This window comes from Vombatus ursinus, unplaced genomic scaffold (assembly GCF_900497805.2).
Source record: "Vombatus ursinus unplaced genomic scaffold, bare-nosed wombat genome assembly UNPS02011431.1, whole genome shotgun sequence".
In the NCBI taxonomy this organism is placed as follows: Eukaryota; Metazoa; Chordata; class Mammalia; order Diprotodontia; family Vombatidae; genus Vombatus; species Vombatus ursinus.
Genome location: NW_020951209.1, coordinates 2,359,587 through 2,431,675, shown reverse-complemented (window position 1 = coordinate 2,431,675; position 72,089 = coordinate 2,359,587). Strand labels below are relative to the sequence as shown.

The following is a 72,089-nucleotide window of genomic DNA, read 5'->3' as shown; positions in this document are numbered from 1 at the left end:
GAATCATGCCGCCCTGTTCTTTCAACTCTGATCATAGCTTTGCTCCACTTTATAAAAAGTTGAGACTTTCCTACTTTCAAAATTAAGTGAAGACCATAACTACATCCTGGTATGAAACATTTTTGTACACCTTTTATGTATTTTATGTATTCATCTTGTTCAAGCTTTAGTCTTATTTACTGCATGGAATGTTAAGCACCTTGAGAACAAGGATTTCACTTATTTTTGTACAGATCTTCCCTAGAACTTAGAGCAGTGCCTTGCAATGCCCTTAATAAATATTTACTGAATGCTGAATGAATGAATATTGATTCATTTCATGGTGTTTGAACTCATACTCAATTCAATTTAACAAATGTTTATTATAAGAAATACAAGAAGTCATCCTACACTGTCAGACTCCACCTAACCCTAGTAGAAAAGGTACAAAACTTCCTGATGTCTCATTCCTTTAGTTCTTCCCTTCCCTGCTTTATCTTCAATCCTCTCCCTGCATTTTTACTGTGTTGTTTCATAAACCCAAAGCTCTTAATCCATCCTAATCATGCAGAAAGTCATTTCACTTATCTTAGCCTCAGTTACCTTATCTGTAAAATGAGGATATAATAATAGAAACTACTTCAAAGAGGTTTTGTGAAGATCAAATAGGATAAACCACGCAAAGTGTTTTGCAAACCTTAAAGTACTATATAGATGCTAGCATTACTAAATTAATAAAGTTACTTGACTGAATGTCAAGTTGAATTATTTGAAAAATAATTTTACAAGGTCCTAATAAATAGCCTTCCTATTAATAATGGTTCATGCAAAGAGATAATCAGTCAATCAACAATGTTTATTCAGCACTTACTATGTGCCAGGCACTGTGCTAAATCAAAAGAAAGGCAAATCCTTGCCTTCAAAGAGTAATGGAAAAGACGGAAGGTAAATGAATAAGTATATATAAGATACATCCAGGATAGAAGGAAAGTAACTTCAAAAGGGAAAACCAAAGTGTCTGGGTCAGGGCAAAGGCTTCAAGAAAAGATGAGCTTTGAGCTAAGTCTTGATATAAACCTGGGATGTCAAGAGGTAGAGATGTGGAGAGACATTATAAGCCTGGGGGACGACCAATGCAAAGACACAGAGATGGGACAGCAAGTAGGTTGGTGTGGCTGGACCATAAAGTGCATGGATGGGGGGTAGAGTGTGAAGAGAGTGGAAATGTAGGAAGGAGTAGGGCTGTGAAGAGTTTTAAATGTCAGAGGACTTTAATTGGAATCCTGGAGGTTGTAGGGAACCACTGGACTTTACTGAGCAGGTTGGGTAACATGGTCAGACCTCTAGATAGAAAAATCATTTTGGCAATTGTGTGGAGTTTAATTGGATTGGAGTGGGAAGATTCAAGGTAGGGAGACCCATTAGAAGGCTATTGTAATAGTTCAAGTGAGAGGTGATAAGGCCTCAACTACGATGATGGCTTTGTGAGTGGAGAGAAGGGGGACCCATAGGAGAGATGTTGAAAAGGAAGAAATGGCAATATTTGTCAACAGATTTGCTATGTGGGATGAGTGACAGTGAGTAATTGAGTACGCTGAGGTTGTGAGCCTGTGAATCTGGTGGGATGGTGGAGAGGAAAGATTTGAAGAAAGGCAGACCAGGGGAGGTGGGGTAGCTAATTTCTATATTGGACATGTTGAGTTTGAGGAGACTATAGGATATCTGGTTTGAAATGTCCAAAATGCAGTTGGAGATGTAGGATTGAGGCTCAGAAGATAGTGTAGGGCTGGATAGATACATATGGGAATCATCTGCAAAAAGATCTTATTTCAACCCATGGGAGCTGATGATATCATCAAAGGAGATAGAAAAGAACAAGACTGAGCTCTGGAGGATGCCCACTGTTAGGGGGCTTGACACGGATGAAGGTGTAGCAAAGGAAATTGAGAAGCTACGGTACGACAGGTAAGAGGAGAATCAAGAGAGAAAGCAGTGTCACAAAAATCCAGAGAGAAGAAAGAATACACAACAGGAGAAGGTATCTTTCTGAGGGAGAAATCTATTTTGAGGGTTACAAGAACAAACACGGCTGTGTGGTAATGTGTCAGATGGTTTTCACCTAGCTGTGAAGAAAATTGTTTTGGGAATCACGAGATTGTTCATTATGTTATCCAAAGGGGTTTGTGCTTTGTATGAACAATTTAAATCTCAGTTTATCTGACTTCTAAACTACTAGAGTATGTTCTGGAACCAGGACACCATGACACTTCCTGCAGTATCTCCACCATGGACTCAGACTGTCTCAATCTATCCAGAAACTCGGAAACCATTCCTGACTCCCCTGGCCTGATAGGAAAGCCTTTTGCCTTCTCTAGCTAGGAACCAGGCTGCCAGACCACTTCTTACAGTTTTTGGCATTCCTCCTTCCCTTCCCCATCCCCACTATCTTTCCGGCACTTCTTTTATGTTGTGGTCTTCCCTCATTAGACTACAAGCTCCTTAAGGGGAGAGATTGTTTTATTTATAGTTAGCCCTAGCATTTAACTTGGTTCCTAGAACATATTGAATACTTAGTAAATTCTCTGTCTGTCTGTCTGTCTATCTTAAACATAATAAAATCTTAATTTAGAAATGAAAGATTTTGAGAAGCAGACTTCCTTTGAAAGCAGCCTGTGTTGCTCAAGATTCCCATTCCAAGATTTATTGCCTTAACCATTCTTCACAGGTTTCCTGTTCCAACCCCTTATTCATCTTTATGATTTCCTTTAAACTCTCTCCAAGTTTCCCATATGTCTCATTAGTAGATCCTAAAACTAGACAGGGTAGTCTTGTGTGGGATTGACACAATGGGAGAATCATCTGTTATCATGTGCTACATTCCCATTCAAGTGTTTGCTTTTTAAGAAAGCAAAAGCAAACAAGTCAATGCTATGCTGCATTCTCATCATCAGCTTATCCATCATGAACTTCAGATTTGTTTTGTTGCTGTTGTACTTGGACATAGCAAAGCTCTTTTTCTAGTTTGTTTTACTGTAGTTACACTATAAATGAGTAATGTATAGTAATAATGTTGGAGGCTTATTAAATCGACTTGATACTAATTAATAGACAAGTATGAATAGAGCTTATTTTGAAGTTATATTTATAATTAGCCATGGATTTAAAACAATTTTTAGGAAGCATCACCTACAATTTCACAAATTGGTGCCTCCATGTGTTCAAGGGAAGATTTTATCAGTCATTGTTTGAGTGTGATGAGTATACCTTGAGCTGTACAAGATATTAAGTAATTAAATTACATGTCTTGGAGGCTTACATTCTATAAACTTACCTGTAAAAATGAATTTCTCATTGAGAAATGAAAGTTGGGGCTAAGTGGTAGCACTTTATACTATACATAATCAGCCCCCAAATTCCCAAAGAAGCTGCAGGGCTTCAGGATTTCTATGAACTGGAATATCTTAAGCAGTCTTGCTAGTGGGTCCAAGTTCTTTCAAAAATCATCCAGTCCAATAACCTTAACTTTAAAGGTAAAAATTCTGAGGCTCAAGTGGGTTATGTGATTTGTCTAAGGTGCAATAGGCAGAAAAACATAGGGGGTGGGATTTGAACTCAGGCCCTTAGACTTCAGAGTCAGTATTCTTTCCACTGTACCACATTTCTGGACTTGTCTCTCAGAAAAAGGCAAACCGGGAACTTGGTCTTAAATCAAAGGACAGTAACATCCTCTGGAATAGAAAGAAAATGTGACCCAAACAAATTATTTTTTTCCCCAGTAACCTTACTGGGTTAACTTACTCACTTATTAGAATTTTTATGCGGGGACTCTGGTTTAAAATTTCTTCTTTCCTCTTAGGAAAAATTTACAGGGTTTGAAATGTCAATTGCTTTCTCACAAACTCCATTTCAAAAGATCAGATCTATAGAAGCCTCTGGATCTTGTGACTTTAATAAAGGTATATTTAAAACTAGTTGTGTAAAACTCACAACCAACATAGGTGTAATATGTTTTATTTGGGTCAATTCACTTTGAGTTATTTCTAGGTTGATGTTTGCATTTAATAGCCAAAGCAGCTGGCTTACCATTCTACATCACAACAGTTGCACAGTTCAATCTTGATTTGACATCTGGTAAGACTATCTGCTTTAAATAACTATCCACATACACTCAAAATCAAACTGTCCTCATTTGGCATCAATGATTCATTTCCTTTTTGGTTCTTCCATATGATATTTTATATTTTGAAAGAATTTATTTTTTTTGGTTTACATTTATTAAATAATCCCAAGCATCTCCATTTCTATGCCTGCACTGCTGAATCACTTTTTCTCCTAAAACTCACCTCAAGTCTGCCTGTTTCTTAAAATCAACCAGCTTGTTACACTCTACCACCTTCCCCTCTCCCCACTGTACAAAGGTCTATATGTTATTTACCTCGAGAAACATCTTGGGTCTCCAGTTTGAAGCTCTGCTGGAAGGTTGGAGCTTGGAAGACCCTATCCTGCTGACATGAACGGTAGAGATCATAGAACTCAGGGACGATGTATGTCAGCAAGAAGACCCAGGCATTGGTGACCAGGGCAATACAGATGACAGGATCATCCCATCTGGGCTGCTGTTGTAGTTGGGGGTTACCTCTTAAGAGCATGGTAATCCATACTACCCAGATAATAATTGAGAAGACCATAGTGATGAATATATATGTACCATGACACCTCCAAGCTTCACAGGGGCCACAGAAGATGGTCTTGGATACAAAGAAGGTTAGGGCCATCAGGAAAAGAACATAGGTCAAAAGCACAACAAAGTCTACGTTGAGTTGATTTGGGGTCATATATATAAACATTGGACCTCGGTTCATCACGAGGGTGACGTACTCGATGGCAATGATGATCTGTAACAGACTGACACCAATAGCAATGCCCAGTAATGTTGGCCATGAGAAACAGCCTCTCCCCCGGACAAGCTTCACCAGATTAGAAGCATGGGCCAGGAGGCAGGAGTAACAGAGAGCAAAGAGGACACCGAAGAGAAAGTAGCGCACAGGGCCAGTCTGTAGATTGAGTCTGATGATGAAGGCAAAGGTGAGACTGAAGAGACCCAGCACACCCAGGAGGAAGACAAACTGGGTGGGAAGGATACTCCATCGATTGCAATCTTGAACTCTGTGCATGAGCAAGAGAAGTGACAGGAGGAGCAGAATTGTTACCACAATCCCTATGGCTGCCAGTGACTCTAGAACAATGCCCCATGCTTCTTCGGTGTTACAGAGGAGATAGTAGTCATTGGTGGTCTCAAAGCAGTCCGAAGACATGGTGACACCTGAGTGGCACCAAATAGAATATTCTTCTCAGAGAATCCTGCAGAAACATAGTGACAGTCAAACTTGAGGGAGATATAGAGTTGCTCTTCACCCCCAAAGAATGGCTGCTAGTTAGTTAGTCATGGGTTTCTATTAACAAATTAAAACAACAACAACAATGTGGGAGCTAAGATGTGAAAACTTTTAAAATCATCAGTGAGAGAACCAAGATTGAAAAGTATTTATACCGACTTAGCTTAATTTTTTCTTCTGCTGGGAAAACAAATACGCAAAAAAGCAACCAGACTCCAAAAGGTATAAGCATGCTCTGGACCAAAGAGCAGACATCTCACCTACAGACAGTCAAATATAATAGCACGTAATATTACAAAACTCATTTAAATGTGATGGTAAAGACTGGAAAGAGAAAAATGCCCCCCAAATAGCAAGAATCTGTCCCTTTCAAATGGGAAACCAAAAAAGATTTCATTGATGGGGCTCCAGGTTAACTGGATCATATCCATGTCATGCTTTTCATTGAACTTGTCATATTGAATGTTCCATAAAACCTTGAGTTTTTCATGAAATAGGAAGGAGAATCTTTGTACCTGGAGCGGTTTTCCTGTTATATCTTGCTCCTGATCCATCTTTCCTGACATTAATTTGAGATCACAGGAATATTTTCAATACTGCTTGAAGTTTCTGGTTATCACACATACATGATTTGTAAGAGAAGTTTTTTCCAAAATCTATCAATAATTGTTCATCTCAGTACAATTCAATTTATATTTGTTAAATGTCTACTGTATGCTCAGTTTGGTACCTGCTTTTAGGGAGTCTGAGCTATGACTGAGTATCAAGACCAATCTGAAAAAAATTCCATGTTCATTTAGGGAGGATAATATTTTTCTACTGAGAGCTGCTATATATTATGTATACATATATATGTGTGTATATATCTATACATATACACATACACAGATATGTTTGTGTATATATATGCCCCCCTACCATATTTTTACCTATTCTCCCCCCACCCCAAGCCAGCAGAACTCAGGGCATCTAGATTTATAAGTCATACTTTGAACTTACCTTTCCTGTGTCCTGTCTGTAACCCGAGGCTTCAGTGGCAGTGAAGATGTAGTTTTCAATAAGTAAGAATGGGACAACCAATCTCAGTGGCTTTAATCTCTCCCCGAATGGGCGGGTAAAGAGAAGGCTGTCACCCAAGTTTCTCGAGCAGCTATAAAACACACACACACTCACACACACACACACATACACACACACACAGAGGACACACCTATTCCAGTTCCACAGCAACCGTTCTCTAGGGAAGTCCTTATTGTTCCCTTGCAGATCAGAGGGTCTTGTCCAAGTTCTGGAGAGAATCAAATATAATGGTTTCAGATCAATTTTGAAAGACCTATGGAAAAAGAGTGCAAGGGAATCTATGGGATTCCCAATTCTCATGATTCCAGTAGATTCTAGAATGATATCAGTGAACCTAGAATGAGGACATTTCCCTTACCCTTTGTCTGAAATCATAGCAGAGGGAGTCCCAATCAATTCCCTACATCTTGCTTATGATTCAGGGGTAACACAGTATATCCAGGTATTGAATAAAGGCCTAATATGTGCTAATGAGAATTTTATTAGGACTGTCAGAATCCCGAGATAGAGGAAGGATTATAAACATGAACCAGGCTAGCCCTGGGCAAAATTGTGAAAGCATTGTCTTTGTCCTCTTACTGACCCTGTTCCTTCTTTTGGAGTACCCCGTTTCTATTCCCAATCCCCCTCCCACCCTGAAGCACATCGAGTAGCTAGGTGGTGGAGTGGATAGAGCACTGAGTCTGAAGTCAGGAAGACTGAGTTCAAATCTGGCCTCAGATGCTTACTAGCTGTGTGATCCTGGGCATGTCACTTAACCTCTGTTTGCCTCAGTAGCATCAACTACAAAATGAGTTTAATAACTGCACCTATCTCCCAGGGCTGTTGTGAGGATTAAGTGAGATGATATTTGTAAAGTTCTCACAGAGCCTGGCACATAGTAGGCACTAAATAAATGCCTATTCCTTCCCCCATCTCCTCCCTGCTTCCCATTGCCCCTGGATTCTAGGGCTCATTATGGGAAAACAATATAGACTCACTGTCTCTATATTCTCCTGTTTCTTATTTCATCAGGGAGCTGTTAAATAAACTTAAAATGATTCACGACTAAATGGCTGATAATGGCTTAATGTATTACCTTTTTCTAGGGTACCCTTCTATCTATTTACTCTTTTATTTTAATGGAAAAGCACAATGCCCAAACGCAAAAGCAGAAGATTGAAGCTCTTTTGTATGGCTTCCAAGGCTCTCAGTAATGTGAGCCCACTTTCTTTATCAAATCTTATTTTCTACTACTTCCTAATATGTAACTTCTCTATGAGAGTGGAGTACTTGTGCAGTTCCCAAAACAGATCTATTCATCCCTACCTACGTGCCTTCATTATGTTGTCCCCCCAAACTAGAATGCTTCTCTCTTACCCCTTTGAATTCTGCTCATACTCTAAGATCCAGATCCTGACCCACTTGCTTAATGAAACCTCTATGATTACCCTAACCCTCATTGAACTCTCTTTCCTCTGAACTCCTATAACATATATAATGTACATTACATAATGTAACACTATTATATTATTTTCTCTTGTTCAACGTTCTCTGGTTAGTTTTGTCTTCTTAACAGGGTTGTAAGTTCCTCAAGGACAAGAATCTTTGATTTGATTTAATTTATTTCAACAAATAATTACTAAATCCCTATTGTATACAGAATGTAAGAAATAACATTTACAGAAGGGATGGTATTTGCCATCACTAAGCATGAAGTCCACTAGCAGGATTTGAAACATATACAAGTAGGATGTAATATTAAATGGATGGTTAGTGGCCATCTAGAAAGGGAAGTGGCAATCACTAAGAGCTAGCATGACTTCATGAAGATGAAGACATGGCAGATTAAACTAATTTCCTTCCCCCCTTTACAATGTTGCTAGTCTAGTAGATTAGAGGAATGTTGCAAACGTTTTATTTTTTTTAGACAAAATCTTACTTTGATTGAAGACCTTTAGTGAGAAGAAACCTAGTACCTTTGAGGCAACTCATTTTACTCGTAGATAGGTCTAACTGTTGAAAGGTTTTTGTTGTTGTTGTTGTTGTTTTGTTTTTGGGGTGGTGGTAGTGGTAGCGGTGGTGATGGAAGAAAGGTAGTGTCATTTGGTAGTTTTTGCGATTTTCACCCATTGTTGTCCCTATGGGGCTAAGTAGAATGAGTACAATCTTCCAAATGGCAGTCCTTAAAATACTCAAAGAGAAAGAGATTATGTCTCCAGTAAGTCTTCTCTTATCCAGTTCAAACATTCCCAGTTCCTTCAACCAATCTCCAAATAGCACAAACTAGAGGCTCTTCACAATTTTGATTGTCTTCATAAGGGCCACCTCCAGGTTGTCAATGTCTTTCCCAAAATGTGCAAGCCAGAACCAAACACAATGCTCTAGATGTGGTCTGACCAGAGGAGAGAGTATAGAGACATTGTTACTTCCCTAGTCATGGTAAGTTTGAATCCACTTTTTCCATGGATCCATGTGGCTTGGTGGAAAGTTTACCCCTAGGCTTTTGGGGGGAATGTTTGTACCAATTATCCTTAATTTACCACACTAATAAATACCTTGGCTAAAATCTAATTTGTTGACTGATTATCAATGTGGTGTATGCAGGTAAGGGCTCAGGACCCTAGAATCCTGAGACAGGTAGCATAAAGCTAGTAATAATAACTAGTACCTACTTAGCACTTTAAGGTTTACAAAGAGCTTTACATCTATTATCCTATTTGATCATCACAATATCTGTGAGGCAGGTACTATAATTATATCCATGTTATAGATGAGGAAACTGAGGCTAAGAGAGTTTAAGTAATTTGCCTATAGTCATAGAGCTAGTAAGTATTTGAACCAGGATTCAACACAGGTCTTTTTGACTTCAAATCTAGCAATCTATTGCCTTCCTCTTAGGGCTCTGCCCATCAGTGTGAGTAGGAGTTAAGAAAATAACATCAGAGGTGGTACCTTTTATTTTATTATGGTAAAGCACACATGTAGGTTACATGTGTTGCAAAAAAATATGTGTTCACAATTCCTAGAAATTTATGGCCCAATAGTTCTTTCTTGTTTACATAACCAACATTCTTTGTAAGACAAATTCATGAAAAAAAGATATGAAAAGAATGAAAAAACCCCAATTATATTAAAATCCAAAAATGTTGATCAGGAGATAGTCAAAAGCTACCAACCTAACTTTATAATTTTAAAGAAAATTTTATGAGAATGACCTACCTGTATATCAAGGGTATCCATGTTGAAAATGAGAAAGGAATAGGTGTCTTTTATAAATCTACTATACATTTGTTAACATTGAACTCATAGCCAACAGCTCTATAACTCATGCCTGAACACTTATCTCACACCGGATAAGCACATCACGGCCTTCTTGTGCTTCGGAACACTAGACAGCACTTCAGCACAACTCTTGGGGGACATTTTAAACTGTGAAATTACCAACAAAAAGCATAAAAATGTGGAAAATGACACTAAATAGACCATGAAAAGAACACTTTTTTTTCTTTTTATCATATGAGAGCTGAAACAGAAAGGCAGAGTATTGACTTGTTTGACCTCAGCTGGGAAAATCCATGTTGAGTAATTAAATTTTTTTTTGAGAGGCATTCGGGGTTAAGTGACCTGCCCAGGGTCACACAGCTAGTAAGTGTCAAGTGTCTAAAGCTAGATTTGAACTCAGGTCTTCCTGACTCCAGAACTAGTGCTCTATCCATTGCACCACCTAGCTTCCCCTAGTAATTAAAATTTTTCACTGCTTTGTGAATGACCACAGAAGCACAGTGAATATTGATTTTTGGGGTTACAAATAAATTTTAGTAGGTAGGCTAATTTGCAAATGTAGAATCCACACATAATGAAGACCAACTGTATATAAAAGGTTCATTGGTATCTTTAAACTTCACAGTAAATTCTCAATAACTCCACTTAACAGAAGCCTCCTTTATAATAAATAAATACAGCTAAAGAAAACCATATCCAAGAAAATATGTCTCATTCTGCACTCATTGTCTATGATCTCTTTACTGAGAGGAGGGAGATCTGTTTCATCAACAGACCTCTGAGGTCAAGGTTGGGAATTAAGATGAGTAAGATATGTCACACAATTGACTGAAAGGTTTAGAGAATATAGATTTCTGCTGACTTTTTTTTTTAAAATTAAGTAAAATGCAGCCTTAAAAGCTCCCCAACGAGGATTATACAAGACTTATTTGCCAAGGCAACCATAGAAATAACTTTGTTCAATAATCCTCCAATTTTAATCAAACCATAAAATAATGCTCACTAAGGAAGTTTTCCACTGTAATTGAGGCCCTCTTCTATGAGGTTCAAATGGAAGGAGGCCCTCTAGAAGTTGAGGTTATCTGGGCTAGACATTCCTGCTTATGGGTGACACTGCTGACTGTGTCAAGCCCCAGAAAATTACACACCCTCCCCTATCATATCTCTGATTACTGAAAAGAGATCATCTTAACATTGCATATGTGAAAAAGAAAAGAAAAATGTCTATTTTCTAGACTATGATCTTTGGTTGGAATGAGCTAATGTATTATGTATACTAAGCTAGCACATAAGCACACATATCTATTTCAGATAGACACTGAATAGGAGGAAGAGAGTGAGCTGGATTTCATCTGGGAAATCAATCATTCCATGCTTTTAAAGATCCAAAACTGCTCTCCAGGGAAAGAAAAAAAAGTTAATTAAAAATAAATAAATGTAAACGTGGCCTTACATTTGAGCTGAAAAATTCAATGCCATAGTTCCAAGATGGATAGGGTATGACTAGAAAGCAGTTAATTTGAAAAAGATATGGGTTTTTTTTTAGTGGATTACATGCCAACTAGGTGCAAATCAACAGTGTGAAAAATAGCCACAAATGCTATTGCAGTGTTAGGCTGGACTAAGAGGGGTACAGTGTCCAGAATGAAGTGATATAATTTCTCTATACTCAGCACTGGTCAGACAACATTTGAAATATCACATTTAAAGGTGAATGCAACATTATAAGAAAACTGTTGATAAACTAGAGAGCATTCTGTAGGTGTTGAGGGGCCTTGAGACCATGCCATTTGATGTTCAGTTAAAGGAAATGGGAATGGTTGGCTTGAAGCAGAAGGGGACCTGATAACCATCTTCAAGTACTTAAGGGCTGTCATTTGGAAGAAGGATTAGATTTGTTTTGCTTGGCTTTGAAGGGCAGAACAAAATGGCATGGGTAAAAGTAACAGAGAGATAGTTTTAGCTAAAACTTCCTAAAAAATGCAGCTGTCTGAAATCAGAATAAGTCGCTTCGGCAAGTAGTTGGTTACCCCTCACTAAAAGTTTGCAAGAAAGGATGGATGTCCAATGATTGTGAATATTGCAAATGGGGGTCTTGTTCAGGCATAATTTGGACCCTATGGACTCTGAAGTTCCTTCTGGTTGGGATATTGTGGCTCAATGAAACAACTATGCAGGAGCATATAGGATAGACCTCACCCTGCAGCCAACATTCACTATTTACGTGCCAGTAGAAAGGAGAGGAGGAAAGTACTCATTTGAACTAAAACTCTGTAACAAGAGCTAAAAAAAGAGAGTTTTGGGGAATTGCAAACTGTTAAGGCCCCACATTAAAGGATCCTTGAGAATATGTGTTATGTCCTGTTCAGTTAATACTACAAAGAGTCTCTGAGTTTACTTTATCAAAATAACAATTCTATCCTGGTTTGTAACATAGGTGCTATACATAGGTGTTTAAACAACCTATGGTGTTTCAGTTTAAACAACTGCCTTGATTAATCTTGAGAATGCACTTAAGCTACTTGATCTTGCTGGTTATTAAAAGTTCTATGTTGTCACTATGTTGGTCTAAGAAACTCTCCTCACAACTGCATGAAATAAGAAAATTGACTAACAAATAGGATCCTGAATGTGACATGGAGCTTTGTTTCTATGACAACTATTTGATAGGATAAAATATAAAAAAGGCACAAACAAGGTTAAAAAACAAGGTCATTTGAGAGGTCCAAGGAAAAAGAGATCATGACCAACTGGGGGAAAATCATGGAAGGCTTCATGGAGGAGTTAGCATATGAAGGGAATTTTACAGAATGAATAGGAATTCAGTAGCTGAGGGGCAAGAATCCAGGCATAGGACTAGCAAGAGAAAAAGGCTTAAAGAAGGATAAACATAGAGTATCTAGAGGGGGCATTGCGCTATGCTTTATGCTAGAGTACAGTTATGCATTCCAACTGTATGAGATGTTCAAACAAAATTCTTTTTGAGACATTGGAGGAGGGGATATACTCATTAGGAAAGCTTTTGTGCTCAGCACTGCGGGATATTTAATAGAAGTATACCATGTTCTGTCAATTCTACATCTATTCTACCATTCATCATTCATTTCCAGCTCTGGATTCCTGCTGCCTTTATCAATGGCTATAAGCTTTCATTACCATTTGAGTGAATGATTATAACAGCCTCCTAACAGTTTTTTCCAACCTACATTGAAGCTCCCCCTTCAAGCCATCTTTCATCACTCAATCAGGCTAACTTTATTTATATGCCTGGTCATGTTTCTTCTCTTAAGATCCTTCTGTGGGTCATGATTGCTTATGCAGTAAGGTTTAAGCTCTCATTGATGACTGATTGAACTCAGTTCACTGAAGTCCTGGCCCTGGCCCTGCCCCACATCTTTCCTATTAAACTACTGTCTCTTCCATTCTGTGCGGTTTGATTTTTGGATCCAAGTCTATGACTTTATAATCATCACCAGTAATTAAAGATGATTTCATTAGTGCCATTCAAATTTCACCACAGACTATCCGTTCTATTTCCAATTAAGAACTGCTTTGTCAATGAGCAATCCTAGTCACACTTTGTAAAGTCTCTCAGAACCATCGCTTTGCTTTCAGGGCTTTTCTAACTTAATAAAATATACTTGTTTCCCCCCAAAATCTAGAAAGAAGTGGTAGGGGCAAAGGTTGTGTCTCCCCATCCCCACCTTATTTTTCTTTTTGTGTAACAGCTGTTTTTTTGTGAACAGTTGTTAAGTCATTTTTCAGTCATGCCTGACTCTTCATGATCCCATTTGGGGTTTTCTTGGCAAAGATACTAGAGTGGTTTGCCATTTCCTTCTCCAGCTCATTTTACAGATGAGGAAATTGAGGTAAACAGGATTAAATGACTTGCTGAGGGTCACACAGCTAATACGCATCTGAGGCCAGATTTGAACTCAGGAAGATGGGTCTTCCTGACTCCAGGCCCAGCACTCTATCCATTGCACCACCCAACTTCCCAGTGTAAGGGTACTGTCTCCATTTGGCATGAAAGAAACAAATAAAAGATATATATATACCACAAGTGGCCATAGTAAAAAGACTTGCCCTATAGCTCCTCCTAGAACTCTGATGCTCCATTTAAAAGATAATTTTTTGAAAAGTCAGTTATCAGATTTTAACCACTATTCCCAATGAATGGTTAGGAACATTATTAGCAGGACAGTAGGAAGATTTCTGCATTTCTACATCATTTTTCTAAGACAAAACCTCTAGGACAGTCCTTTTTAATGACCCCTTTTTCTCAAAAAGGATGAGATAGAGTCAGCTTCCTTTCCAATTAGTCATGGGGGTTCTTCTTCCTTCAGCGTGATACTCTAATTTCTGATGTGATGCCTTCTAAGCATCTTCTTCCTGACGGCCTAAGAACTAATGAGTTAATGCCTACAAAGCCCTTTGAGCTCCATAGATAAAAGGGGCAGCACAAGGCATTAATTACTATTATTATTTGATGGCATTGCAGGATTATTCTTTCCTGTTGTTTCAGCAGGAAATTTGGACCACTTATCCAAGCACAGACACAAACACACACAATTGTGTCTACCTCCATGATTCTTTTTGAAGCCAAGTAGCATCAGAGAATGAGGCCAAACAGCTTGGGTATTGCCTAAGATGAATCAAAATTTAATTGTAATTCTATTATAAAATGAGAAAGAAAACATCACACCAAGCACAAGCTTCTCTTTTGTGAGTGTGCATATCTTTTTCTCTTTTCAGATTCTGGTACAAATATCTTGCTGTGGCTGAATCCACTGTGAGAAGGTCCTTTTTTAGAATGTTAAGACTGGATTTTTTAAAAAAACTTTTATACAATGTCTAGGATGGCATTATAAACACAAAGGAAGCAATAAATATTGTCCAAAGAGAATGGTTATCCCCCTTCAGGGACAGTTGTATTAAGGCTTTGTGTTTGGATTCCATTTAGCTGAACTGTGACCTGAAATCAGTGTCATGCTAGAGCTGGTTTATACTAGCTGAGAATTGATTATTAAATTTTCAGTGTAATCATTTATACCGTGGAAATTGGCAAACAATACAGATCAGGGCTTGCTTTATTGTTTTTGTTGATTGTATAGACTTAAGAGAGTGATGTCAATGTGTTAAAAATATTTATTAAACTTAAAAGTTTGTTGTAGGTACATCTCCCACTTCCTCCAGAGAACCAGTTGTTAACCATTTGCCAGTACACCCTATGCAATAGCAAAGTCCTGAAGGAGGAGGACAGGAGAAAATAAGGGTTACCTTTTTTTAAAAAATAAGAATAGAAAAGGAAAACCAACAGTTTTTTGTCTTGCTTTTGTAGTAGAACCTCTGAGCTATTAGGGTGAACATGAATAGTGCCACTCCCACCCCTATTGTTACAATCAAGAGGGGGAGTAGTTGAGTAGCACAGCAGGAAGGAGGTTGGATCCATACTGTCAACCAATGAGCACATTTCTATTGCAGTATGTCTTTTCTAGGGCATTTAGAGAACCTTGAAAGTGAACTTGATACTTGTGTTATGCATTCCCTGTTTAAAAAAAAAAATGGGAATTGGGGAATGGCTGAACAAGTTGAGGTATATGATTATAATGGAATACTACTATAAGAATGATGATGCTTGATGATCTTAGAAAAACATGGATAAGACTTGCACAAAGTAATGAAGAGTAAAATGAATAGAACCAAGAGAACATTGTATACAATAACAGCAATAATGTTTTAAGAACAACTTTGAATGAATAAGTCATTTTGACTATTATAAATACCCAAATTAACTACAAATTACCTATGAAAGAAGACATTATCTGCATTCAGAGAAAGAATTGATAAATAGAAGTATGTAAAGAATGATTTTACACACACATACACACTTGTATCCAATGGTAGCCATTTATAGGGGGGAAGGAAAAAAAGTGAAAAAAAGTTACGTAATAACTTTATTATATATTTGAAAAGAATAGCAAGTTGTACATTGCTATTTGTTTTGTGTGCAATCATCTTCTTTCTATTCTACTATGCTTGTTTTATTTCTTAAGTTCAGAATAAAATAAAATAATAAAATAAAATAAATTTCTTAAGTTCAGAATAAAATAAAAAAATTAAGACAATTTATCTCATCCACTTTTAAAAAACAATTTATTTATTAATTTTTAGTTTTCAACATTCACTTTCATAAGATTTTGAGTTTTACATTTTCTTCCTCTCCCTCTCCTTCCCCATCCCCAAGACAGCATGCAATCTGATATAGGCTCTACTTATACCTTCATATTAAGCATATTTTCACAATTAGTCATGATGTAAAGAAGAATTGGAACCAATGGGAGGAACCACAAAAAAGAATTAAAACAAAACAACAAAAGAAAAGGAGAGCAGATAGTATGCTTCCATCTGCATTCAGACCCCATAGTTCTTTCTCTGGATGTGGATAGCTTTTTTCATCGTGAGTCTGTTGGAGATGACTTAGATCCTTGCATTGCTGAGAACAGCTAAGTCTATCAAAGTCAGTCATTGCACAGTGTGACTGTTACTGTGTACAATGTTCTCGTGGTTCTGCTCACTTCACTCAGCATCAGTTCCTATAAGTCTTTCCAGGTTTTTCTAAAGCCTACCTGCTCATCATTTCTTATAGTATAATAGTATTCCATTACATTCATATACCACTGCTTGTTCAGCCATTCCTCAATTGATGGGCATCCCCTCAATTTCCAATTCTTGGCCACCACAAAAAGAGCTCCTACAAATATTTTTGTACATGTGGGTCCTTTTCCCATTGTTATGATCTCTTTGGGATATAGACCTAGAAGTGGTATTGGTGGGTCAAAGGGTATGCATAATTTTATAGCCCTTTGGGCATAGTTCCAAATTGCTCTCCAGAATGGTTGGATTAGTTCACAACTTCACCAACAATGCATTAGTGTGCCAATTTTCCCACATCTCCAACATTTATCATTTTTCTGTTTTGTTGTTTTAGCCAATCTGATGGATGTGATGGGGTACCTTAGAGTTGTTTTGATTTGCATTTCTCTAATCAATAGTGATTTAGAGCATTTTTTCATATGACTATAGATAGCTTTAATTTCTTCCTCTGAAAAATGCCTGTTCATATCCCTTGACCATTTATCAATTGGGGAATTACTTGTATTTTTATAAAATCAACTCAGTTCTCTACATATTGTAGAAATGAGGCTTTTATCAAAGGCACTTGGTTGTAAAAATATCTCTTGTTTGGTCATAAATTCTCTTCTCCATAAATCTGACAGGTAAACTATTTCTTGTTCTTCCAGTTTGCTTATAGTAATCAGCCTTTACATCTAAATCATGTACACATTTTGACTTTATTTTGGTATATAGTGTAAGATGTTAGTCTATGTCCAGTTTCTGCTATATTATTTTCCAGTTTTCCTAGCAGTTTTTGTCAAATAGTGAATTCTTATCTTAGAAATTGGGGTCTTTGGGTTTATCAAACAGTAGATTACTATATAGTCATTGACTATTGCATCTTGTGTACCTAATCTATTCCACTGATCCACCAGTAGTTTTGATGGTTACTGCTTTATAATATAATTTAAGATTTGGTACAGCTAGGCCACCTTCCTTTGCATTTCTTTTCTTTTTTTTAAAATTTTAATTGGTTTATTTTTAGTTTTAAACTTTTTTTTTGAGTTCCAAATTTTGAGTTCCAAATTTTCTCTCCATCTCTCCCCTCCCCCCACTCCAAGATGGCATACATTCTGAATACCCCTTCCCATAATCTACCCTCCCTTCTGTCACCTCTCGCTTCCCTTATCCTCTTCCCCTTCTATTTTCCTGTAGGGCAGGATAGATTTCTGTACCCCATTGCCTGTATATCTTATTTCCCAGTCGCATGTGAAAACAATTTTTAACATTTGTTTTTTAAAACTTTGGGTTCCTAATTTTCTCTTTTCCTCCCTCCCCACCCACCCGCATTGAGAAGGCAAGCAACTTGATACAGGTTATACATATGTAGTCATCCTTGCATTTCTTTTCATTAGTTCCCTTGATATTCCAGACCTTTTGTTCTTCCAAATGAATTTTGTTATTGTTTTTTCTAACTTTATAAAATAAATTTTTTGGGAGTTTGATTGCTATGGCACTTAAAGTAAATTAATTAAGTTAATTAATTAAATTAATTTAGGCAGAACTGTTATTATATTATCCTGGCCTATCCATGAGCAACAGATATTTTCCCAACTATTTAGATCTGACTTTATTTGTGTGAAAAGTGTTTTGTAATTGTGTTCATATAGCTCCTGAGTTTGTTTGGCAGATAGGCTCCCAAATACTTTATAATGTCTCTTGTAACTTTAAATGGAATTTCTCTTTCTATCTCTTGCTGTTGGGCTTTGTTAGTAATATATAGAAATGTCGATGATTTATGTGGATTCATTTTATATCCTGCAACTTTGCTAAATTTGTTTATTATTTCAAGTAATTTTTTACTTGATTCTCTAGGATTCTCTAAGTATATCATCATATCATCTACAAAGAGTGATAGCTTTGTTTCTTCTTTGTCTATTCTAATTCCTTCAATGTCTTTTCCTTCTCTTATTGCTAAAGCTAACATTTCTAGTATGATATTGAATAACAGTGGTGATAATGTCTCATTCACTTCTTTTCTGAAATTTGTATCCAGGTTTTTCTGACTCCAGATCCAGTACTCTATTTACACCACCACTATGCCTTTGCAATCAACTATGCCATATGATTAATGCTATATTAAAATATTAATGCTACAGGAGAAGGGCTTCTATGTAGAGCATTAAGTATATGTAGTCCAAGAATAGGTTTATTCCTAACTCATCAATCTCAAACTCTACACACTGCACAGAGCTTAGCAATTTATCATTGTACTCATAGACATCATTGTACTATCTATATGTTTGTCTTCTTTTTAATTTACCTAGCCAGGACAAACTGATTCTGTGTCCATAATAGCTGTCTTTCTTGTACTCCCAATATCACTTTCCACCTCTATCCCATCACTACTGAGTGTATTGATCAAACTGGAGAGGGAGGAGGGAATTATGGGAGACATGGATGTGTGAATATGGGGATAAGATGATGTCAACACAATAACATGATCAGTCCTTCTTACCCTAAAACCATAATTCACTGGAATACGGCACTGTAACCTGTCCTTATTCTAGGTACATATAATTCATATCTTTCACCCAATCAAAATCCTGGTAACTATTGTCTACAGACCTGCAGGACACTCCTCTTCCTTCCTCAACAAGTTCAGCACTTGCCTCACAATCTTTCTCTCCTCCTCAATTCCTGTCCTTTGATCTGGACTGTGGACTTAAAAAAAACAACACCATATGGTATTGTCAAGTAAATGCCTGATGATGTAGCATGTTGAGAAGGTTTAATTACTGTGTTTGACATGAAGACAATGTTACTCATGACCTATTTGTTCACCCTACCTCAGCCACACATGATGGTTATACCCTTGACCTTGCCATCAGCTACAAATGTACCACCTCCATGTTCAAGAACTTGGAAATTCCTTTATCTGACCCTAAGCTACTGACTTTCCACCTCTCCCTCTGCTTTCCCTTGCCAAACACTACTCTTCATTTACACCATGACTTCCAAACCCTTGACTGCTCAGTTCTCTCTGAGGTCATCTGAGTGTCTACACTAGACACTCTGTCCTTTTTCCTCATTTTGACCCCTTGGTCACTCTATACTGAGTTATTTTCTCGAGTTCCTTTGTCATATAACTTTGTCTTGTCAAATCTTAGCCTTGGATTACTCCCATTATCTGCAGCCTTCACTCCACATGTGCTGTTGAACATAGGTAAGGAAAATCATGCAATCATTCTGCCTGGGTCTGTTACAAATTTATGTTACACAATCTCAATTGAGTCCTTATTGCCAGTAGGCAATTTTTTGTGCTTTCCTTATCAATTCACTATCCCACTCTCCACAGTGGCTCTTCCGAAGCTTTTCATCCTTCCTCAAACCTCCCATGTCTCTCCTTTCTCCCTTCTCCTACCCCCTCCCCCCCTTTTTTTGGTTGGGCAGTGGGGGTTAAGTGACTTGCCCAGGGTCACACAGCTAGTAAGTGTTATGTGTCTAAGGTCGGATTTGAACTCAGGTCCTCCTGAATCCAGGGCCAATGCTCTATCCACTGTGCCACCTAGGTGCTCCCTCCTCTCCCCTTTTTTAAAGTTGTATTATGGCAAAGAGCATAAGCAAAGGAAGGAAAGGAGGGATGAGAACCATTATGCTAGCAAACCAGGCAGAAAGCATGGCTGCTCAGCTCTTATTCTGCTTTTATTCTGTATGTCAAAGAGAATAAACCTTTGAGTGGAATGGACAGAACAAAAATGACCAGTGGTGAGCCGATATTCAAGATAAGTTAGAAGATGGTAATGAGCTTCAGTTGCCCTTGAGAAGTTCAATTTATCAGACCTGAATCACTTGTCCCCATATGTAACATTTCATCTTCCACCTCCATTCCTTTGTACTCCATGACTAGAATGTCTTCCCTTTTCATCCTCACTTCTAAGAATTCCTTGATCCCTTCAAGGATCAACTCAAGTTCCTCTTACTGCATGAAGCTCTTTCAGATACACTCAGATATTTGTACTTATTCCAGTTCATTTTACAGATGAGCAAACTGAGGCAAACAGGGTTAAGTGACTTGCCCAGGGTCACACAGCTAGTAAGTGTCCTGAGGCCATATTTGAACTCATGAAGAGAAGTGTTAATGATTCCAGGCCCAGCATTCTATCCACTGTACCACCTAGTTGCCCACTTAATCTGTACTTTAAGATTATTTTATATTAAGGCTTATAGATTTAGGGCTGGAAGGGACCCCAGAAGCCAGCTAAACCTCCCCAGACAACACACATAAATTTTGTGGATGAGGAAACTGATGCACAGAGAGATTAAATGACTTGCCAAAGATCACACTGGCATTAGGCATCAGAAGTAGGATTTGAACCCAGGTCCTTTGTCTATAGAGCCAATGCTCTTTCTAGTGCACATGATTTAGTATTCATATGTGTGTGCATGTGCATATTTATATATATATATATTATATATATAGTCTATATTATATATGTCCATATATATATCTAGACATAGGTCTGTCTGTATATATTTATCTGTGCGCTTGTTGTTCCTTTAGGAAACCATTTCCAGTTGCAGAATATTTACACATTTTCCAATGTCTACATGGGGACTGCAACAGTAGAGCATGCTGAACATGCCTATAAGGACTAGACTCATTAGCCATTTTCCCATTACACACATACACTCTCTCTCTCACACACACACACACACACACACACACACACACTTGTGTTTTCAAGTAAAACAAACCAACATATTGATCATAGCTAGGAATGCAACTTCTCATTTGGCACTTTTATTTTATCACTCCTCTGCTAAGAGGTGGCAGATATGTGCCATCATGAGTTTTTTGATGGTTGCTGCTTTGGTCAGAGTTTTGAGGTCCTTTGTTTTCTACCACATTATTATTGTGTTTATCTTTTAAATTGTTCTCCTAGTTCTCATTTCATTCTGTATTAGTTCATATGAGTCTTTCCATAGTTCCATTTTTTTGCAACAATAAATTTCCATTATATACTACATATCACATTTTGTTTAATTAAAGGGCATTCACTTTATTTGTATTTCTTTGCTGTAACAAAAAGAATTATTATAAATATTCTTGTCCATATGGGCCCTTTCCCCCTGTCTTTGACCTCCTTAGTATATAAAGTAGTTTTATTGGGTCAAGGGGTTTGTATGGTTTAGTGACTGTGCATAGTCAAATTATTTTTTGAAATAACTGATCTAATTAACAGATCCATCAATAGTGCATTAGTATGCCTATCCTCTCATAATTTCTTCAACAATTCCTCAACAAAAACATCTTGGGTTTTTTTTTCATTCTTTTTTCTGAGGTTCTCTTTGTGATTATTTCAATCATTATTTTTTTTTAAATTATATTTTATTTTTTCCAATTGCCAAAATTTCCCTTTTCCCAACCTTTCCTCCTCAATTGAGAAAATAATGAAAACAAAACCTTGTTATAAACATATATAGTTAAGCAAAACAAATTTATGCACTGATCATGTTTTAAAAAAATATATCTCATTCTGCCCTTTGAGTCCTTCATCTCTCTATCAGGAGGTGGGTAGCACATTTCATCATTACTCCTCTGGAATCATTGTTAGTTGTTATGTTCATTAGAATCCCTAATTCTTTCAAATTTGTTTGTCTTTACCATCTTGTTGTCATTGTATACATCATTCTCTTGGTTCTGTTCACTCACTCTGTACCAGGTCATATAAGTTTCCAAGTTTCTCTGAAACCATCCCCTTCATAATTTCTTATAGAAAAATATTATTCTATCATATTTATATACCATAACTTGTTCAGTTATTCCACAATTTATGGGCAGCCCCACAGATTCCTATTCTTCACTACCTCAGAAAGAATTATAAATATTTTTGTACATCCTTAGAACTTGTTTTGCATAGGACTAATTCCTCCCTTAATCTACTCTCCCTTCTAATTCTTTCTTCTCCCTTCTTTTCCCTCCTATTTCCCTACTGAGTGAAATGTTATTCTGTACCCAACTCTGTGTGTGTTTATATATTCTTCCTTCATTTGACCAGTTCAGATGAGAGAGAGAGAGAGAGAGAGAGAGAGAGAGAGAGAGAGAGAGAGAGATTAAGGTATTACCCAGTCCCTCCCCCCTCCTTCTCCTTTTTTGTATTGATTTTACTTGCACATTATGTGAGATAATTATTCTGATTATGTGAAATAATTTCCACAATCTTCCTTCCCTTTCTTCTCTCTTTCCATTCTTCTCTTATGATCATTAAGAAACAATAGAATCATTCCTAGGCCTTGTGTAATTAATTTTTAAAATTTTTTTTATTTATTAGGCAATTGGGATTAAGTGATTTGCCCAGGGTCACACAGTTAGTAAGTGTCAAGTGTTTGGTCTGAGGCTGGATTTGAACTCAGGTCCTCCTGACTTCAGGGCCAGTGCTCTATCCACTACACCACCTAGCTGCCCCAACTTTGTCTAATTAAACTCCCTTTCTGACTCCTGATGATGATAGGGTTCTGAGAAGAAACATGTATCATCTCCCTATATTTGAATGTAAGCAGTTTATCCTTTTTTAGTTCCTTACAATTATTCATTCATGTTTGCCTTTTATGTTTCTTTTAACTATTATGTATGAACTTCAAAATTTCTATTCAGTTTTCATCTTTTCATTAGGAAGGCTTAAAAATCCTCTATTTCATTGAAGATCCATGCCCTATCCTCTCCCCTGTAGGATTATACTTAATTTTACTAGGTAAATTATTCTGGGCTATAATCTCATATCCTTTGCCATCTGGAACTTCATATTCCAAGCTCTCTATTCCTTTAAGGTGGTGACTCTTAAGTCTTCTTTAATATTGACTGCAGCTCCCTGGGAGCTGAAATTGAAATTTTTCTTTCTGGCCGCTTACAGCATTTATTCTTTTAACCTGGAAGTCTGGATTTTGCTTATAATGTTCCTGGGAGTTTTCTTGGGGATTTCTTTCAGGAGGTGACCTGTGGATTCTTTCTGTTTCCACTTTGCTTTCCAGTTCTGAGAGATCTTTTTGTTTGTCTATTTGCTCATTCTTCTAGTTTACTTCCTAACTTTGGACTTGATGTTAGGGCTAGACTCTGCACACTTCTGGAGTGGTGTTGGCTGGTCCTGTTGCTGCTTTCTTAAAGTATTGAACTTTTTATTATTCTAGGATCTCAGGGATGACTCAGGCTCAGACTCAAGACCTGCATACTTTCAGAATTCCCAAAGTGGTCTGATCCAAGGCAAAGTCTAATTGCTCTCTCTTTGGTCTGAGATCTGCAAGTTCTTGACCTGAGTTTACATCTGAGCAACAGTACACCATTGCACAATTTCACATGTGTAATCAATATCAAATTGCTTGCCTTCAGAGGAGGAAAAAAAGGGTAGAAGGGAGACAATTTGGAATTTTAAATTTTAAAAAATGAATCAAATATTTTTACATGTAATTTGGAAATACTTAATGAAATAAATACAAATATATTGGAAAAAACAGTATATTATTGCTGGACTCAATCATTATTAGTAAGTTGGGAAGCTCTCCTAGTTCAAAGTGACAGAACTATGGGCTCCCCTTTGTATGGGATTCCTGTCCTGATCATTCCTTTTTTTTTTTAGGCAACTGGGGTTAAGTGACTTGCCAAGGGTCACACAGCTAGTAAGTGTCAAGTGTTTGGTCTGAGGCCAGATTTGAACTCAGGTCCTCTTGACTTCAGGGCCGGTGCACTATCCACTGAGCCACCTAGCTGCCCCTGTCCTGATTATTCTTCTGTAGGTTTCAGATTGGTTTAGAAGTTGGAAAAGAAAACCTGCTCTACCACCGGGGTATGAGCCATATTGCTGTGAAATGACTATTAAGCAGTCCTTCAAAATGCGTCATGTTTTGATGTTTTAAGCATCAACTTCCTGAGAATATAACAGTAGCTATTAGCTACTGCTATCTGTTGAGTGATTGTCAGTTCAAGTTTCTGATTTTTTTTTTAAATAAGCATTTCTTCTGTGTGGATGAAATAAACTGAGCCTCATACCTAATTTATGTTGTAACTTGAGTACATTTTTACTTCCCCTTTTGGGGAAGACCCTATACATGAGCCAAATCTAAACTTTAAGTGATTTCCCCCAGGAATTTGGGGTAAAGTTGTAAAGAGCCAGAGTATGAGACCCTGACAACTCTTTAGTGGCCAGGATGCTGTGGATTTATGTATGTGGGTCTAGAGTTGTGTCTCTTTTTGAGCTGGGCCCCAGACAATCTGAGCTCAGTAGCAGTTTTGAATTGTTACATATATATGTTATTTCCCTAAATAGAACGCAAATTGTCTGATGGTAGGGGATTGGCTTAGTTTTGTGTTCTCTGTACCCTCATTGTCTGTTATAAGCACAGGAAGCTTACATAGTAACTTACATAGTAAATTACTTAGTAAGTTACATAGTAAGCACTTAATAAATGCTCATTGACTAGACCAAATGGCAAAAGAGGTCCAAAAAGCCAATGAGGAGAAGAATGCCTTAAAAAGCAGAATTGGGCAAATGGAAAAGGAGGTCCAAAAGCTCACTGAAGAAAATAATTCTTCAAATATTAAAATGGAGCAAATGGAAACTAATGACTCTATGAGAAATCAAGAAATTATAAAACAAAACCAAAAGAATGAAAAAATAGAAGACAATGTGAAATATCTCATTGGAAAAACAACTGACCTGGAAAATAGATCCAGGAGAGATAATTTAAAAATTATTGGACTACCTGAAAGTCATGATCAAAAAAAGAACCTAGACATCATCTTTTTCAAGGAAAACTGCCCTGATATTCTTGAACTAGAGGGTAAAATACAAATCAAAAGAATCCACCAATCATCTCCTAAAAGAGATCCCAAAAGGAAAATTCCCAGGAATATTATAGCCAAATTCCACAGTTCCCAGGTCAAGGAGAAAATATTGAAAGCAGCCAGAAAGAAACAATTCAAGTATTGTGGAAACATTCAGGATAACACAAGATTTAGCAGCTTCTACATTAAAGGACCAGAGAGCTTGGAACATGATATTCTGGAGGTCAAAGGAGATAGGATTACAACCAAGAATCACCTACCCAGAAAAACTGAGTGTAATCAATGAGGGGAAAAAATTTAAATTCAATGATGTAGAGGAATTTAATGCATTTTTGAGAAGCCAGGCCTAAACAGAAAAAATTGACTTTCAAATACAAGACTCAGGAGAAGCGTGGAAAGGTAAATGGGAAAGAGAAATCATAAGGGACTTATTAAAGTTGAACTGTTTACATTCCTGTGTGGAAAGATATTTGTAATTCATGACACCTTTTTCATTATTAGGGTAGTTGGAAGGAATATGTATATATAGACAGAGGGCACAGGGTGAGTTGAATATGAAGGGATGGTATCTAAAAAAGAAAATTAAAGGGTGAGAGAAGAATGTACTGGGAGAATGAGAAAGGGAGAGGTATAATGGGGTAAATTGTCTCACATAAAAGAGTCAAGAAAAAACTGTTACAGTGGAGGGGAAGAGGAATGAGTGAATTGTACTCTCATCAGATTTGGCTTAAGGAGGGAATAACATACACATCCGATTGGGTGTGGAAATCTATCTTACCCTACAGGAAAGTAGGGGGGAAGGGGATAAGAGAGGGAGGTGTGATAGAAGGGAGGGCAGATTGGGGGAGGGGATAATCAGAAGTAAACACTTTTGAGGAGGGACAGGGACAAAGGAGAGAGTAGAATAAATGGGGGCCGGGATAGGAGGGAGGGAAATATAGTAAGGCTTTCACAACATGACTATTATGGAAGTGTTTTACATGACTACACATGTCTAACCTATATTAAGTTGCTTGCCTTCTCAATGAGCGTGGGTAGGGAAGGAGGAAGGTAGAAAATTTGGAACTCAAAGTTTTAAAAACTAATGTTAGAAATTGTTTCTGCATGCAACTGGGAAATAAGATACACAGGCAAAGGAGCATAGAAATCTATCTTACTCTACAGGAAAATAGAAGGGGAAGGGGATAAGGGAGGGGAATAGAAGGGAAAACAGGTTGGGTAAAGAGGGAATCAGAATGCAAGTCATCATGGGGTGGGGGGAGGGGAGGGATGGGGAGAAAATTTGGAATTCAAAATCTGGTGGAAGTGAATGTTGAAAACTAAAAATAAATCAATAAACTGGGGGAAAAAAGAATATTACATTTAAATCCCTTTATTTTTGAGGTTCTTTCAAAGTCAAAGTACCTGTAAGAATCTGTGGCAGGAAAAAACAAAGCCCAACTACGGAGAGTATTTTTTCAGTCACAAAATTACAATATTCAATAGATATATTTTTAAAAGGCAGTTTTCATTGTACCCTTCCTTTGACCTAGTCCATGATGGAAAAAATATCTTGTTTACCACAGGATTTCCTAAATCGATTCAATTCAATAATAAACAAACATTTATTAAATGCCCATATTAGACAAGGCAATGTGATATTCAATTTAATCACAAGAATGTTATTTGCTTTAGTTGTACAATGTCCCACCCAGAGAAAGGAAACCTCAAAAACAAAGAATAAAAACAAAACCCCACAGACCTGGAAGAATACAGTATTGTACTGACTTGGCAGAAAATTATGCTGTGTATCTCCATTCCCCTTTCAGAGTTTCAATCTCCAGTAGAAATTCTGACCATTAAGCTAACTTAAAAAACCCATTTCCTGGAAGACTGTTGTCCTGTGAGTCAGTGACTCACTTTTTTACCAGCCAGACCTCATTACGTCTTCCATAAGGCTTCATGGGAGGGTCATATCCAGCACAGAAGTAGAAATCAGTCTGGTAGTTTGCTGTTCCTTCCAGGGCTGAGCGTAGCTGGGCTGCGTGAGACACATAATCAGCTTCTTTAGCATAACCACCAAACTGCCTGTGGGAAGAAAAATGATGAAAGGCTGTGTTGAGAAATGGCATTTACCAGGTCTGACAACCCAGGGGAGGAGGGATCTGGGCTCACACTTTGCTATTTTTAAGAGAAATATGGGACGTGTACCTCCCAAAATTCTATAGGGAGCTGCCAGGATTTTTTTGTTATGGTCTCTGTTAACCTCATGACCATAGCCTTTCACTGCTCTGTCTCCTCTAATACTTCCTTTAACTCAGCTTCTCTTCCTTCTCTGCCTCTTTCCCCAGCCATCTGTGGGCACCAACTAAAAAGAAACAGCTGAGGGAAGTGAACCCAGAGCTCTAACAGGACCAAATCATCCCTTTTATTCTCTAAGTGCGAGCTTAGCAGCTAAGATTCCGACCACCCAGCAGTTCCAGACCTAGAATCATGGATTAACAGCTGGAAGGGGCTTTGAGGGCATTTGTTCAATTCCCTCAGTTTATAGATGAGTTATATGGTGATTCACTTCTTTTTAAAAGAACCTATACAATCTGAATATAGTCATGAATTAAGGTTCTGTATATACTTTATAGCATACTCTCCTTAAGAATGAAAAAAAATAATTTATAGTAATACCTCATAGAAGGACATTTCCTGAATCAATTTTGTGGCCAAAGGATTGAGAAAATATGGTGAGTTGAACCTTCCTTTTCTGATTATTGCTGCTCTTAACCTGTCTCCTACTTTAAATTCTCTCCAGTGGCCTAAGTTTATCATATCAGGTATAGGGTTCTGCCTATTCCCTGAACAACTCTCATAGGAATCAGGAGAAATTTGTATTTCCAGTGAGCTTTTATGACTCAAAAGTCCATTTGCACTGAGCAAATTCTCGTCAGATGCATTATTTTTGGTGGAGCTCATGTTTTCTCTCTCTCTCTTTTTTACAAGTGGTTAGTCATTTTTAGTAAGAACTCAACAATTTGATTATAAAAACACCCAATATTTCATCTTTAAGGGAATTCATTATTTTAACATTTGGGCATGGTTGGCAATCTTAGAATATTATAATCTCTGAGAAATTAGGTTGGGGGGGGCAATGGAAAGATGTATGGTGAATGTAAGTGACCACAGCATATTTCCAATGATGACCCACATTCATGTCACCACCAAGAAAATATAGAATCAGAAAATGAAGCAGGCTGTTTGTGTGTTACAAGTAAGGGATGGACAGCTTCACTGTTAGTTTTGAAATGGAAAAAGACTCAGAGAAGGTGGTTCTTAATCTGGGGTCCACAGATTTCAGGTGGCCCATGAAATGGAATTAGAAAAAATTATATTTTTATTTTCACTAACCTCTAATAGAAATTTAATATTTTCTTCAATTATGAATATAGGCTACACATATTATTTTGAGAAGGGTCCCATAGTAGGGTTTACCAAACTGCCAAAGGGGTCCATGACAAAAAAAGTTAAGAACCCCTGATCTAGAAGTCATCGACAAGCATTTTTAATGCTTTAAAGACATTTAAATGTCTACTATATTCCAGACACTGTACTGAGTGCTGGAGGTGTAAAGAAAGGTGTTTCAACACATTGGTGGATGCTTTCTTGAGGATCTATGGATAGACATGGACAGGAATGGCATAGGCCATAAAAGAAGCTTTAGAGTCAGAGATCTTGGGTCAGAGATCCTGCCTCTGAAGCTTCCTACCTGTGTGACCCTAGGCAAGTCACGTAATCTCCATGGATATTAGTGTCTTCATCTGTAGAAGGAAGGGAATGGACTAGATGACCTTGAAGGTCCCTTCTACCTCTAATCTAAGACCCTATGGGCGAAATGCTATTCAATGGAAGGAATACATATCCAGTGACATATTGAAGTAAAGTTTAGATAGCAGCTACAGAATATATACAGAGTTGACATTATTTCCCCCACAGAGTAGTAGAAGAAATATATTGTGGATGAGGGCAAGTTGATGTTTATCTTTATTTATGAAATAACACAAGAAAAATGGACCTATATGGTTTAGTGATTCTGAAGGGAGACTACACTAACCATAAGGTAAAATACTGGAAATGCTTTACCAGCAATTATAGAATTCAAAGTAGGGTAGAACTTTAAAGGTCATCTAGTCCAAAGGATGCCTGATGCCTTATATCCTCTAAGATCTCTGATAAGTTGTTGCTCAGGCTCTACTCTGAACACTTTCAGTCATGGAAGAAATGGCTATGATGACCTCAATTGATTTTAAGACAGCCCGAATTGTTAGACAGTCCTTCCTTATATTGAACTGAAATAACCTCTCAGAAACTACCACCTATTGGTCCAAATTCTCTTCCCTAGAGTCAGAGCCTTTCCCACTTAGAAAAACATACCAGAATTTGTTCCCTGTTAGCACAGCCTTCAATTACTCAAGTTTACCTTTATGCCATGAAGAGGTATCAGAGAAGGGCTTTGGTGGAGGATTTTTAAAAATGTTATTTATTGGGGCAGCCAGGTGTCATAGTGGATAGAGCTCTGGCCTTGGAGTCAGGAGGACCTGAGTTCAAATCTAGCCTCAGACACTTGACACTAGCGGTATGACTCTGGGTAAGTCACTTAACCCTAAATGCCTCACCAAAAAAGCAAAAAAAAATATGTTATTTATCATTATGAAATTGATTAAAAATATAATTAAAGACCAAAGTGAACTCATGTTCACATAAGAAGACCATCTAGTAATTAGCAATTGTCAATAAACAACAGTATAGCAATACTGTATACTTAATGATCAAACCATAATGTGCTAAAACCCAGATAGTAAGTGAATTACTTAAACATTTCAACAACAAACATTTCTGGCTGTATTTTTCTTCACTGTTCAGCTCCTTGGAACATGCATCTTATTTAGAGTTCTCATAGCCACATTATGAAACTAAACTCATTATAAATAGGACTTTTAAAATTTATCTCTGGACTTGATGTTATCTATATAAATAAAGGATCTGTGGTTTTATTCTAGCATAGTGTAGAAATTCTCTCATCCACTTCAGATTCCACTTCATCTATGATTTAGGAGCTAAGTCCTACTGAGGCACTTAAGTCTTGCAGAGGTTAAGAGACTTGCTCAGGGTTACACAGTTAGTAAGTATCAAAAGCATGATGTCAACTCAGGTCTTCCTGTCTTGAAGTCAAGCACTCTGTTTACCACATCAGGTTGCCTCTGCTTAAGAATGTAGAAATTTCTTATGGCTCCACCTCACAAGCATACCATCCACTAATTGCCAACCAAGAAAATACCCTGTCCCGTATATTACTGGCTTCCAAATGCAAACCAGCAATCTTTGAAAGCAGCAGGAAGTTGCATAAATGTCATTCAGCACTTGTACATGAAAGGAGACCCAATTGTGCTGCTGACTCAGCTTATGACGATCTTGGACAAGTAATTTCACCCCTCTTTGCTTCCAGTGTATAAAATGAGAATAATAGAGTACCTGTTCCTTTCCTAATTAATGAAGATGTTTTGAGAGTAAATTAGATAATGCCTGTAAAGTTCTTTGAATTCCTTGAAAGAAATATATACATACATACACATATAAATTACAAGGCATTATTATTTATGCCTGGTTAACAGGTCTATAAATCTTCTTCAAAGATGTTTTCATGGATCATTCTACTTCACCTGCACCAATGTCATAATCCAGTGTGAATAACAAATAATTCGGTGATCAAGGAAACCAAGGAAGAACACAAAAGTCATAGATTTGGAAACACAAAGGCTAAAAAGATTGACTAAAAAGAAAAAGCCAAGACAGATATTGCTGAGAAATAAAACTCGATCTTACGAGAGAGAGGTAATAGTAATTGGTGGAGGTTAAGGCCAGTGGCAATAAGAATCATATCCAGGGTAGGAGTAGAAGTGCAAAAGAAAAAGAAATGTAATGGAGGAAGCATGACACAATGGAAAAGATGCTGAACTGAGAGTTAGACCTGAGACCTGGGTTTGAATCCCAGCCCTTGTTGAAATTCCAGCCCTACTACTGTCCACCTGTGTGTAGAGTGAGTTGGGCTAGGAGATCTCTAAGGTTCCTTCCTACTCTAAATCTATGATCCCAAGTTCCTTAACTAGAATCCCAAGAATGACTTCCCCATACCAACCATTCCAATGTTAATTCTTCCTATACTTGTAATTATTAATCAAGAAATTTTTAGGAAGCACCCACTCTGGAACAAGACACTGTAATAAAAGTACAAGATTTAATATCTATCCTCAAGGAACATTCAATCTAGTTGAGAGATTAAGGTGAATATATGATTAAATGCCAAAATTACTGGAACAGACACATCAGATTTCATTGAAACATTTGCGATCACTGTGGGGGCCATGCTAGTCAGGAAAGGTCTCTTGTAGGAAGTATGACCTGACCTAGAATGAAATAGTTGTTCTCATTCTAAAAAGGAATTAAGAATTAATGGGAGATACCTGAACAGGAAGTTTTTACTGGTTACTTTGCTTTTGTTGATTACTAGAAAGCCTTTCATTCACTTCTACATTCATGGCTTAGTCATTTACTGCAAATATACAAAATGGATCCAAGCATAGTGAAAATAAAGTAGTGCATCTAATGTTCACATAGGAAATTGTCCTCTATTTAAAAATACCACTAAAAATAATGTCAAGAACAATTGATATCTATAACCTGGTATCTTCCAGGGAGACAGTTTAAGCTTGCTATGGTTCTGCCTAACTTTAAACTTCTTATCATCATTTCTGAACAGAACTGAGTTTGACTTTCAAGTCAAAGAGTCATAACAAATCCTATTAGTCACTTGATATGCATGGATGACATCAACTTACATGGCTTCGCTGAAAAACATATTAAGTAGCTAATGTATCATATGGAAACTTTCTCCAACGATATCAAAATGTCATCTGGACACAGTAAGTGTAAAATTCTCAAGCAAGGAAAGATAAGAGACTGAATATTTGGAGAATGAATTGGGAGAGGTCACATAGAACCAATAAATAAAGGCAATACCTCCAAAGACCTGTCGGAGAATCTGAGGTCACTAAAAGCAAAATCCAGAAATGATACTTGATAACAAAATGATGACAAAACAGAACTTGATGTCTCAAATGATTTTGAAATTGAGATGGGCATATAGATTGGAATTCCAAACAACATTTTTGAGTTTGATGGCATAAACCCAACTAGTAGACTGAGTATGCCACAAATGAATAAAATTTTCGAACTTGGTTTCTATAATAATCAACCTAAAAGAATATATTCTCTCACAATATTTGACATAGAGATGCTGGTATACAACACCCTGGTTAGTATTTCCCTGCTTTGTAGGGAACCCCCTACAATGTTACAGAAAATGGGTTGGCCTTTGGGAGAATTATTACTTTTACTCTTACTAATGCTATCCTACCATATCACTATGATGATAACAATTATGACAATGATGACAAATGAAAAAATTGAGACATCTGGGCAGTTTAGAGATTGAACTGAACCTCTGTCAAGAGTTCTCCCCCACCTCCCTAAGTGGGGGTCCAAATCAGGAATCTGGCCATTTAAAGATAAATATCTAGCACATAATTTTATTTGATTGTTTGAGTATAGAGAGGTTCTTAACTTTGTGTATGTGTGTCATGGACCCTTTCATGATCTTATGAAACCTACAGACTCCTTCTCAGAATATCATTTAAAGATGCATAAATAAAATAGATGGGATTACAAAGAAACAGATTACATTGAAATAAAAGTGCAATTTTTTCCCATTCAAGTTTATGGAGACCCGACATCTATCCATGGACTCAAAGGGGTCTGTGGACCATAGTTTGAGTACCTCTGCTGTAACTGAACTAATAAATTCTCAGGAGTCAGAGATTTGTATCAAAACTACTAAAATCTTTCCCTAACTGGTCTCTTTTGCTGTTTTTTCCCATTGTGACCAGAAATTAAATGGGTCAAGAAAATAAGGCCCCAAACTAGGAGCTATATTTTTAGAATAGAACGAAAGGATGATGGTACAATATGTCTGTAGCTTATAAATGATCACTGGTCTTAGTGTAAGTATATTTACATTCATGTATTATAAGCACAAATGATATGATCAGGGCCTTTTTTATTTAAAGAGACTTGACTCTGAATGTCTCCTTCACAGCACTAATAATATGAAGAGCACTTCCAAAATTATACAAAATAAATTAATAATGTTTATAAATCAGCAATCCCTCTATTATGAAGTCACAGATTAGAAAAATGACCTAAGGGTACAGTATTTTAGCACTGAAACCAGTCTATCATCTAATTCATTCCTCTTAAAAATAACAATTTTACATCTCAACCTTTTCATTCAATTCTGCTTTTCACAGAAACCAGTAATGACAAGCCTTGTCCTACAGAGTACGACACCGTGTTTGATTATGCAGTGCCACCCAGTGGCTATTTGAAGAATTACTATGTGTAGTCAATCTGACAGTTTAAGTCAGAGGAAACCTCCATAAACTTGGTTTTCCTCTGAAGTTAGACTCTGAAATAATTTGGAATAAGGTAGATGTCTTTTCATTCCTTGTTTTTCTTAACAGAATCCAATTTAACTTTTATTTGAACCCACATTTCTATATTTTTGGAGGACCACATTGGCAAGGTACTTTTGCTCAGCCAAATCAATTCAACGTGTCCTCGATGGTTATCCTTGTTGAATATCCTTCCTCTGCTATGGCTAAGCAAATCTCCTTTTGTTAACTGTTGACTGATCTACAAGTGTCTCATTTAATTCCAAAATCTAACATAAACTTCCAGGGGTCTGGCCTGAGTCAGAACCATGATTAACAGTATTTATATAGATACAGTATCTTATAACATTTGTATATTAGGCTTCCCATTTAACTGCATGTCACAAATAGGCACTATGCATTCTTCAACCATTTGGTTCTTCTCATGAGAACTCTTACCCCAATTCTTAAATGGTCACGGATCTCATTGAAGAGACCCTGTAGTGTTTTGGGGAACATCTGGTCCTGCCATATTCCATTATGATAGGTAATTCAATGATGTACTTTTTGAGAAATGATATGATTTTGGGGCCTCTAGGAACTAGGTCAGAGGCAAAGAGCAGGGTTAAAGCCACAACTAACAATTTCGGAGTTCAGAACAAGCAGTATACAATGTCAGTAGAAGCATTACAAAACACACTCTTGAATCAACTTTGTAATAACTTACTTGCCAACTCAATTTTTTTTAAAAAATCTAATCAGTTCTCATCTTTCTTGACCTCTCTGAAGCATCTGACACAGTTTACTAGCCTCTGCTTCTAGATACTCTTTTCTCTGGGTTTTCAGGACACTGCTTTCTCTCCTTTTTTGCCTCATTTGCTGGATCATCTATATACCAGGCCCCAAAGAGTGAATGTACCCTAACACATTTGCCCTGCTCCCTCTTCTGTGTCTTTACACTCTCTGGGTGTGATCTCATCAGCTTCCTTGGGCTAGATTATCATCTCTATGCAGATGGCTTCCAGATCTATATCCAGCCCCACTATCTTTCTTGAGCTTTAGTCCCAAGTCAACAAATGCCTAGTGGACATTTTGAACTGGATGTCCCATAAGCATCTCAAGCTCAACATGTCCAAAACAAAATTCATTATCTTTTCTCTCAAGCCTACCCTTCTCCTGAACTTCCACATTTCTATTAAGGGTTCTATTATCCTTCCAGTCACTATCTTAGAATCATTCTTATTCTATATCCTCCACCTTTATCTAACCAGTTGCTAAGTCTTGTTGATCTGATTTCCATAACATCTCACATCTTTCCACTTCTCCACTCTCACAGAATTACCACCCTAGTTCAGGCCCTTATTATTCTTGACTGGATTACTTGAAATAGCTAGAATACTGAAATACATCTCCCTCTCTCTACTTTGTCTCTTCTTCAGTCTAGCCTCCACAAAGCTGCCAAAGGGATATTCCTAAAACAGAATGTTCAACACTTGCTCAAGACTATTTGGTGGCTTCTTATTGCCTCTAGGATCAAAAACCAGTCATTTTGATTATTATAAATACACAAGTTAAAAATAAAGGACATATGAAGAAAGATGCTAAAGATGCTTTCTGTATCCAGGGAAAGAATTGCTAAATAGAAATAAGTATAGAATGATTTTATATATATATATATATATATACACGTAATGATTTTATATATATATATATCATATATACACACACATATATATATATATTTCTATATATACCTATTTGTGTCTAATGGTAGCCATCTCTAGGGTTGGGGGGAGAAGGGAAGAAAAAAAGAAATTTACATGATAACTGTGTTATACATTTGGAGGGAATAGCAAGTTGTACATGGCAGATTTGCAGTTTCATTTGCAATCATCTTTTTTATTATACTGTGTTATGGAAATGCTTATTTTGCTCCATGAATTGAAAGTAAAATAAATTTTTAAAAATAAAAAATAAAGTTCATATCCCCCCAAAACAATTCATTTGACATCTGAATTCCTCCATAGCCTGAATCCAATGCACCTATCCAGTTTTATGATATACATTACTACCCTTCACAAACTTTTTAGCCCAGCTAACTGGCCTTCTTGCTGCTTTTTGAGCATTATAGTTCATCTCTTACCCATGTCCCTGATGCACTGAGGCCTCCCTCCTTACCTCTGTAAGTCATCTCTAGCTTCATACCACTTGGTGGAGAGACCATGGACTAAAGGTTCTGAAGGAGATATACACTTTTAGAAAAAGCCACTCTGTTGCTTGGGGGCAGCTAGGTGGCCCAGTGGATAGAGTGCTGGGCCTGGAGTCAAGAAGACTCATCTTTGTGATTTCAAATCTGACCCTTGATACTTACTAGCTGTGTGACCCTGGGCAAGTCACTTAACCCTGTTCACCTCAGTTTCCTCATCTGTAAAATGAGATAGAGAAGGAAATGGCAAACCACTCTAGTATCTTTGCCAAGAAAACCCCAAATGCAGCCATGAAGAGTCAGACATGACTGAACAATAATAAATGCGTTGTTTTTATTTACTTGACTTTACTTAGTTGTTTGTGGAGGCTATAGGGTGAGTTAAAGGGGTAGTGATAGGGATCAAAAAAAGAAAGAAAAAAGCATCAAACACAAACACACAGAAGAAAACAAAAGTTCAGAAGGATAAGAACAAATGGAAATTTTACTGCCTTGTTACATTTAATATATACTTCAGAAAAGCAAACCTGGGTCCAGATATAATCTTTCTTGTTTCCCTTGTTAAAATCAGAATAAAAAAGAAAACAGATTAAAAAAAAATTCCTATCTCCTTCAAAGTTTGGCTTAAGTGCCACTTTCTGTAAAAACTTTTCCTTATTCTCCCAGATCATGGTACCTCCCCATTGCAGCCCACAAAAATATCTTAGATTTACTTTATGTGTATCTTGTTTATGCTTATTTCCCCCAATTGAATGTATGCTTGAGGTGAAGGACAGTTCTATTTTTCTTTCTGTATCCCCAATGCCTAAGGCAGTGGCTAGCATACCATAGATGCTTAATAAATTTTGGTTTTCATGATGAAAAAAGAATATGAGAAGTAATGAAAACAAATTCATTTGGGAGAGAAAGGAGAATTTAGGACATTGGCCAATGAGGAAAAAATGAAGAATATAAGCTCCGATATGCATATACCCACACGAAGAAGCCTTTCGGTGCCTTTGTTGGCTCAGGTAGGGGATGCAGGAGGGCCAAACTGATGTGGGGAGAAGCAGCTAACTTCAGGTGCGGGTTCCAGGAGAGGAGGAGAAGAAGCACCATCTGGGAGCTTTGTAGTTTAAGTATTCTTGCTAGCTAGTGTGCTACATTGTTTTTGTACTGCTTAAAGGACTAGAAATGCTATCAAAATATAGCTAAAATATTTCATAATCTTTAAAAATATTATTTAAAAAATTTTGTATTCTCTAAATTTCTTTGCCCTGGAGAAAAGCTCTGATGGGCTGGCTTTTATGAGGAAAGATATGGTACAGGAAAGAGTGGCAAAGCATAGTGTCAGCCACTACATGAAAATTCTCTGCCCTCTCTTTTCTCCAATCCTCATGTGTTCAAAGAGAAATGAAGCAGTATACAGCCTAGAGCTTCATGCTCCAACATATTCTCTATGTGACCAAACCTTAAATCAGAAGAGACAGATGATTAACTTTTACAAATTTTTGCTAGAACCCAGTCCTTCTGCCAAAGTTAAAGGGCAAATTTCTAGATATATTGACATGCATTTCAAAATCCATCTCTAGATGTCTCTAGATATACTGACATGTATTTCAGAGCACACTTATTCTCATGGAACATGAATATTTCTGTGATAAACTCTGAAAAAAGATGAAAGGCTAGTAAGTATTTAAATCCCTTCTATCTAAACCTTATTTTGTAGAGGACTAAGAACTTCTCAGTTATTCTCTTCATTTTTCATCAACTGCTTAACTTAGTTTTGACTCCATAAACATCATGTCCCAGCACAGAGTACCATCTAGAGACCTCCCCTCCCCCTTGTCCTCTCTTTGCAACTTCCTTTTGTGCATTGTTTTCCCTCTTTAGATTGTAGGTGCCTTGTGGGCAGGGACTATCTTTCTTTTTCTTATTTGTATCCTTAGTGCTTAGCACATAGTAGTAAAGAAGATTTGTAATTTTGCTTAAAAAGTTACTCAATCATGGACAGCCTTTGACCCAGCAATACCACCTATACTAGGCATATATCTCAAAGATATCAAAGAATGAGGGAAAAGACCCATATTTACAAAAAAATATTTACAATGGTTCTTTTCATAGTGGTAAAAAAAACTGGAAACTAAAGGATTGCCCACCTATTGGAGTATGGTTAAGCAAATCGTGGTATATGAATATACTGGAATATTATTGTACCACAAGAAGTGACAAAATGGTCAGATTCAGAGGAAGCCAGGAAGACCAAATGAATTGTAAAGACAAAAAGACCAAAGAATTAGTGCAGAGTAAAGTGAGTAGAAATAGGAGAAACATTTATATAATGACAACAACATAACAGAAGGAATCAATTTCGAAAGACTTTGGAACTGTGATCAGTGCAATGACCAATCAAGATTCCAGAGAACTGGGGATGAAACAAGCTGCCCACTTCCACACAGAAGTGATGGACTCAAAGTATAGCATAAGACATTTTTGGATATGACCGATGAGGGATTTTGTTTCCTTTGACTACCATGAGGGCTTTCTTTTTCATTTTTTGTTGTTGAGTTGGGGAGGGATAAGTGGGAAGAAGAGAAAATAAATGCTTGTTAATTTACAAGAATAATTAATTTGAATTTTTATAAAAAGTAGTTGTGGGTAGTTCCAAGTTCTCACTGGGGCTGGTTTTATTTTTTTTAATAAACACTATTATTATAATTTTTGTAATAATAACAACATTATTAAAAGAAACAACTTTGAAAAACTTAAGAATTCTGATCAATCCAATGACCAACCATGATTACAGAGGACCGATAAGGAAACATGCTGCCCATCTAGGGCCAGAGAAGTGACCAACTAAATATGCAGAATGAGACACATATTTTTTTTTGGACATAGTCAATATGTGAGTTTATTTTGCTTGGCTATGCATATTTGTCATGAGGGGTTTTTTTTTGTTGTTCGTTTCTTTCAGGAAAAGGTGAGAGAGAGAAAACAAATGCTTGTTAATTGAATTTTTTAAAAAAATAAGACAACATAGAAAATTGGAGGAGAGGTGGAGCCAAGATGTCAGATTAAGGCAAGAATTTGTCTGAAATCTCCAAATTCATCTCCGAACAATTATAAAATAATACCTCAAAATGAATTTTGTAGTGGCAGAACCAAAAAAAAGGATGGGGTGAAACAATTTTCTAGTCCAAGACAACTTAGAAGGTAGGCAGGAAAGGTTTATTTCACTCAGGTAAAAGGAGAACACAGTTCAGTGCAGGCACAGTTCAGCTAGCCAGCAGCAGTTAAATAATTAACAACTTTAGCAAAGTTGCAGGATGTAAAATAAACCTATATAAGTAATTTCTATATATTACCAACAGAGCCCAACGGCAAGAGATATAAAGAAAAATTCCATTTAAAATAATTATAGACAATATAAAATACTTGGGAGTCTACCTGCCAAGACAAATCTAGGAACTATATGAACACAATTACAAAACACTTTTCACATGAATAAAATCAAATCTAAACAACTGGAAAAACATTAATTGCTCATGGATAGGCCAAGCCAAAATAATAAAAATGACAATTCTACCTAAATTAATTTGCTTATTCAGTGCCATACCAATCAAACTACCAACAATTTATTTTATAGACCTAGAAAATATTAACAAAATTTATCTGGAAGAGTAAAAAGTCAATATCAAGGGAATTAATGAAAAAAAAATTGCAAAGGAAGTGCCCTAGCTATACCAGATTTCAAACTGTATTATAAAGCAGTAATCATCAAAACAATCTGCTACTGGCTAAGAAATAGAGTGATGGATTAGTGGAAAAGATTAGGTACATAATACACAGTAGTAAATGACAATAGTAATCTAGTGTTTGATAAACTCAAAGACTCAAGCTTTTGAGACAAAAACTCACTATTTCGCAAAAAGTACTGGGAAAACTGGAAAACAGGCTGGCAGAAACTAGGTATAGACCAACACCTTACACTGTAGAACAAGGTCAACATGGGTACATGATTTAGATATAAAGGATGATATCATAAACAAATTAGGAGAGCATGGAATAATTTACTTGTCAAATCTATGGAGAAGGAAAGAATTTATGATCAAACAAGAGAGCATTACGAGATATAAAGTGGATAATTTTGATTATATAAAATTAAAAAGGTTTTGTACAACCAAAACTAATGCAACCAAGATCAGAAGGAAAGAAAAAGCTGGGGAAAAAAAAGCAAGTCTCTCTGATAAAGGCCTCATTCCTCAAATATATGGAGAACTGAGTTAAATTTGTAAGAATACAAGTCATTTCCTAGTTGATAAATGGAAACCAGTTGATAAATGGTCAAAGGATATGGACAATTTTCAGATGAAGAAATCAAAGCTCTCTCTAGTCATATGAAAAAAAATGCTCTAAATCACTATTCATTAGAAAAATGCAAATTTAAACTACTCTGAGGTACTTCACACCTATCAGATTTATTAATATGACAGAAAAGGAAAATGATAAATGTTGAACGGGATGTGGGAAAATTGGGACATTAATGCACTGTTGCTTCATTCTGGAGAGCAATTTGGAACTATGCCCAAAAGGCTATAAAACTTTGCATACCCTTTGCTCCAGTAACACTACTGGTAAGTCTGTATCCTATAGAGATTTTTTTAAAAAGGGAAAAGAACCTATTTGTAGAAAAATATTTATAGCAGTTCTTTTTGTGGAGACAAAGAATTGGAAATTGAAGGGATGTCCATCAATTGGGGAATCGCTGAATAAGTTATGGTTTATGATTGTAATGGATACTATTATACTATAAGAAATAATGAGCAAGATGCCCACAGAAAAACCTGAAAAGATTTATATGAACTGATGCAAGGTGAAGTGAGCAGAACCAGGAAAACATTGTACATAGTAACAGTAATATTGTACAATGATAACTGTGAATGACTTAGCTATTCTCAGCAATACAATGATCCAAGACAATTCCAAAGGACTGATGATGAAAAAATGCTATACACCTCCAGGAAAAGAACTGATGGAGTCTGAATGCATATTAAAGAATACTGTTTTTCACTTCATTTTTTTCTTTTTTGGTCTATGTTTTCTTTCACAACATAACCAATATAGAACTATGTTTTGCATGATTGCACATATATAACCTGTATTAATTGTTTACTGTCTTAGAGAGGGAGAGAGGAGGGGAGAAGTGAGAGAATTTGGAACTCAAAATTTTATAAAATGAATGTTAAAAATTGTTTTTATATGTAATTGGGAAAAAATAAAATATTATTAAAAACATCATCATTTCAGGAATTAAATTGTACTTCTTTTCTTTGAAAAACATTCTCTTACGTGGAATAGACAGTGATACTTTCTCTCTCTTCCAACTCAATGCTTTTATCACTGGGAATTGGAGTATCAGCTTGAAACTGGTTTGGAATCCGGAACCAGACTTTCATTTTCTTCTGTAGACAGCCATCCTCATGGGGGAATACAGCAAAGGATATAGGGACAGTCATCCCCATCCCAACTCCTAGAAATGAAAAAACACAGAGAAATAGACACAAAGTCAGATGTTAGTTATAGCACCCAGGCCCATGATACAGCTAAATATTAAAAACTGGTCTATGATACAACAGAATACTGATAACTAATTATCTTAAAGTCATGCCAACATAGTCTCTTTTCTTGTAATGGAATTGATGCTGAATATTTCAGGTATAAGATCCATACATAACACTGGATGGTGTATTTGTAGAATGTCTTCTATGTGTCCAGCACCATAATAATGAAAGGCAAAATACCATAGTGGATGGAAGGATGCCCTTGGTGTAAGGTGAGCTGGCGATGAATTCTCACTTAATACACACCCAAGATGCATAACCATGAGTACTTATCTTAGTACCACAAGCAATTCTCTAAGAACATAAGCGACAATCAGCTAAACTGCATCAGTGTAGGGTGTTTCCATGCCAGTACAGTACAGTTACTAGACTGATAAAACCACAGATCTGTACAACCAAAAATACCTCCCAATAACCACCAAATGGTGCAATCTTAGCCAATAAATATTCACTTAATCCTACTATGAATCCAAACTATATCTTATATATGCAGAGTACTTGACAGTTTAGAAAATGCTTTCAAATACATTATCTTATGCAGTGCTCAGAACAAGTATTCTTATCTCCATTTTACATGAAGACAGAGACATTAAATAATTTGTCCAAGGTCCCACAGACAAGAGAGAGTCATCAGGACTAGGGACTTCTGGTACAACATACTTTCCATTACAGGATAATCTCATTATGTGGAATAAAATATTTTTATAAGTTCCCATTGGTAAATGTATTCTTCAAAATCTTTGGTTTTAGAAAACATCACTGAAATTATAAGTAATTTATTAACCACAGTAGGCTAGTAAGACCTCCAGCAGCAACCTAAAAATTAAAATGGCTCCCTTTTTCCATCTTGTTTGATGTCCCCAGTTTCTGGTTTCCTGCAAAGGAAAATCCATCCTGGAAGGTAGAAATCGTATTACAAACTCACACAATACACAAAGGAATTTCTGACTATTTTGTTAGCTGTTGCTAAGAACTTGGTGGTCCCTTGTATTCTTTAATGTTTTTATCAGTGACTTTGACAAAAGCTAAAGATATTGGATTTCTCACCTTTGTGGATGACACAAAGCCAAGAGGGACAGTTAACATGCTGGATAACAGAGGCAGGATATAGACAGCTTGAAAATTGAATTCAGTGAAATCCAATAGGGATAAAATAATATGTTCAAAAATCAAATTTTCAAGTATTAGATGGGGCTTGACAGCAGTTTGGGAAAAAAAAAACACTAGGGGATTTAGGAGACTAAAGAGTCAGTATGAGTCCACGGTGTGATCTAGTAGCCAAAAATAATTAGTGACCAAGACTAGGGAGGTAGTTATATTTATCCCAGTCAGATCACATCTGGAGTGTTGTGTTTAGCTCTGGGTACCACATTTTACAAAGGACATTGATAAGCTAGATAGTAACCAAAGTGGGGTTAACAGGATGTTGAAAGGCCTAGAAATTATGTCAAACAGTCTTGCTATGATGACCAGAAGCCATGCTCATGAGATCTGTGGGAGACTTAGCTCTTTCAACCCCAGAACCCCTACCCTAGGACTCCATTGTTCTGACTGGTGATTGCCTCAGTCACCCACTCCTTGTAGGCGTGACTCCTGCTATGTTTCCTTTACTTCACTCTCAGGGCATCTTTTCTTATCTTTTCTTTTTTTCTTTTTGTATTAGGCAATTGGGGTTAAGTGACTTGCCCAGAGTCACACAGCTAGTGAGTGTTATGTGTCTGAGGCCGTATTTGAATTAAGGTCCTCCTGACTCCAGGGTTGGTGCTCTATCCACCTCGCCAGCCCCTCAGGGCATCTTTTCAACAACTGACTTGCCACCATTGTTTCTCCTCTGATCTCTGTTTTCTAGTTCTAGAACCAAATCAACTCTTCCACTGCTGCAGGGAAGGACCTGAAGAATCAGCTTCCCTATAGCTCGACTCATCCTCCCTGTAACTTTCCAGACCTCCCTGGCCCCCACTCCCCTATATGTATTTTTTTTCCTCTACTGAAATGTAAGTTCCTTGAGAGGACTGACTGCCTTAGCTCTTCCATTTGTATCTCCAATACTCAATACAGTGCTTGGCACATAATCATTGCTTCACAAGTGCTTTTTTATTCATTCACTCATTCATTTATTCATTTGAGAATCAGCTGAAGGAACCAAGGCTGCTCAGACTGGAGAAGAGGGGACTCAAGGGAACATAATATTGTCTTCAAGTATTTGAAAGCGAATCATTTTTTTTTCCATTGGGCAGAACCCTAGTTACAATGGGTGGAAATTACAAAGAGGCAGTTCTGGGCTTAATGTAAGAAAAACCTTCCTAACAATTAGAATTATCCAAAATTGGTTGGTAGTGAGGCAATGGGTTTTCCCTCACTAGAAGATTTTTTTGATGGAAGACTGGATATCACTTGTCAGGTAAGTTTTAGAGGTATTCTGTTCAGATAAGGATTGGATTAATTGACTTCTAATGTCCCTTCCAACTCTGAGATTCTGGAGACTATGATTCTGTAAAAAGATACAATCTCAGCAATGCCAAAAATGGCCTTAAGAAATGGAGTTATCCACTTTTGAGGAGGGATAGGGTCAAAGAAGAGAACAGAATAAATAGGGGGTAGGATAGGATGGAGGGAAATACAGCTAGTCTTTTACAACATGACTATTATGGAAGTATTTTGCATGACTACACATGTATAACCTATATCGAATTGTTTGCCTTCTTAATGAGGGTGGGTAGGGAAGGAAGAAGGGAGAGAATTTGGAACTCAAAGTTTTAAAAATGAATGTTAAAAATTGTTTTTACATGCAACTGGGAAATAAGGTATACAGGCAATGGGGTATACAAATCTATTCTGCCCTACAGGAAAATAGAAGGGGAAGGGAATAAGAGAAGGGGGGGTGTGATAGAAAGGAGGGCAGATTAAGGGAAAGGGGTATTCAGGATGCACGCCATCTTGGGATGGGGGAGGGGAGAGATGGGGAGAAAATTTGGAACTCAAAATCTTGTGGAAGTGAATGTTGAAAAATAAATTAATTAATTAATTAAAAAAAGAAATGGAGTTATCATTATCTACTTTACATTCTATACTAATTGTTCTAATCTGCCACCTTCTGCAACCCCTATTGATAGCAAACTCCCATCAAACTATCACTCTCCCTATCCTTGTGTTATTTAATTAGCCACCTGCTACAGAGCAAATAATTCCCAAACCCCAACCTTGTTCTCTCATCCCCATTATCTCTATGAGAGGAGGGACCATGGTTTTTGTAGCCCAGGGCCTTGCACAGTGTCCAACACATGGAAGTTATTTAATAAATGACTGTTGATTGCTACTGTAGTCATTTGCTGTCAGGTTTTCCCTTCCTACTAGACCCATGAGAGGAGGGACTATGTCTTAGTTAAGCTACATCTTCTCTAGTGCACAGAGTACGTGTTTTGCAATCATAGCTACTTCACAATAACTTGTTGAATCATGACTAATGTGGAAATGTTTAATATGATTGTACATGTATAGCCTATATCAGATTGCTGCCATCTTGGGGAGGAGAAAGCGGGAGGGAGGGAGAAAAAAATTTGGAACTCAAAATCTTATAAAAGTGAATGTTGAAAACTAAAAAAAAAATGTGAATTGAACAGTCTGTAAAGAAACTACAAAATAAATTAAAACAAAAACAATAATTTGTTGAATCAAACTGAAGTCAGCTCTACATCCTTTCCAATGCTCTTCCCAATGAAGCACCTCCTTTTCTTGCCTCTATGTGCCACCAGCACCGGCTTCTCAGTAGTTACTCAACAGCAATTGGGCTGCTGCAACAAAATAACTGTGTGTCTTGCCAGACTCTCATGGGCAGGTGAAAGTACTGAAAATCTGGGTCTTATTGCGGCACTGACCTTTGTCATTAGAGCCTCCAACATACTTCAAAACTTTTGGCATTGCCTCCTTTAAGGCTTCATCAAAGGGCTTGTCTGCCACTTCCACAGTAGCAAACTTTCCACCTTCACAGGTCCTTTCTTCATAGGTCAACTCTTCCTAGGGAGACAAAACACTTTGTAATTAAGTAATAGCAAGCTTCAAACTGTGATCTAGCCAGACAAAATAAGGTTCCAGCTATAGGAGACACAAATCTGTTCAGGGTCGTGACAGATGGAATGAGAAAAACTTCAGTGGGAAGCTCGATGGGGATGATTAAAGAGTCATCATTTACTGGCAAATACCTCTGAGGCCTTAGAATGAGAATAGCATACAATCCATAAATCCAAACTCTTGTCCATTTCCAGTGATAGGCCATCTTATTTAAGAGCACTTTATATACTTTTGATTATCATAAAGGCAATATGGCCTAGTGGATAGAGCACTGGTGGCCTTGGAACCAGTATGACATGAATTCAGGTCCTGTTTCTGATACAGACTGGCTATGTGACTCTGAGAAAGTCATTTAACCTCTTGAATGGTCTAGGACAAGGGTCTGCACACTATGGCTTGCCAGTCAAATCTGGCACCTGCTTGATTTTTGTATGGCCATAAGCTAACAATGGTTTTTACATTTTTAAATGTCTAAATATTTTTTATATTTTTAAATAAAGATTTATTGGAACACAGTCATACTAATTCATTTATATATTGGCTGTGGCTATTTGTGCTTTAAAGGCAGAGTTGAATTTTACGAAAGAGACCACATATTGCACTCCTGTGCTTGGCACACAACAAATTGTAGTGATGCGGTTATAACTCAATCACATTTTGAGTGCCATGTGTATCGGTGTACTGCAAAATTTATTTATTTTTTAATTACCATTGGATACCCATCATTTCCAAACAAGAAAGGAAGAGAGAAAAAAAAAAGTTTTATTATGATTTTCTGAGCTCAAGGCAGAGATTTAAATTTTTTTTTTTCTGAATGAGAAGCACCTCCTTTAACCATTATTATCAAACACTGAATGGTTTTAGAAATTTGAATTTGACGTTTCAGAAAGAATTTAGCCAAAAATTATAAGGCAAAACAGTACATAGATACAAAACTTAGGCAGTAAGGTCAATTTGACAACTAATGTTTAAATGCCAAAGAATATCAAGCTGCTTTATACATTTCCTGTGCTGTGAAAAGTTAAAATAAGAAGAGAGATCTTCATTCCCCACAAATTTTATTATTATAGATATAATATATTTATTTATATATTATATATTTATTATCATGTTTATATTTGTTTTATTTATATATTTATTATATATATATTTCTGAACCCAAACTACAGTTCCAACAGCATTATTTGTACCTTGATGCATGAAGAAAAGAAATTGCTATATTTTAAAATCATTAAACTTGTGCAATTGAGGAACTTCTACATTTTTCAACTGGAAGTGATTAATCCGCAATGTAATGACATACTAAGAGAAGAATCTAATAGAATTCTATAAATGTCCTCTGAGTGATGAATGCAAAATTAAAATTATATACTGGTGGACTGGTACCAGAAAAGACGTTTTCAAAAATGAATTTGTAGATCAGCATTAATGAGTGAACATTTACAATCAATTTTTATAATAGAGAACATTAACTTTGAACCCCAATTAAACAAAATGTTATCCCCCTAGAAAGAATTTCATTCTAATTATCAGTAGACTTGTGTTACCAAAAAAAGTACTCATTATTACATCTTGAATTTCATCACTAAAAAAATTGTAGAATTGTTTTTTTCTCTCTTTTTACATATGTACTTACATACTATCCTTGATTTTGCTTCTTGGCCCACAAAACCTAAAATATTTACTATTTGACCCTTAGCAAAAGATTTTGCTGACCTCTACTCCAGGCAATTTTCCAACATAGAGATTGTCAAACTTCTGGCCTCATGGCCCATTTATATTCTTAAAAATTGAGAATCCTCTCTTATGTTCTCCTGTGTACATATAAATGTTCTTTTTTTTCTTTTCTCTTTTTTGTAATTGTTTCAAATGAATAAAAAATTTACACACACAAAGTACTTTCCCCCCAACAGATTTTGTTTATATGAGTTATATCTATAGATATTTATCGTGTTACACATTAAAATGATTTAGTATTACTATAAAAATAGCTTTGACCTCATGGATCCTTTGAAAGGGGTTTTGAGACCCATAGTGCATTCTGGATTATACTTTAAAAACTGCTACTCTATTGCTATAAGTTTTAGAGAAGGCGTCAACCTGCATCAGAAGAGTGAATTTCTTCTCTCATAGCGGAGTTCCCCTTAAACCAATTAAATCCTATTGCTTATCCTTGATTGCGACATTCACTGGGGCTGGGACACCCTCCCCATCATACTCCACGTATCCAAATACTACCTTCCTTTAGGTTCTAGCACGTTTTGCTTCCTCCAGTAGCTTTCCAAACCACAGCAACCTTTCCCTTTTTTTTGAACTCATAATATCTCTTATTCATACTACTTATGTGGCAGTCATATACCCTTTTGTAACATCCCTTCTACTTTCTTGTACTGTTATTTATTTAACTTTTCATATGTTTAAGCCTTAACAACTACTTTTTAACCGTTAACTTACACTCTTTTAAGAGACCTCCATGGGTAGAGAGAGTGGAATGTAGTTAGAAGCATAGCTCTTTTAATTAGTATCTGTGTTTCTTTGAGGGAAATCACTTAAACTCTCTGGACCTCAGTTTTCTAATCTTTAAAGAGAGGGAAGTTACAGTAATAATAATAATAGCATATATAATAACAATAACCATGACAACAATAATAGCACCTATGAACTCGATATGGAATTTCCTGAGAAAGGAGAGAAAATGTTCTGGGGATGGGCAGATAACTACCACAAGGATAATAATAATCACAATAATAATAATAATAATAATAACAATAATAATGTCTAGCATGTCTATAGTGCTACTATGTGTCACGCACCATGCTAAGCACTTTACAAATATTACCTCATTTGATCCTTACAACAACCCTGGGAGATAGATGCTGCTATTATCCTCATATTATGGTTAAGGAGATTGAGGCAGATAAATTAAGTTAACTCAGGTCTTCCTGACTCTAGGCCCAGTGCTCTGTCCATTGTACCACCTAGCTGTGTTATCTAGCTATATTGAATGCTCTTTAAGTCCTTTCTAATTTTGAAATCTATGAAATAACATCTTATATTTCTTCGAATGCTCCAGAACTGGTATAAGGCTTTACTACAAGAAACACCCAAAAAAGAACATGCTAGTTTCTTCAGAAATAAACCACTCCCAAGAGAAATCCCAGACTGAACTTTCTCTACTAGACCTGGCTATATAGCCAGACATGTTGAAGTGTCAGCCATGGAATGTCTGGGGAATGTGATGCCTCTGAAGACTTGCAGGAGAAGACAGTTGGGAATCCACAAATATTTTCACAGACTGTCATGGGGACTGTTTGTGAAAATGTACACACATTTCCAGTCAATGCAATATGTCACTTTTAGGGCAGCTAGGTGGGGGTAAATGGATAGAGTACCAGGCCTAGAGAAAGGAAGACTCATCTTCCTGAGTTCAAATCCAATCTCAGATACTTCCTAGCTGTGTTATCCTGGGCAAGCCACTTAACCCCATTTGCCTCAGTTTCCTCATTTATAAAGTGAGCTGGAGAAGAAAATGGCAAACCATTCCAGAAACTTTTCCAAGAAAATGCCAAATGGGGTCATGAAGAGTCAGACATGACTGAAAAACAACTGAACAACAATAAACATCTGAATGTGACTCAGGAAACAAGAAAATAATAATCCATCTTAACATGTAAATGCAACACTATAAAAATTTTTTTCTCTGACGGAAATTCCAGGTGAAGAATGACAAGAAGACATGACTTTCAGTCTTTATAGGAAAGTACTCAATTCTGAATGGTCATCACTGATAACTGTGTCTGACTATTAGAATCACAAAATTATTTAAAGAGGAGATAGTAGGGTCCTATCTCCAGAATGAGACTGTTAAAAAAAAAAAGACTGGTGTACTCTGGGACAGTTCATCTATGTGACCTATGCTAGGTTCTGGTTTCTTCTTAGGAATATTAATATACTATTGGAAGAGCTATGAATTAGTCTAACCATTCTGGAAAACAATTTGGAATTTTGCTAAAAAAGTGACTAAAATGTCTATATACTTTGACTCCAGAGACCAACTGCTCAGCATATACCTCAAGGAAGTCAAAGACAGAAATGTCAAATGCACCGAAAATATTTATAATAAACCTTTTTTGTAGTACATCAAACTAAAAATAAACTAGATGTGTATCAATTGGTTTTTCTGAAATCTGCCTCTCATTATTTCTTATAGCACAACAGGACTCCATTACATTCATATACTACAACTTGTTCAACCATTCTCCAATTGATGGGCATCCCCTCACTTTCCAATTCTTTGCCACCAGAGAAAGAGCTGCTATAAATTTTTTTGTACATGTGAGTCCTTTCCCCATTTTTATGATCTCTTTGGGATACAGTCCTAGAAGTGCTACTGCTGGGTCAAATGGTATACATATTTTTATAGCCCTTTGGGCATAGTTCCAAATTGCTCTCCAAAATGGTTGGATCTGTTTACAACTCTACCAACAATGCATTAGTGTTCCAATTTTCTCACATCTTCTTCAACATTTATCATTTTCCTGTTTTGTCATGTTGGCCAATCTGATAGGTGTGATGTGGTATCTCAGAGTTGTTTTGATTTGCATTTCTCTAATCAATAGTGATTTAGAGCATTTTTTCATATGACTGTAGATAGCTTTAATTTCTTCCTCTGAAAACTGCCTGTTCATATCCTTTGACCATTTATCAATTGGGGAATGACTTGTATTCTTATAAATTTGACTCAGTTCTCTACATATTTTAGAAATGAGGCCCTTATCAGAGACAGTGGTTGTAAAAATTCTTTCCCAGTTTTCTGCTTCCCTCCTAATCTTGTTAGCATTGGCTTTGTTGGTGCAAAAACTTTTCAATTTAATGTAATCAAAAGCAACTGTTTTGCATTTCATAATGTTCTCTATCTCTTGCTTGGTAATAAATTCTTCCGTTCTCCATAAATCTGACAGGAAAGCTATTCCTTGCTCTCTCAGTTTGCTTATAGTATCTGCCTTTATATTTAAATTGTGAACCCATTTTTATTTTATTTTTGTATATAGTATAAGATTTTGATCTATGCCTAGTTTCTGCCATACTCTTTTCCAGTTTTCCCAGCAGTTTCTGTCAAATAGTGAGTTCTTATCCCAGAAGCTAGGGTCTTTGGGTTTATCAAACAATAGATCACTATAGTCATTGACTACTGGGTCTTGCTTACACAACCTATTCCACTGATCTACCACTCTGTTTCTTAGCCAGTACCACGTAGTTTTGATGACTGCTGCTTTATAATACAATTTAAGATCTGGAATTGCCAGGCCACTTTCCCTAGCATTTCTTTTTATTAGTTCCCTTGATATTCTGGACCTTTTGTTCTTCCAAATGAATCTTATTATTATTTTTTTCTAGCTCTATCAAACAATTTTTTGGTAGTTTGATTGGTGTGGCACTGAATAAGTAAATTAACTTGGGTAGAATTATCATTTTTATTATATTAGGCCAGCCTACCCATGAGCAACTGATGTTTTCCCAATTATTTAGATCTGACTTTATGTGAAAAGTGTTTTGTAATTGTGTTCATGTAGTTCCTAGGTTTTTTTCGGCAGGTAGACTCCTAAATATTTTATAATTTCTATAGAAACTTTAAATGGAATTTCTCTTTCTATCTCTTGCTGTTGGGCCTTGTTGGTAACATATAGAAATGCTGATGATTTAAGTGGGTTTATTTTATAACCTGCAACTTTGCTAAAGTTATTTATTATTTCAAGTAGTTTTTTACTTGATTCTCTAGGATTCTCTAAGTATATCATCATACCATCTGCAAAGAGTGATAGCTTTGTTTCTTCTTTGTCTATTCTAATACCTTCAATTTCTTTTTCTTCTCTTATTGCTAAAACTAACATTTCTAGTACCATATTGAACAACAGTGGTGATAATAGACATCCTTGTTTCACCCCAGATCTTATTGGAAATGCTTCTAGCTTATCCCCATTACATATGACATTTGCTGAAGGTTTTAGGGAGATGCTCCTTATCATTTTAAGGAAGACTCCATTTATTCCTATGCTCTCTAGTGTTTTTAATAGGAATTGATGTTGTATTTTGCCTTTGATCCTATCTTTCCCCCATTCTCTTCAGAGGACCACCCCTGATAACATTTTCCCCCTCTCTCTAATTTCAATCTGGCCCTATCTAATAGTTCCTTTCCTATTGCTTATAAACAAGAGCAAAGCTTTCCCATCCTTAAAAAAAACTCACTAGATTTTACTATCTTCACTTGCTCTCATCCTATATCTCTCCTCTCTTTCTTAGTGAAACTCCTTGAGAAAACCATTGACATTTTCATGCCTCCAGTTTCTCTCACTTTCTTCTTAACCTTCTGAAATCTGGCTTCCAACCTCAGCTGAAACTGCTCTCTCCAAAGTCATTAATGATCTCTTAATTGCTAAATCTAATCTCTTTTCTAAATCCCCATCTTTTTTGACCTCTTTTTAGCATTTGACTCTGTTGACCCTCATTCTCTCTTCTCATGGTTTTTATGACACTGCTCTCTCTCTCTCTCTCTCTCTCTCTCAGTTTTCTTCCAAGCTATTTGATCACTCCTTCTCATTCTCCTTTACTGGATCATCATCCATATAACACCCAATTACTGTGGGATGTTCCACAAAGCTCTACCCTATTCTCTTTCTATACTCTCTTACCTGGCGATCTCATCAACTTACTTGACTTTGATTATCACTTCTATTCAGATGACTTTCAAATCTATATGTCTAGTTCTTGTCTCTCTGAGCCCCAGGCCTATATCACAAACTGCCTATTAAAAAATTTAGACATTTCTAAATGGATGTCCTATAACGCAACTCAAACTCAACAAGTCCAAAGGAGAATGAACTTCTTACTTCTCTGCCCACCCCCACCCACAGACTGGCCCCTCTTATGAACTTCCTTAACACTGGTGAGAGCACTACCATTCTTCCAGTCCCCAGGCTCACAACCTTAGTGTCATTCTTATTCTCTCCCTTTCATTCACTTCATATATACACTCAGTTGTCAAATCCATTCATTTCTATCTCCATAACACCTTTCAGATACATCCTCTTCTTTTCATTCACACAGCTATACCCTAGTATAGGCTCTCATTCTCATTCTAGTATGGCCTTCCCCAAATTTCTCCCAGTTCCAATCTATCATCTACACAACAATCAAAGTTATTTTCCAAAAGCTCAAGTTTCACTGCCAACCTCCTTCTCCCTCCCCAATAAACTCCTATAACTTCCTCTAAGATCAAGTATAAACTTCTTTATTTGGTAAGGGCTCGTTCCTGCCTTTCTAGTCTACTTAAATATTACTCTTCTCCACACTCTCTACAATTCAGTCATACTTATCTACTTGTTACTCCTTACACACAGTGCTCTATCTCCCATCTCTAAGCCTTGCATTGGCTATCCCCTATTTTCTCTTATCACATCTCCATTTCCTGTAATTCCTAATTTCTTCAAGACTCAGCTAAAGTGTTACTGACTACAGGCAGCTTTGCCTAGTCTCCTCTTCCCTTCCCTCTTCCCACCTCCTCCTTACCAGTGTCTTCTCCTCAAAGTTGTATTTGATATGTATATGTCTGGTTTATATCTACATACATACATATTGTCTTTTGTACTAGAATATAAGCTCTTTGAGGGCAGGAAATGTTTTGTTTTTGTCTTTGTATTTGTAGTGCTTAACATAGTTACTGACATATTGAAGATACTTAATAAATGCTTGATATTGATGAAAGAAATCTATTAGAGGACATACCTTACCTGTTTGAGGTTGATGTCACAAAAGTCAAGGAAGCTCTCCTACTGAAACTTGGTGCCTCTGACTCCAGGGAAAGATAAATAAGCCTAGTTCTAACAAGTTCTGTTACTGCTGCACTTCTTTCTCCTTGTCTTCTAACTAAACATTTAGCCTTTATATTTAAATAAAATATTAAATAAAAAAAGAAAAGTTCCTTCTCTATCTACCTTTCATTAGATATATTCAAGAAATGCTAAATAGAATCATAGAGCATGACAGGGCAGCTAGGGGGTGTAGTGGAGAGAGCACCAGACCTGGTAGTCATGAAGACTCTTCTTTCTGAATTCAAATCTGGTCTCAAACACTTACTCCTGTGTGACCCTGGGTAAGTCTCTTAACCCTGTTTGCCTCAGTTTCCTCATATGTAAAATGAGCTGGAGAAGGAAATGGCAAATCACTCCAGTATCTTTGCCAAGGAGACCCCAAAATGGGGTCATGAAGAGTTGGACATAACTGAAAAACAACTGAACAAGATATATTTTAACATCTTATTTGATTCATTCTGAAGATTTGTTAAACTTGTAGGATCATTATTCTGTCATCCCTAGTACATTCCCCTAGGGACCTCCTTCCAAGCTGACATTGAATCGTGAATTCCTCTGGCCATCTGAACTAGTGACAAATCCACTTAACTGAATCATTGCCTAGTTCACATCTTTCCATCTTGTCTACCGAAAAAACAAACAAACAACAAAACACTTTATCAATTGCTTTGCTAAAATCTAGATTAACTGTATCTGTAGTATTCTGCTGATCTAACCTAGTTTTAAAAAATGGAAATGAATTTCTTTTGATATAACCTGTTCTATAGAGAACCATATTGGTTCATGACCTTCACAATGTATCCTTTCTAGTTTTTAACTAATCATAGCAGGTATCATGGAACTACAGCTAGAAAAGATCTAAAAAGCCATATGCTCCAATGCCCTCATTTTGGAATTGAGGAAATTGAGGCAGACAGAGGCTGAGTGACTTGACCAAGATCACATAGTTAGTAGTGTCTGAGGTTGGATTTGAACTCAGGTCTTCTTGATTCCAGGTCCAGCACTATATCCACTCTACCTCCTAGCAACCTAAGGAAGTTTATGATATTTAGCCTGGAGAAGTGATTTTTTTTTTTGGTAGGGTATGCATGCATAGGTGATAGCTTTCTTCATGTATCTGGAAAGCCGTCACAAGCAAATGGGATTAAAAAAAAAAGAAAGAAAGAGGGATAAGATTTTTTTTTCTGCATAGCCCTAAAAAGGAAAACTAGGAGTAATGTTGCAGAGACAGTTTTACATATGATAAAAGGCAAAACTTCCTAACAATTACAGATATCTTAAAGCGGGATGGGTTGGCTCAGGAGGCAGTGGGTTCTCTCTCACAGTAGGAGGTTTTTATTTAGAGGTTAGATAAATTAGGGATATTGTGGGGGGTGGGCACAATTCTTGGCCAAGTACAAGTAAATTCTAACATTCTGTACTTCTAAAATCAATGCTAGTAATTGCAATGAACTATCGAGTACCAGCTAGTACATTGCTAAGAATGCCAAGACTTCTGACCCTGGATACTGTGTTCTTGATACTACCACACTGCCTATCCAGCTACTCAAGGCCAACACACACTAGGCACAGTCCATGAATTGCCTAGGGTGAAACAAATGTCTAATGCAGGGGTGGGGAACCTGCAGCCTCGAGGCCACATGTGGCTCTCTAAGTCCTCAAGTGTGGCCCTTTGACTGAATCCAAATTTCACTGAACAAATCCTCTTAATAAAAGGACTTGTTCTGTAAAATTTGGACTCAATCAAAAGGCCACACCCAAGTACCTAGAAGGCCACATGTGGCATGGAGGCCGCAGGTTCCCCAACCCTGGTCTAGTGATAGGGCCAACAGCAACACATGCTCCTCCACCTATGCACAGAATCAGTCCTTAACATCTGACTCTGAGACAAGGGCAGAGAGGGAAGGACTTAGGTTAATGACTCATTGGGAAAGAAATATAGGGATAGGCTATAGGGAACAGGGAAAGGCCTATTGGTTTCTTGTCTAGCTCCTTTCCAAGGCAGTAGCTCTAATTGTCACTTTCTGCTTTCCAGTTTACAAAACTTCCTTCACAACTACCTTTTAAAGCAAGTAATGTTCCTGTGATCCCCTTTTCATAGAGGAAGATATCTGCAGCTCTGGGACTTGCCCCGTCGTACTCCTAGACAAAGAAAGTTAGGACTCAAACCTCTGTCTGTTGACACCGTCTAGTGCCCTTAACCACTATACAAAACTACTACTTTTCTATGATGTGATATATAATTTGGGCAGAAAATCCCAAACCTACCCACATGTGACCCTGTATTACTCTGAATTAGTTCAGTGTCCAGAGCACACAGACAAATATCTACATGAGACAACCAAGGATGCAGGTATTTATAAGGGAACAAAAATCTTCACTTCACTCCAGAACAGTTGCTTCTTACTCTGCTGAAGTTTTTGGAACTAGAGAAAGGTAGAAAGTCAGTGAGACTAGCTGTGAGGTCCTCCATATGCACAGTTGCCAAAAGGGCAAAAAAAGGCAAGAGAAAATAAAATACTGATCCAGACAGAAGAGTTAAAAGATATGGGTTTGATGGTTGGCTAAGTAATGCTTATTACTAAACATATCTTTGGCGATACTACGTAACTGGTAGTTGTGTGACAGTGGAGCTACATTTGTGATTGCTATTAATAAAAAATGACCCATGACTGTTATTACTATACAGAACACGGTCTGGAAAAGCTCCAGCTTGCATGCAAAAGAACTTTCTGACTCTGAGTAATATCAATAAAAGATTATTTTATGGATAATGCCCAATTTGTCTTTTTCTATTGATGGCACCACCATCTTCCCAGTCGCCCACGCTTGAAGCTTCAAAGCCATCTTGAACTTTCTACTGTGCCATCCCGATGCCAAGTAGTGTCTGTCAATCCTACTTCAATCATATCTCTTGAATCTATCCCCTCCTCTCACACTGTTAAACCTAGTGTATGTCTGATAAAACCATTATCCTGGACTATTGTAACAGCCTCTCAACTGGCCTATCTGTCCGTAGTCTTTCCTCTCCATGTCATAAGGCTGCCCAAACGATCTTTCAAAGGCACAGGTCTGGCCCTCCTGAAAAACCTTACATGATGCCCTATTACCTCCAGGATTAATTACAAACTTCTTAGCCTCTTACTTCTTTCCTTTTGTGGAGAGAGTGCCAGGCCTGGAGTTAGGGAGACTCAAGTCCAAATCTGACCCTGGACACTTACTAGCTGTGTGACCCTGGGCTAGTCACCTAATCTCTGTCTGTTTCCTCATCTATAAAATAGGGATATTATAGCACCTCTCAGGGTTGTTGAGAAGATCAAAAGAGACAATGATTGTAAAGAGCTTAGCACAGCGTCTGGTACACAGTAAACGTAACATACTATATATGTGTGTATATATATATATGTCATATATATATATATCAGCTATTATTTTTATTATGTTTATCTTGTTTGTACATGGTTGTTTATATGTTTTCTCCCCTATTAGACTATGAGCTCCTTGACACAAAGGATTGTGTTTTGCTTTTCCTTGTATCCTCAGAGCTTAGCTCGCCTGGTACATAATAGGTGAGGCCCTCCACGATCTGCTCCAAGCTACTGCCCTAGCCTGTGCCATTATTCTCCTTTATGCATTCTGTTTTCTTTTCTGCAGCTGCTCTTGTCCCCTCCAGATTTTTCTACACTTGTTCACACAATGACTAAGAATGACTCACTCCAGAACTCCCTGCCTGTCAGTCAGTCAACAAACATATTTTTAGCACAGTCTAAATGCAAATTGATTAAAATCCTTCTTTTGCATCCTGATCCATCTCCTCCATGAAGTTCCCCAATTCCTCCAGCTCTTCCTCAAATATTCCTAAGGTATTTCCTGCAGTCTTTTCTCTCTACCACCTTCTACCTTGGATTTTACTTTTTGTCTTTTTAAGTCATTTCTACAGCTCAATGGATAAGTCAGGAGACCAGGAGTATGGACAGACCTGAGTTTAAATCTTGCCTCAGGCACTTAGTTAGCTGTGTGATCCTGGAAAAGTCACTTGTTCTCCCTGACTCAGTTTCCTCCTTGGTAACATAGAGCTAATAATAACACCTAGTCACTTAACCTTTGCTGGCCTCAGCTTCCTCATCTCTAAAATGGGGTTAGTAATAACACTTAGCTCTCAGGGTTGTTTTGATAATCAAAAGGGGTACTATATTTACAGAGCTGTGAATGCTAGCTATGGTTATTATTGCTTGTATTCATGTAACTTCCAAAGGAGGTTGTAAGCTCCTCAAGGGTAAGGAGTGCATAACTTTTTCACCTTCGCATTTCCAGGTCCTATTTCAACATCTAACAAACAGGAGGTCCCTAAAAAAAGTTCATTGAATTGTAATTAATTGTCTTTTGCCCCCAGGGCAATCCATCTCTACGGGTTTCATTGCAAGAGCACACAAATGTCAGAGGCTGCATTAACGGAGGCACTGCAACTCACCAGATCGGTGCTCTTCATTCAAATTAAAAATTACACGTAAATGAATGTCTTCCTCGTAAAGGCTGTGCCCCTTTATCTAAATGCAATTCAATTCAGCATCCAAATGGAGGATATTTGGGCGCTAAGACCAAAATATGACCAGAATCTTTTAAGTCAATGCTTGGTCTTCCCTCTCCCTCTTTCCCCGACCCTCCCGTCCCTCCAGGCCCCGGTCTGAACAAATGCCTTCCCAAAATTTGTTGGTCAGCCTCAGCTTCCTCATTCAACCTCTTGCGTCTGATTGGAGGGAAGTGGAGCTTCTCTTCCCTTTCCTTAGCAGCCCTGGCCTCCTACCTTCCCCCCCTTGCTCAGGACTCGCCAGGGCCAGGTCTCCACGCTCCCAAACAAGGAGTTCTTTATCATGCCCAACATGACGCCGTTGTCTCCACCACGGTCCGGGCTACCACACTGTAGACGCGGGCACAGAGTAGCCTCGTTTCTGCACTTCGATCCTGGCCTCTTCTGTCCCCTGCCCCCACCGCCCAGCCTTGGCAGGAGGAGCTCCGGGAACCGTGGGGAGAGGGGTGGAGCAACCCAGTCAAGCGACCAGGGAGGAGGGACTACTTTAATTAGTTCAATTCTCGTTGGGCTCCACCACAGCTTTGGGTGCTGGAGAAGGAGGACGAATGATTGGCGAGGGGGAGGGCCTGGACTCCACTAGGTAGAGAGCCAGAAATTTCCCAGCTCCGGGTCAGCCTTCAGCTTTTGGTCTTAGCTAAAGAAGTCAGACGTTTTCCTCTCCTGATGTTTTCTTGGTTTGAAGTAGTCATGGAAACAGATCCTCTTCTCTGTTGTGCGAAGGAGGGGGAGATAATCACAACTTGAATAACCATAATTTTGAACCCAAAAGTAATGTCTCCTTATCAGTCTCCTGTACCTATCCCTTTACCCTCAGACCTTCCCCAGGTCTTCTCCAGTTACTTAGACGGGATCCTTTGCTTCAAAAAATTCCCTTAGGCTCTAGCCCTGTATCTCTCCTCCTTAGACCAAATTCCTAGAAAAAGCTGGCTGTCCACGCTAGCTTCTCTGCTACTACTCAATCCTCAACCCTTTGCAGTCTGGACTCCAACATCATCTGACTGAAACTTTTTTCCCCCCAGAGTTACCAGTGATCTCTTAATTGTCAAATCTAATGATCCCCTTTTCAGTCCTCCTCCTTCTTAACCCACCTGCAGTGCTGACCACCTTCTCTTCTCCCTGGGCTGTCTTGTCACTACTCTCCTGGTACTCCTTCTACCTGTTCAATTGCTTCTCAGTTTCCTTTGCTGGTTCATTTTCTAGATCATGCCCATAACTGTAGGTGTTCCCTCAGGCTCTGTTCTAGGCCCCTTCCTCTGTCTCTGTCTCTTTCTGTCTCTGTGTCTGTCTCTCTGTCTCTATCTGTCTCTGTCTGTCTCTGTGTCTCTGTGTCTCTCTCTCTGTCTCTGTCTCTGTCTCGCTGTCTCTCTCTCTCTCTCTCTCTCTCTCTCCTGCTTCCACCAGCAACTCCTGTAGGTTTAATTCTTTCTATGTAGTTTCTCCCTGAGCTTCAATCCCTCATCACCATTTTTTTTAACAGTACTTTTCAACATGCACAAACCGAAGCCATTATTTTTGCTCCTTACCCATTCATCTTCCAGCTTCCTTATTTCAGTGGGAAGGTACCACCATTCTTACAGTCTCCCAGGTTGTAACCTTGGCATTATCCTTGACACCTCCCTCACCTTACATATCCAATCACTTGCCAAATCTTGTGGTTTCTGCCTAAGCCACATCTCTCACATCCCACCCCTTCTCTCTACTCACACAATTTCTACCTAAGCCCCTCATCACTTCTGACCTAGATAATTGCAATGGACTACTAATTGTTCTTCCTCTTTCAGTTCATCCTCCCCACTGCTGTCTAAGAGATTTTCCTTAAGTCTACATCTGACCATGTCATCTTATGCAGTAAACTTTGGTGGCTTCCTATTCCCTCTAGAATCAAATATTAACTCCTCTTTTGAGCTTCTAAAGTCCTTCACAACCTTCCCCCAACCTAACTTTCCAGCCTCCATTGATCTCCTTCCCACACTCTTTGCTTCTGCCAAATTGTCCTCCTCTCTGCTTTTCACCCATAACTTTCCATCTCTTGTGCCTCTCTGTGCTTTTGCACTGGCTGTTCCCCATGGGACACGGGAATGCACAATCTCCTCATATCTGCCTCATAACATCCCTCTCTTCAAGACAGATCAAACACTACCTTTTATGTGAAGACTTCCCTGATCCTTTCAACCACTAGTGACCTCCCTCTCAAGTTACTTTGTATTTAACAACCTTGTATTTTGGGTATATTTATTCTCTTTAGATTTATTCTGTATATACTTACACATATTCTGTTTTTCTCCTCCATTATAATGTAAGCTCCTTGAGAGTAAGGGTTGTTTAATTTATTGTATTTTTTATCCCCAATACCTATCATATAGTAGGCACTTAATAAATGTTTGTTGGTTGATTGATTGATAGATTTGTAATCTCATCTATAAAGAAACTTACCCTGTTGAGTCAGATCCACAACACAACTATAAGGGTCTATTCTGTGGAAAAAGATAAATCTATACTATGGGACAATTTCTTCCCTCACCTTAGGGGCCATGTTGAAATCAAGCATTCAGATTCATTTCATTCTGTTCAGTATAATTGCAAGCTAGATTCTTCCTGTGAAATACCTGGAGCTGATCAGAGATGTGGAAAAAGCACCAGATTTAGAGGAGGAAAGCACAGGTCTGATACTCTAATCTCCCCCTCTCTTTCCTTTTAGCAGCAAGGTGTGGGGTGCTATACCTTATAAAAGAAGAGTTAGTTTCCAGCTGACTCTTTTAAATACAGCCCTCCAAGTGATGAGATGTGATTTCAGTGAAGGGTAAAGAAAGAAGACCCTTCACTACCCTCAACATAATGCTGGTAAGAGTCACTACTACCCACATGGAGAATGGACTAGCTGGTCATGTATGCAGAACCCTGGCTCCTTTCTCCATTCCTTTTGCATTTGCTTTCCTATAGTAATCTACCTTGTGAGAGTTAAAAGGTCCTAGAAGGCTATGAATGTGGTGGCAAGAGCAGCCAATTACTAGAATGACTATGGTTGTTACAGCAATAGCAGAAGGATAGGGCTTGTGTCAAGGAAAGAATTGGCACCAGAGAGAGTTCACTGGCATGAATATCAAACTTAGCTCTTTGATAGGACAATGCCCAATGCTAAGGTGAACTGGGAAATGATTAATTAGAAGCCATACAGACCAGACTAGCCCCTAAAGCCATTATCTAGGAAAGTAAACTTTGTAGAGAAGGGGCAACCAGTCCTCACCAACTGTCAGCCAACTGTTATATATAGAGTAAGCAAGCTACCCTAGGTGGAATAGTAAGACACCTTGAGAGAAAGAAAGGAAGTGGCACGTGCCAGGGGAGTCAAACTACCACCACTATGGTGAAGGCATCTTAGGATGCTGAAACTAAGAGTTCTGGGAATAGCAATATTCCCCTCACCCAGGCTATCAGTCCTACTTCCAGCCTACCCTATGTAACTAAGAAACAAAGCAGCAGCTTTTGTAGATATGTGATCCGGCAAATGCTTCTGCAGATGCTACAGTCCCTGCCTCCTCAACAGCCACTGCTACTGAGAAAAGAAGTTCTAGCCACCATAGTCTCTGAAATGCCTAAATATAAAAATATGAATATAAACTGCATAAATATAAAATATAAAAAACAGATGTGATTTTATCAGTGGAGATGACATTAAAGAAGATACATCCTAAGAATCATGGAACATTTCCATTTGAGTCACAGCTTAAACCTCCTATTTATGTTGTCTCCTCCAACTAGAATATTACCTCCTTGAGAGTAGAGATTATCTTAGTTTTCTGTTTCTATTCCCAACACAAAGTGCTTTGCACATAGTAAGCATTTAATGCTTTTTCATTCTTTCGTTCAAAACTTTCACCAATAAATAAATCAATAAATATTTATTAAATATCTGCTATGTGCCAGGTACTGTGCTAAATGCTGGGGATACAAAAAGAGGCAAAAGAAACTCACTGCCCTACAATCTAATAGGAGAGACAACATTCACACAAATATATACAAATAAACTGCATACAGAATAAATAGTAGATAATTAGCAGAAGGAAGGTACTAGAATTAAGAGGGATTGGGGAAGGCTTCCTGGAGAAGGTAGAATTTTAGTTGGGACTTAAAAGAAGCCAGGAAGGTCAGGAGTCAGAGTGGCGATGGGAGAGCATTACAGGGACAGGAGATGGAGAAAATGCCGGGAACTAAGAAACAAGTGTCTGCTTGGAACAGCCAGGAGGCCAATGTCACTGGATCAAAGAGTAAATGGCAGTAAGTAAGATATAAGAGGACTGGAAAAATAGGAGGAGGCTAGGTTATGAAGAGCTTCGAAAGCCAAACAGAGCATTTTGTATTTGATCTTGGGGGCAATAGGGAGCCACTAGAGTTTATTGGGTTTGGGTGGGGGTGAAATGATCAGATCTACACTTCAGGAAAATTACTTTAGTGACTGGAGGATGGATTAGAGTAGAAAGAGATTTGAGGCAAGCAGACCCACTAGCAGCTGTTGCAATAGTCCAAGCCCGAGGGACTGCACTAGAGTGATGGCAGTCAGAGGAGAGAATAGGGCATATTCAAGGAGACTTGAACAGCAGACACTTAGCTGACATTACCAGTAGTAATACGTTATTGAATTCTGCTTTAATCATTCTGTAATGTATGCTACAATTCTTTAATGTTTAGTATTTCCTTTTCTGTGCGGGAATAAGCAATCCCTCCCATACCCAATTCATATCTGTACATTACGCACATCTACATGTAATATATTCATATCTGTACATTACATACATTTGTACATCCCCTCTTTTGGGAAACCATATAGATTTTGGGGTTGTAACTATTATAATAATTAGCCACTTTTAATGGAAAGCTAGGGAGAGGGTGATCATCCAATGAATGTGAGAAAGAGAAGACTTCCCCTAGTGTTAAACCCTAGTATAGGACTCCATGGCTGGGGATAGGAGGAGGGAGCACCTCATCTCTTGTGAATCCCAGCTGTGGCTCTCATATGCCAGAAATCTGTCCTCCAAACTGCTACCAAATTGGTGTTTCTAAAGCACAGGCAGGTCTGACCATGTTATTCTTTTTCTCAAAAAGTTGCAGTGGCTCTCTCTTGCTTCTAGCATAGAATAAAACTACTTTGTCATTTAAAGTCATTCATAATCTGGCTTCTGCCTACTTTTCTTTTTGTTTACTTAAATTTTCTTTTTTATTATGGGACTTTACAACCATCAACATACATAAACCTGTTGATATGAAAAAAAAACCCATAAAAGAGGATTGTATAAGATACTGTGAACTTCTGTAATGTACTGTTTGTTTTAAGTGCGTATTAAATTTTATATGGTAAATGGTATAGTATGGTGGTATAGTATAGTATGGTATATAGCAAAATTGTCATATTTGTCAGCATCTCTGTCTCAATTTCTTCCCTCTCCCTGCTTTAACTTACTCTCTGGACTGCTTTACCTCTTCAGGAACCTTGCCTATCTTAGGATGATTCCATCCTTGGCCTGCTCTCCTAGTTCATGAGTCCCTGGCTGGGCTATCCATAACTTGAGGAACCCTAATAATACTCATTTCATTCCCAGCTCAACTCATTTTATGGACTGCTTTACCTCCTCACCAGGCTTATCCCTTGCATAGTTAACTCTTATCTCTCTACTTATGCTTTCTAGTTCCCATTATATTTTGTCTTTCCTTATTTGAACATAAGGTTCTTGAGAGTAGGGAATTTTTTGTTCTCTTGTGTTAGTATCTCCAGCCCTCACTACAGTGACTGGCACATAATAAGTACTTAATAAATAAATTTCTTTCTCTCTCTCTCTCTCTCTCTCTCTCTCTCTCGTGTATTTTTTTCAGGATGAATCAGTTTACTGGAGTTTTTTTTTCCCTTACTACATGAACACACAAAATTATATTTAAAAATTTTTTATACTTCTTGCTTTCTTTTCCTTTATTATATCTCTGTCATTACATACTCATTCCCCTCATCCCCCCCAAAAGCCCTCACTTGTAATAAATAAATATAGTTAAGCAACACAGTTCAATACATTGGTCATATCTAAAATTGCATATCTCATTATATCCATCTAGGACAGGTGATCACTCCTCTGCTAAAGGATGGGATGACATGCTTCATTGTCTTGTAATCAGAATTGGGTAGTACTTAGTTTTCTTTATATTATTGTGATCATCATGTAAATTGCTTTCCTTATTTTGTTCATTTCACCTTGAATAATTTCATACAAGTCTCCCATAGGCAGCTAGGTGATACAGTGGATAAAGTGCTGGACCCAGATTGAGGAAGACCTGTGTTCAAATCCAACCTCAGATACTTTCTAGCTGTGCTGAACCTCTCTGTCTGCTTTAATTTTCTCATCTGTAAAATGGGGATAATGATAGTACTTGCTTCTCAGGATTGTTGGGAAGATAAAGTGAGATATTTGTTAAGCATTTTGCAAACCTTAAAGTGATATGTAAATGCTAGCTGTTATTTATTATACCAAATTCCTCTGAATCCATCCCTTTTGTCATTTCTTATGGTATAATAATATCCTATTAAGTCAAATACCACAATGTGTTTTGCTGTTCCCTTTTTTTTGTTTCCAATTCTTTGCTACAACAAAAAGTGCTGCTATAAATATTTTTATTCTGTTTCTTTGATCTCTTTGGGATGTCAGACTAGTAGTTATCTCTTTGTGTTAAACAGTATCCACAGTTTAGAGGGTTGTTAAGTAGCGTTTCAAATACCTTTCTAGAATGGTTGAATTGATCCACAGCCTCATCTACAGTGTGCATTTGTGTGTCTGTCCTTCCAAAGTCTCTCCAACAATTGGCATTTTACCTTTTTATCATCTCTGGTGTGTGTGCAAGGTAGGATCTCAGAGTTCTTTTAATGTGCGTTTCTCTTATTGTTAGTTATTTAAAGCATTATTTCACATGGCTGTTGAGAATTTGTATGTTTTCCCTTGAGAACTACCTGTTCTTATCCTTTGACCACATCTGTTAAGCAGTGGCTTTTGTTCTTATTTATGTCAATATATCTTGCAATATCAGAACTTTATTTCAAACCTACTTCTCTAGGTTTATGGCATATTACATTTAGATATTTTACCTTGCAGTTACACCTGGCTTCTTGTCGGTCTGAGCACATGCCATTCATCTTCCGTATATATACCTTTGTACAAGATGTCTATCATGTCTGGAATATTATTTCTGCCTAATGGACTCTTTAAATTTTTTTTAATTTTAGACAAATACTAAAACTTAAACACACAATAAGAAAAGAAAAAGAAACATATTATGAACTTAAATGTTGAAACTTAAATACAAAATAAGAAAAGAAAAAAAGCATTGCCATGTGTATAGCAGAATGTAAGAGAGGATTTCAAAATATACAGCAATAAATTTCCATTTCAAGAAAGCCTATGTAACAAATATGACACATTCTGTTGAGAGCTAAACATCTTTTCTTTGCTTCCTTGCAAGTTTTCTTTTGTCTCTGCTGTGCACTTTTTTTTTAGGCAATTGGGGTCAAGTGACTTGCCCAGGGTCACACAGCTAGTAAGTGTGAAGTGTTTGGTCTGAGGCTGGATTTGAACTCAGGTCTTCCTGACTTCAGGGCCAGTGCTCTATCCACTTCGCCACCTAGCTGGCCCTGCTGTGCATGTTTTACTTTGTTCTTTTTTCTTCCTTCCTCTCCCCTCCTCCAGAAGGCTACAATTAAGAAGTACATTTATATACAGATATATAAACACACACACACACATACATATATACAAACATTATATATACACACATATACACATGCATGTATATGTAGACACATACAAATATAAGTATATACATATATACTTACATACATACACTTATATATACATATACTTAGATATCTATAATCATGCTCATGTATAGACATATACATTCATACGTATCAATGTAAGACTGTACTATGCTTATTTGTCCTCTGTTTCTCTAAGGGTGTATAACCTCTTCCTTCATAAGTCCAAGTCTTTCCATATTTTTCCAAGTCTACCAACTCATTTCCTATACCATAGCAATATTTCAACCTTATACAGTCTAGGTATTTTAAATAGTCCAAAACAACATTGATGGATATGGCTGACACATAGTACAGTTTCTCTATTTTTTCTCTTTTGATTAAATCTATTTTAACCTTCACTTTGTCTGAGATTATGATTACCATCCCTGCTCATTTTTCTCTAACAAATTCTTCTCCTGATCTTTATTTTATATTTGTATCTCTTATTTCCTATCCCTCCTAACTCTTCTACTTTACCTCTACCCACTAACTTGCCTCCTAGGATCCCTCTTTTATCCTCCATTCTCATTGATCTAAACACCCTTCTATACCCCCCTTTAACCTATTCCCTCACCTTCTCCTCTAAAGATCTCTCGATTATCCCCTTCCCTATCCCCTTAGCGTTTTATTTCTTTCTGAATTTAGAAGACTTTTATACTCTTCTAGATATAAATGCATCGTCTGCTCTTGAACCCATTCCTAGTGAAAGTAGTTTTCCAGAACAACCAGCCCTCCTCCCCCATCTAATTCCTTTGTGTTGGTTCTTCCTCTCATACCCCATTTGTATAAGATAATTACTCTTTTTAGTTGTTCCTAAATGATTTTATTTTTAAAAATCATATCATGCTCAGGTTTACCCCAATCTTTCTTGTGAACTACCCAATTACTAATAACAATCTTAGATAGATGTTTGATATTTCCTCATATAATAGGTAAACAGTCTGTACTTATTGAATTCTAATTAGTCTTTAGTATGTACTTTATATTTCTCTTGGCTCTTGTATGTCAAATCTTCTATTAAGTTCAGGGTTTTTTTTTTTAACAAAATTCTGAAAGTTGGATAATTCATTAAATGTCCCCCTTTTTCCCATTCAGGATTATGCTTAGTTTTGTGGGGTATATTTTCTACTGGAACCCTAGTTCTTTTGCTCTTTGATATATAATGTTCCAAGACCTGTGGTCTTTTAGTGTTATTGCTGCTAGGTTTTGTGTGATTCTAATTGTTGCACCATCATATTTACTAATGGACTCTTAAGCTTTTTTCTGTCTGAGCTCAAGTGCTACCTCCTACACAAAGCCTTGCCTGACTCTCTTACTTGATAATGCCTCCTTCACTATCCCAAAGTTACTATGCTTTTATTTTAATTTTATCAGTGTCTAGGTTGTTCCACTGTCTTCCCATGCCCTGCATAGAATGTAGGCCCTTGAGGTCAGAGACTATTCTGGTTTGGGATCATTAGTACCTAGTGTATTGCCTGACACACATTGCCTCGAAGTTAACAAACATTTACTGAATGAATGAATGAAAAGATCCAAAAAGATTCTCACAAGAGAAACTTCTGGTTAAGATGGCGACCTGAAAGGCTGTAGAGAAGGTTAGCTTTCTCACCTAAACCCCAGAAAATATCTGAAAAGAACCCCAAATAATAAATGACAAATGATAAAGAAAACCAAAAATAAACTGAAGTCTGCTTTTCCACATGGTCTAGAACTTCACCAAGAGATGGCCAGAAGTTTGCAGAGGTGAGTAGAGAGGACACATCAGGGAAGCCAGCATGAACTCAGGTAAATATTGAAGCCAGCAGATAGACAGAGAGGGCTTATGGTATATAAAAGCTAGCTATGGCTCAAGTAAATGGGCTAGAAGTCATCAGATCTGGGGAGAGGACCCATACTAGAAAAGCTCATAAAAACTTAGATGAGTAGGCTGGAAGCTGGCAAAAGCGGGGAGAACCACCATACTAAGTAAAACTATACAAGTTTCCGCAAAGGGACCTGAAGTCAACCTAGGCTGGAACCCTAGTAAGGAAGAGGGGAATTAAAAACCAAAGAGAGTTCCAATAATTAGGGGCCTGAAGACAGATCTCAACCATGGTCTGTTGAAAGAAAAGCAGGAGATAGACCCAGCCTAGTATTTTAGGACAGGGATTGGCCTTGCAGCAGTGGGACCCACATCACAAGATAGGACTAACTTAGTTTGTGAGTACCAGCATTGGGTGGGGGGAGCTGTTCTTCAGAAAATCTGAAATCAGTGTGATATATAACCTCATACTGCCTGTCAAGGCTGTAACACATGTTAGAGTTAACTCCCAACTGGAGATCACGAAAGATGAAGAAGACAAGAACCAATGATGGGCCACCAGGAAACTGAGACAGAAATCAGGGATTGAGACCTGATACCAGCAATCTCATTCATATTGTCAATGGCAGTGACATACATCCTATAAAGGGGGCAGGACTAAATTAGGCCTACCCAACCCATACAAGAGTGATGAAAGTGAATTAAACTGAGTAAAAACCCCAAACCAAGAACTGAAGCTGAAAACATGAGAAAATAGAACAAACTTTGGACACAATGATAAAAAAAAAAAGAGTAAGAGAAATCTATGAGGTTAACCTAGAAGAAGTGGCACAGCTTTCACTAAAGCCTCATAAGAAAAAAAAAATAAACTTACCACAAGGACTACGGGAGTGGATAGAAAAAAATGAAGCAAGAGGAAAAAATAGAAATAAAATGAGAATATGAAGGGGAAAAAAAGGAAGGAGAATAAATAAATAGCTTACAGTTGAAGTTGGAAAATTTTGTCCAAATAGTGGACTCCATGAAAAATAGAATGCATAAAATTGAACTCAATAACTACATGAGACAACAAAAAATATGAGAATGAAGTCAAAAGATTGAAAAAAAAAAGAAAATACAAGGTATCTATTACCCAAAAAAAACCCTGAACTGGAAAACACACAACCTGTACTGGAAAGAACAATTTAAAAATCACCAGACTTCCTGAAAACTCTGACCAAACAAAAAACATGCACACAATATTAGAAGAAAATCATAAATGAAAACTGCTGAGATTTATTAAAATCAGAGGAGAAAGTAAAAATGGAGGAAGAAAACTACTAATTATCTCCTGAAAGAAACCTAAAGTAGAAAACACTCAGGAATTTCATGGTCTAAATCCAGAACTTCCAACTTAAAGGAAAAAACACCTCAATCAGCCAAAAAGAAAGACTTCCAGTCTAGGGAACCACAGTCAAAATTACTCCAACTACTTTAAAGGAGAGAAAACATTAGAAAACAGCTTCCCAAAAGGCAAAGGTTTACACCCAAGAACAATTTACCCTGCAAAAATGAGTACAATCCAAGAAAGAAAGAAAAGCATTTTTCAAAAAAGACTCTTCAGCATTCCTAGAAAACAAAAAGATGGGAGCTGAGTAGAAACTTTGAAATTTAAGGACAAAAGTCAAGAGAAATTTAGAAAAGCAATTGGAAGGGGCTACTGTGGTCATAAGGAAGGATTAACATTCTAACAGAGAAGAAGATACTATTATCACTTCAGAATTGTTTTGTATTTAGGGAATCACGAAGAGAGTTAAATAAGACAACATAAGGCTTCGATGTGATTTTACTCCATTTTGTCTGGTTTAGAGAAGAAAAAGAAAGGAGGCCTGATAGGATGAATATTTACCAGGTTTACCCCTTTTCCTTACAACATTGATTAAGCTGTATTTACCAGGCTATTCCCTAAAATGTGACAAAGCCAGGATTCGATTGACCTAGAGGTGGGGCAAAGCTCAAGTTATACCTCCCATGGCACAGCTTTTTGATGACCTCTGGTTGTGTTGACCTTGCATGGTCTCAGACTGAGAGGTTTTGCTGCATCCCAATCAGAGCCATGAGATGGGAAAATGTGAGTGGAAGGGAAGAATAGATTTGAGAATTCCCACTGGTGGTTTAAAAAAGCCTTAGATTTATCTTATTAGATGTAGCTGGTGGCATAGCTAGACCCAGAATCAGGAAGACCCATGTTCAGACCTTAGGCACTTGCTAGTTGTATGATCTTGGGCAAGTCATTTAACTTCTGTTTGCCTCAGTTTTTACTGTAAAATGGTAGAATAATAAAACTTACAGTGTAGGCTTTTTTATAAGGATCAAACATGATAATATATGTGACGGTACTTAGCATAGTTCCTGGCACTTAGAAGATACCGTATAAATGCTTTTTTCTCCTCCCTCCCCCCTGCCCCTTTTTATTATTGCTTTGGGAGGAGAATGATTTCCTCCCTTGTGGGATTTTCACTGCCAAGAAACTAGGGAGACACCATGAGAAGTTCAAATGGAAAACTGATGAATCAAGAGAGCAGTGACTCCTGAGAATATTGTCTACTGCAGGCAATGCTGGGACCTCTACAGCTAAGTTCCACAATCTAGGAGAGCTCTCCGAGGACTTACTTTTACAGATTCAGATCATTCAATTAGAGCTCTAGGGAGGGATCCCCTTTTGTTCCTTTTTAGATGGTTGAGATTGAGAATTATTCGCACCTGGCCCCATAAAGATGCATTCCTATTATAGCCAGCTACCTTATGGGAATCTGCAAGGGAAGGAGTGAAGTTCATTAATATACGGATTTAATAGGTTGGCTTTACATATATGCCCCTTGGCCTACCACACCCCATATGCTCTGGGTGGAGCCCTCTAAGGATGACTTCAGACTTTAGCTTTGGGTCTCCCTTGTCATACATCCAAGTATGGGCTGATAAACTGGTGGAATTTGATCAGGAGGCTGGAAGAGTCACAGCTTGGGCAAAGGCTGCTTTCAGTAAGAATATGTTCTCAGAATGAGGGGAGGAAGCACAGAGACTGCTGCCATCTTAAGTGGGCAATGATGATGCCTTGTCCTGGAAGGAGCTTTGGATGTGGTTCCTGAAATATGGGGTTGATAGGAAGGCAATGGATGAGCAGCCCATGGATGCTAGGAAAACTGATAGGGCAATTCATCCACAGGGCAGTAAGGGCCCCTCAAGTCTATCCAAGATTGAGGCATGCTATAAAAGTCCTTCTCCTTTTGGATCATCCAGAGGAGGGCATGGAGGGAAGGAGTTTTGTGAACTCTTGGTAATCAGTATCTATGTGGTCCCAAATCCCTAAGTAGAATATTGTAGGTAGGACCAAATGAAGACTCTCTGAGTTGGCTGAAACTATCTTTCTATGTACTTAACACTCAACAATGTTGGGTTCCCAGAGGGATGAAAGGTATTTTCTTTCTAGTGATGGAAATGAAGGAAATTAGATGATTTCATTATAGCAGCTCTCTTTATAGCAACCCTGTGTTACCCATGAGGAAGGCAAATGGCAGCTTATGGGAAACTACAAGGAATTAAACAAAGTCATCATGGTTGTTGATCCTGTTGTTCCTGACCTAATCAAGGTCACAGACTAGGCAGCTCAGGTCCAGGGTAAGTCACATGGGATTATTGACTTAATCAATTAAAAACAAAAAACAAAACAAGACCAAACAAGCAAACAAACCAAAAAAACCTCTGTTTGTGTGGCTGAGATTAGTCAGAAATGATTTTCTTTCACCTTGGAAGGAGTCCAGTATATTTTCACTGTCTAACCCCCAGGTTGCCTGAATTTTCCTCCGTACTGCCACATTTTGGTGAGCAGAGAACTGAAAGAAGCCTTCCTTCCTTCAGGCAATGATATATACCACTGGATTTATGGCATCATGTTGACTGGGCCAGATGAAGCCAGGGTGGTAGAGGACCTGGACAAGAGGAGTGGCCCATATGAGAGACAAGGGATGGGAAGTCAATCCTAAGAAAATCCAGGATCCAGCCCACTCAGTAAAGTTTTGGGGAACACAGTAGGTAGGGAAAACCCAGAGGATTCCAGGTACAGTCTGGAATAAGGTACAGACATTCACTTTCCCACGATCCAAGAAGTAAACCCAGAGACTTATGGGACTCAAAGTTTTGGAGAACTCATATTCTCCACCTTGTTATTGTGATAATTCCTATTTATTGAGCCATCTCTACACCTGAGTCTTTCAAAAGAGGTCTAGAATAGGCTACAATCCTGAAAGATCAAAGGCAGATTATCTAGCAATTTTTCTTCTTGAGCCCTCATGACTGGAAGGCCCCTGTTGCTGGAGGTTTCTATCCATTGAGACAAAGGTGAGCGGAGCCTTTAGTAACTATCAAAGGGTGACTAGAAAAAAAATGGCCTTTGGGTTTC

General features: G+C 37.5%; 2 protein-coding genes across 4 annotated transcripts in view; both read right to left on the bottom strand.

Moving 5' to 3' along the window:
* Positions 1–6,701, bottom strand: part of GPRC5D (G protein-coupled receptor class C group 5 member D) — a 9,961-nt gene extending 3,260 nt beyond the window's left edge. For 2 of the 3 annotated variants that reach the window (XM_027856455.1, XM_027856457.1), the window contains exons 1-2: positions 6,375–6,558; positions 4,415–5,340 (exon numbers count right to left, since the gene is read on the bottom strand). In XM_027856455.1, coding sequence (XP_027712256.1) covers positions 4,415–5,294 — 880 coding nt within the window. In that variant the 5' untranslated portion in view covers positions 5,295–5,340; positions 6,375–6,558. Of the gene's footprint in view, positions 1–4,414; positions 5,341–6,374; positions 6,559–6,585 lie in introns of those variants that run through there. The other variant, XM_027856456.1, reaches the window with a different exon arrangement.
* Positions 6,702–26,532: 19,831 nt separating this feature from the next.
* Positions 26,533–58,465, bottom strand: HEBP1 (heme binding protein 1). Its single transcript, XM_027856393.1, has 4 exons — positions 58,236–58,465; positions 45,371–45,509; positions 41,224–41,404; positions 26,533–27,243 (listed from the first exon to the last, which is right to left on the bottom strand). The coding sequence occupies exons 1-4, from the start codon at positions 58,311–58,313 to the stop codon at positions 27,072–27,074; spliced, it is 570 nt and encodes a 189-aa protein (XP_027712194.1). The 5' UTR covers positions 58,314–58,465; the 3' UTR covers positions 26,533–27,071.
* Positions 58,466–72,089: the final 13,624 nt, after the last annotated feature.

Bases quoted from the DNA above. Each gene is read 5' to 3' on its own strand.
- HEBP1 (XM_027856393.1), bottom strand. From the start codon at position 58,313: ATGTTGGGCATGATAAAGAACTCCTTGTTTGGGAGCGTGGAGACCTGG. The intron at 45,510-58,235 runs GTAGGAGGCCAG...TTGTCTCCCTAG, and splicing joins TCCTGAGCAAGGGGGGGAAG to GAAGAGTTGACCTATGAAGA. The intron at 41,405-45,370 runs GTCAGTGCCGCA...TTTCATTTCTAG, and splicing joins TGGAGGCTCTAATGACAAAG to GAGTTGGGATGGGGATGACT.